Here is a 72,089-nt window from a genome sequence, read left to right as displayed (position 1 = left end):
ATTGGCTACAAAGAGATACTTTTGCTCTATTCTCTAACTGAATTATTATAAAATAACAAGCTTATAACATTTTTCATGACATAGTTAAAATATAAAGAAACTTCTGTTTGATGTCGCTTGTTGTAAGTTTTATGTATTTCCTCATAAGAATTGAATAGCCTACCATGAATACCTCATAAGAGTTTGCTAGTTTCATATGTTCAGAGCTAAATAATACATAGCCACATGGTAAATGATAAAAAGGCTCCTCAGGCCTGCTGAAACAGCATTTGCCAATATCCCTTGGAATATCAACTGCCATGCAGGTGCCACCCAGGGATATACATTCTGAATCAAGTTTCCCCAGAGCACTTTGTTTCTTCAACTGATACAACGTATTGCAAAATTCCAATTTTCGATTATGGTTCTACTCCAAAGATACTTAGTTAATTGAATAATGGAAATAAGTTAGACCTAGGAACTTAACATAATTATTTCTAATGGTAGGAAGATCTCATGATGTTAGGAAATGACATACTTAATCATTTCCTGGTCACCAATTAGTATGGCCATTAACACACATTGCTTTACATGGAGTAACATGGCATATTGCCTTTCTAAGAGGCAGTAACATATCCCTTTTGCTGACACCATGTTATTTTGATATTCTACTAATTGTATCTGGAATGTAACTCAAGACTGCTAGTACATTGTTTGTATAAACTTATTTAAAAAAAAAAAAACAGCTAAAGTGTGTTTTATTGAGAGATATAGATATTTTATAAGGTTTGGATATAGAAAAACAAGAGTTTTATGGATATCCACACACTGATTCTAAAGTTTACATGGAGAAGCAAAAACAGAACAAAACAAACCAACAACAACAACAAAAAAAACAGAATAGCTGAAATAATATTGAAGGAAAATAAAGTTGGAGAACTGACACTGCTCAACTTTAATACTCTCTATAAAGCTAGAGTAATAAATACAGTGTGGTATTGGCAAAATAATACACATAGACCTATGGAATAGAAGAAAGTCCAGAAATAGACTCCCATGATATAGTCAGCTAATCTTTGACCCATAAAAAAAAAAAAAAAAAAAAAAAAAAAGGCAATGCAATGGAGCAAAAACGGTCTCCTCAACAAATGGTGCTGGAACAACTGGTCATCTATATACGAGAAAATAAATCTACACACAGACCTATAGCCTTTACAAAAATTAACTCAAAATGGACCACAGACTTTAATGTTTAAAAAATAAATGTAAAACTCCTAAAAGGTAACATATCAGAAAACCTAGACTGCCTTGAATATGGTGATACCTTTCTGGATATATAACACCTGTGAAAGAAATAATTGATAAGCTGGACTTTATTAAAATTAAATATTTTTGCTGTGACAGACACTTAAAAGAATGAGATGACAAGCCACACACTTGGAGAAAATATTTGCAAAAGGTTTATCCAAAATATACAAAAGACCCTTAACACTGAAATATAAAAAACAAAAAAAAACAAAAAAAAACAACCCAATTAAAAATGAACCAAAGACCTTAAAACACACCTTATCCAAGAGAATACACATATCACAAATATGCATATGAAAATATACTTCACATTATATGTTATCAGAAAAATATAATTTGAAACAACCATTTGATACCACTACATGCCTCTCAGAATTTCCAACATCTGGGACACGGACAATACTAAATGCTGGTGAGCATGTGGTACAATAAGGGCTCTCATTCATTGCTGGGGGGAATGCAAAGTGGTACAGCTACTCTGGAAGACAGTTGGGCACTTTTGTACAATACTAAGAATACTCTTAAACCATATGCTCCAGCAATTGTGCTCCTTTATATTTACCCAAAAGATTTGAAAATGTATGTCCACACAAAAACCTGCAGATGGATGTTTACAGCAGGTTTATTCTAATTACCCAAACTTGGAAGCAACCAAGATGTCCTCTGTAGGTGAATGAATAAACAAACCGAGGTACAGCCAGAGAATAGATTATTATTAAGCATTACAAAGAAAAAAACCACAAAACTATTAAGTCAAGAAAATACATGGAAGAACCTTAAATGCATATTACTGAGTGATAGAAATCAATCTGAATACATTACATACTGTGTGATTTCAACTCTACGACCTCCTGTAAAAGGTAAAACTACGGAGACAGCAACAAATTTAGTGGTTACCAGGGGTTCCATGGGAGTAGGAATGAATAGATAAAGCACAGAGAAATTTTAAGCAGTGAAAATATTCTTGTGTGATATTGGATACTCTATATCCATAATGATGGATACATGTTATTATACATTTGTCCAAACCCATAGAATGAATGACACCAAGAGTGAATGCTAAGGTAAACTATGGATTAGGGGTGATGACAATGTGTCAGTGTAGGTTTATCTATTGTAATGGATGCACCACTCTAGTGAGGGGTATTAATAAGGGGGAGGCTATGCATTTGTGGGAGTAGCAGAGAAATGGAAATCTCTCTACCTCCTTTAATTTTGTCAGGAACTTAAAACTGCTCTAAAAATATTGTCTTAGAAAAATTAAAGGAATTGCTTAAAAGTAAAGTCAGATGAACATTTCATTAAAAAAAAAAAGAGTCAATATACAGGAAAGATATTTAAAAATGAGCTATTGTGCACAGCCTGCTTGCGGGTTAGACTAGTATTGGGTACAAGGCAAAACCAGTTACGGCCAATAAAATGTCCATTAGCGGTGTGGCTTACAATTTCTCTATAGAGCTGCTTTAAACGTGTCTTGAATTAGGCAAGTAATCTGGGCTTCCTAATACAGAGAATCCTAGCTAAAAAAAAAAAAAAAAGAAAAAAAAATCTATTGGGTTACTTAGCGAATCAAGGAAAGGAAGTTGTAGGAAAGTTTTATCTGCTACTTAAACATGCATTAATTGGCAAATCATACCAAAGGTCTTGGTGCAGCTCCAGATTAACCATGTGGAAGGGACCATCAAAGGATAATTAATAGCAGCCATCATTCCTAGCCAAAGAGCATGTCATGTTTACTTCATAGATGAAAGTAAAGCTCTATTTAGGAAACACACTCTGAAATTGTCTTCCCTAAATTCGTTTGTCCAAGGGTAAACTGCCTCCTTGATGACTTCCAACCAATCAGTTTACTCAGAAGAAAAATAAAACAAAGTGAAACAAAACAAGACCCTTTCCCACAGATCGTCTGTGAATAAGCCTTTTAAACCTGTCTGCTTTTTTTCTGAGGAGACAAGCTACACGATCAACCTTCATATATGACTAAACTTCAGCTGCACTCTGTTTTAAATCAGAGTAATTCTCTGAGCTATTATTTGAAAATATTGATCTGAGTTATTTTCGGAACAATTCTTTGAATATATATAATATTAAATTATACTGGATACCATAATTTAGGATTATTCTCTTCCAAACAATAGTCTTTTGGGACTGACTCAGGAAATTTACTGTTGAATTGGAGAAGATGATGATGAATCTTCAAACTAGTGCTAGCAATGCTAGTTCATAGACACCATGACCAGATAATAACCTTTATTCCCTCTCCCAAAACATAAAACTACCACCCTAAGAAAAACAGAGAACTTAATTTCTTCTATACATTTGTCTAAGGAAATACTTGTTTTGTAATGTCCTCATTGTTCTTTTTAATATGATTTCTTTGTTCAAAGAAGAAGATGGGACAATGCAATTTATCCTGTTTACCCATTCACTTTCAAACTTTACATGTGTTCTTGCTCTTAAAACACTTCATTTGAGGAATTGACAGTTCAGAGTAAATAAGCCCATCATTTTGCAAAGCTGTTCATTTTATGTGTAAAAATGTGTTTATTTATCTAAAAAGTTACTGTACAGCAATATTAATATTATATATATATATAATATTATGTTACATATGGTGGGCGACAAGGAGAGAAAGAGATGTAATCTAAGGAATAAATCATTCGGAGTTGGGAATTCTCAGAAACATGGCTGGGAAATAATAAGTAATAACTGTGTGTGGAGATGAGCAGTTCTCCCCATCATGACTCATATATACAATGACGTCTACCTTTTCATGAAGTTGGACTGTCTGTGCCCACCAGGTGATAGCATGTGTGAAGATGTACAGAAATCAGAACACAACACGTCTAATAATGCAGTAAGGCAGTTATAAAATGTAAACCAGGCTGGACTTTATTTTTAGGATAACAACTGAAGCTCATAATTATCCATAAATAGTTCCAGCTTAATGAAGTTAGCTTATATAAATTAAAAATATGTTTATAGAGAGTGTGGGTTCGTGGAAAGAGCCTAGAGCAAGTGAATTTTATTTTAAATCCTGGTGGAATTTTTAATTTGCTGTATGATCTTAAGAAAATAATATATTTGTTTGAGCCTTGGTTTCCTCATGTATAAAATAGAAGGAGTGAAAAGCTAACCATTTGATTTATGCTTATGATAAAGGAAGACAATATATCTAAAAGACCTTAGAGCAATCAGAATCGATATATTATCATTTTCATTATTATATCTTTAAAATAAGTTTCTCTAATGTATACTTTTTAAAGTATCTAATATGCATTATTAGTTTTCTGCATTATCTTATTCAAGTTAGGGATTCTATGTGAAAGTACTGACATGTAATTATTTAAACAACGATGACTTTAGTTTTTTATTTTTATTTCTACTACTTCCTGCACACATTGGCATAAAGTACATTTCTGATAGTATTCCATCACTTGCTTATTTTATTGTCACACATCTTCCATGGAGCCTAACTAATCCTTCCAATGTATTTATCCAAATTGCTAATGCTGCATATCTAACAAAGGTCATATTCTGTAGCAATTTGAATGGCAAATATTAAAAAAGAAAGGAATAAGCCGACTGTGTCAGCAAAAATAAATAACTTATGTATCTTCAGTCAGCATCACTTTTTCATATACATATATATACAATTTTGTCAAAGATAACACTACTTTTCGGTTTTTAAGGCACTTTTAAAAGAGTCAAAGATTAAATGTCATGCCTCATTATTGCTTGGTTTGATAAAAGTTTTATTCCAAAGACATCTTATAAATGATACATATTTATTCAAGTGTGTGTGTGTATAAGCATATTAATTTTATATCTTCAACTTATTCTTTATCAGTAGGTTCTTTGTTTTTGAAATATACAGTATTAAATGGAATTTACCAGGATTAAAGTTCGACTGGAAATGCATTTAATATGTTATGCAAAATGCCCTTTATATGTGACACATTTAAATTTGCTAAAATAGAAGACTCAATATCTTTTCTACCTGAAGGGGAAAGAGGTTAGGTGACACAGTGAATTAACTTTAAGGCTGCCTCTTTTCATCTTGAAGACCTGAAGGTCACATTAACTTCTATTGACTTACAAATGGGAAGTGCAGTGGTTCCAGAAATCATTTATGTACCACACAAATTGCCAATCATAGAGATCTATGCTCAAAAGAGTCCCAAAACAACAACAAGAGAAAAATGTCACAGATAAAAAATGATATACTAAGTCTTTACACAGAGTTTTTGCAGGAGGTATGATGAGTTCTAACCGCATTTCTTAATGCCCTCCATAATGTTATATAGTGATAAGGCTTGGTAATCCTTTTTCAATTTATTCTTTTCTTTTTAATTTATTGAGAAAACTATGAAACAAGAAAACCCAAGTAAGCTAGTCAAGGTCAAGGTCACAGACTAAATGAGAGCAAGACTCAGAGGGAGCCATTATGTCTGCTGAATCTCTTTGTCAAAGTTAGTGAAATCACTGCAATACACTGAAAACACCTGCTTTGTTGATTCTCTACCACCTCATGTCACTGTTCTGAGTAAAAAGATAGACTTAAAATATTTATTATTACTTTATTAAGGTTTATTTAAATTACCACTACATTTTAAAATCCAATTATATAGTAAAAAATAATAGAATATGTAACCATGACTATTAGCAAAATAAGCAAAGTGGAAAAGCTATCCTAAGTAGTTTCAACTATTATAGCTTTAGGATATATATTAAGTATTGTGAACATGGAGACACTCCAGTTCCCTTTGAACTGTGAAAAATTAATTTTCTTTTTTTTGAGGCTCAGTGTATCATAAGGTGTCTTCAAGCAATCTGGCTTAGAACATGATCTCCTTATAGAGTTGTCTCAAGTGTGTGGAGGATTGAGAAAATTACTGGATATCAAAATTTGGCATTACTCTCTTCCAAAAAATAGTATTTTGGGACAAACTCAGGAAGTTTACTGTGAACTGGAGAAGATGATGATGAATCTTCAAACTGGTTCTTACAATGCTAGTTCATAGACACCATAGCCAGACAATAACCTTCTTTGTTTCCTTTCCCAAACCATAAAACTACCACCTTAAGAAAAACAGAAAACTTCATTTCTTCCACATATTTTTCTAGGGGAATATTTGCTTTGTAATGTCCTTATTGTTCCCTTTAGTATGATTTTGTTGTTAATGTTATTGTTCAAAGAAAATGGGACAATGTAATTTATCCTGTTTACCCATTCACTTTCAAACTTTACATGCGTTCCTGCTCTTAAAACACTTCAAATGAGGAACTGATAGCTCAAAGCAAATAAGCCCATCATTTTGCGAAGCTGTTCATTTTTTATGCATACAAAATTGTTTACTTATCTAAAAAGTTATTGTACAGCAATATTAATTGCAAAAATAGACATTCACAAATATTCATTTATCCACTATAAGCATGTGACTTTATATTTATAAATGGAAAATACACGTATTGTTTTCATAGTACAAAATAACCTGAAAAAAGTGATCCCCTATATTCTGAGTGTGACTGGATCCCTGAGTGAGTGAGTGAACATTTATTTTTCCACTATAAAGGGGATATCTATAAGATAATATAGGGTGAGAAAAAGTAGATGGATAGTATAAATGGATAAATAGATAGATGATTGATTGATAGATGTGCATATACACGCACACATATCCTTGAACACAGTTTTGATACTTCTATATTTTCTACACTTTGACTTGTCCTATACATTAGAGTATTTCTCTCTGAACTACATCCTTGAGTGTCGATCTATTTAAAAGGTTTTACTTCATACCTACTTTCTCTCAGTTACTATTTTTCTGCCACTTTTATCAGGTATAAAGTTATTTTTTTTTAAGATCTATACTTAATTCTGCAAATGACATATTCCAAGCACTCCATTTATTTACTTTTCTATCACTGATTGTTTTCCCATGCTTCATACATTGCATAACTCCAAATCTTCATTTCAGAGCATCCTTTTGGTTCCAATCTGTTTCTGAATGTTTTTATTGGTTTGTTTTTATCTTCTTCCTTCCATATATATTCAAAACATAGTTAAAGTTATATATATAAAAATGCAAATGGTAAAGTTCTTAGTGTATTCTACCCTAAAATGTGGTTATATTGAAAACCACATCTTAAAAATTTAAATTCAGTTACTATAATTTCCCCAACCCAAATCTTAACAATGTATTTATATGTATAAAACTCAAAGTCATTGCAAACTATCATATAAAACAAGATGCATTTATTTCTAGTGTGGCTATAACAAATTCTCTTAAGACTAGAGCCAGATATATTGTACTCTGATTCTTCCACTTACAAAACTGAAAAGAGGCGAAACCTCTAAATTCCTAAAATCCATTTCATCCAAATTACATTCAGTGTTTATTTGAGCTGCATTGCTACCCACCAAAGTGATTTGTTTTCATTGAAACAAAAATAAACAACTTAGTCAATACAGAAAAACACATTATTCGTTTTTTTTCTTTAGTTCATAGTTGACTATGAACTTGCTCTTTGATTCTTTTTTCAATATTTTCATAATATTACTAGAAAATAAAAAGGTAAGCTTTTTGACATTAAGTATGATATTTTGGGGGAATTGTCTCTTCAATTATGCCATAGGTTATCACACTAATTCTATACTGAGTTTCAGACTTTAGATTTCAGATATATTAAGTGTTTTTTTTTTTACATTGCTTACAAATATTGGTTCTATTAGGTTTAATGAAACATATATAATTTCTAATTACTAGCAAGTTCTTTGACTTTTAAGCACACTTACACCATAAAATTACTTTGCTAAACTCTGTAATTTTGCATGTGATGATATAGAAAGATGGAAAATTGACTGCAAACTTTTCAAGCAATTTCAGATTATTTGCCATTTTTAAAGTTGGCAAATTCATTTGTTTACCAACTTCCTTCCATTTTTCTTAAATAACTTTTACTTCTTTGTTGAAACATATTTATATTTATATTCTATTTAATTATTTAGTCACTGGAATGGTCTGTAGGAATAAATTGTCCCTCTTTTAATTGCTTGCCAAATTAGATTATAGCTATCCCTTTTAAAAGTTCCTCGTTAAATCTTTTTAAAATTTTTGATTATTGTTTAAAACAATTATTATCAACCTTATAAGGACTCAATTTTCACACTTTTATTTCTTTGAAATACTCATAATTAGGTGTGTGTAATTCAGTCTTTCATTAAAATTATCTTAATTGCTTTTGTCCCAATAAAAATGACAAACAAATAACTTGAATCTATTTAATGCCTGAATTGTTCTCCATGAGCTAGATTACACTGTACCAGGCCAGATGAATAAAACATTTTATGCACCATTTCATTCAGGACTTTAAACATGTTCTTCAGATTGGAGGTTTCTGGGCAAAATACAAATAATTATGATTTAAACAATCTTTAGAGAGAATTCACTTTTCCACTATTATACACCTAATTATGTGTCATGCATAACTTTAGAGGAACAATTCATTGATAATGAAATATGCAGTGGCCTAACTAACAGGTTACTATGATTTTGTTTTTTCCTTCTAAATTGTAGACTGTTGCAGACAATGATAACTTGGGCTTAAGCACAAACATTATCACACATGTCATTTAATATAAACTGTGTCACAATTAGAGAGGTTAAAAGGACATGGAAGTCAGATGGAGCAGACTTGGGTTATCACTTTGTGAGGTGTATAAATGTTTAAATACTATGTTGTTTTGTACACCTGAATCTAATAATAAAAAAAAGTCATGGGAGAATGTCATAACAGAGCTACATGGCCATGCAGATTGGATTTCATAAGCATTGACTCAAATTTGCAGGTTCAGAAATGCTTTTCTATGACAAAAACAGTACTTTTTATTCTGTAACTTCATTTGTACTGAACTACTAACTTATACCAAATGATTCATTTTCTTTCCTTTTTTTTTTTTTTTTTTTTGTGTGTGTGTGTGTGTGTGTGTGTCTTTTTCACATCCTCCTATTAAAAATTACCGGATTTCTATATTATTCTTACTAAGTTTTGTTAGGTGACTGGCTAAATAATTTGAATAACTAACTTAGAGTCTCTAAATTACCTCTTTTAGAGAGCTTCTTTCTATTTTAAGAGGACTCTTCAATGTTTCATGTCAAAATAGTGACCATTTTTAAGAATTTCTTGTAAGCTGATAGAAAAAGAAATCTATTTAGCAGAGTGGAAGTACTGGATTAAAGTAGAAGAGGGTGAAAGGGGTCAAATATACAGTGATGTCAGGAGAACTGCCTCTGGGTGGTGAACACACAATGTGATATATCGATGATGTATTACAGAATTGTACACCTCAAGCTGATGTAATTTTACTAACCGTTGTCACTTCAATACATTTAATTACAAAGTAGCTAACAAATAACACAACGAGTACTTCCATGAGTATGTCCCTTCTATTCTCCCCAGCTCTAATTTTGTTTTTTAATTCTAATAACTACCTAAAAATCATTATTTATGCCAAGCCCACTAGAATGCAAATTTACTTACAATAGGGATTCTTATTTTCTGTTCACTGCTGTAGTCCCAACAACTACAATAGTACCTGACATTGGAGGAACTTAATACGGAGTTTTAGATGTTAAATAAATGCATCTCTGGCAGAAAAGGACACAGGGCTCAGAGATTCAGATGTCCCCAAAAGAGTCATAGTTTTGTATAGTTCATAACAATGTGTTTCTTTTAGTATTACATTTCACCATTGACATACGTCTTTTCCCTAAAACACATTCTGCATTTCTAAGTCAAATATTACGCTACATAGATTTGTACTTCCAGTATGATTTAATGAATAAACCAAAATACTCCTGTCTCCCTTTTGTCTAGGTTTAAAGAGACCTTTGTTTCTCTCCTGTGCAAAATGTTGGGGTTTCAAATCCTGGTGACAAACACAGGCAATTTTGAGCCAGGAAAACCTGTGTATGAGTCTGTGCTTTACCTCTTGCTTCCCATCTGATATTGGGTAGTCTGTTTACCTCCCCAAGAGCCTCAGTTACATATTCTGTAAAATTGGAAATAACAATCCTTGCTCAAGCTGCACCACAGAACCAAGAGAATGAGAAAAGTTTGAAATTGCTTTATAAACACTAGAGACCTATGTTTGTATCTCTTTATTTCTATGAAAACAACTAATAAAATATTTCTTCAAAATATTATTATGTGAGAGCTCCAATTCTGGCATTAATTGAACTATATTTATAATTGGAATAGTTGGAATATTAAATTAAAAACAGGGACTCTATAACCACTTTTACTAATTATTTCATTAAAATGTTATTGAATTATGCTAAGTGCTGCTGGGGAATATTAAAGATATAGACTTCTTGCAAAAAGTTTAAAATCTAATCTGAAAAAGATGTTAAACAAAATAAATTTTCACTAGGTAATGTAAGAAAAGTTTGAGAACAGTCTCTTATCTATTCAGCATTTTCCCAAACAAGTAAATCATAAAGAAAACCGCAATAATAAAGGGATTTTAAATACAAAGAATCAGAACTGGAATCATGTGTTGGTCCAAATTTCATGAATTTGAAGAATTTCAGATAGTCATTGTACATATCATAAATTATTAACAAAAATTAATGAAGTCAACTTGGAACAAATTTTCCTGAAAATGAGGCGAAGACTATTAAAACAAATACAGGAGTCATTGGCGCAAACAAAAAACACCTGTTTTAGAAGGATGATGGATGGTGATGACAGTAGGTCATAAAAAAGCTGAATAATTTTCATAGCTTTTATTTAGTACAATTTAAAGAGAACTGTACACAAACCTGGCCAAAAGTTTTGGTGAACTTAGGCATGTATTCTAGAATGCTCTCCTTTGTTTCCAGGACTGAAGAATCTGGACAAAGACTAGGCCAATTGTTAGACCAATGTACTAGTAAATGCAAGATATGGGCTGTTACCTGTTATGGGCTGAATTGTGTCCCTCCAAAATTCATCTGTAGAAGCCTAACCCCCAGTGTGATGGTACTTGGAGACAGGGCCTTAAAGGAGGTAAAGTTACATCAAGCCATAAGGGTAGAACTCTAATCTATTAGTATGGATATCCTTTTAAGAAGATGGAAAGATACTAGGTGTGTGTGTGTGTGTGTGTGTGTGTGTGTGTGTGTGTGTGTGTGTACAGAGGACAAGGTCATGTGAGCACACAGCTAGAAAGTGGCTGTGTGCAAGCCACAGAGAGAGATTTCTGGAGAAACCAAACCTGCTGACACTTTGATTTTGGACTTCTAGCCTCCAGAACTCTTGGAAAATAAATTTGTGTTGTTTAAGTTACCCAGCCTGTGGTGTTACAGAAATGCCCACAGATTAATACATTACCCAATGCATCTTTGAAGTAATAGCAGCAGTTGAGGAGCCGAGATTTTCTTCAAAAGCAGGTGAAAAGAGGCAGCAAGACTAATAATGACAACTAAGAAGATAGGCCAGCTTGTCCAGAGGCTTGGGGATATGGTCAGCAGGACTAGTTACAAAGTAATTTCAGGCCAGGCTTTTCCAAACCCCACAGCATTCAAAGTAAATGTGTGATGTAACAGAAGGTAGCCTGACAAAGAAGCCATATTTGGTGTGGAGATTTTATAGTGTTTTCACCTAACCCAAAACTAGAAGTGCTGATATTTGGAATTTTCCTCCTAGGATGTTCATGTCCTCAACTTTCTCCTTTTTTCACATTTCAGTTGAATCTTTGGGTAGTTAATTATCTCTAGAGAAAAGACTGCAAAATGATCTAAGGGGAAATTGAGGGGCACATTCTACCATAAGTGAATGAGAAAAATCCACTCTAGCCTGGATAGAATGATCATTGTTTAATAATTAATAATAGAAAAAAAAACTTGGTAAGTTTATGAAAAACAACTCTATAACATAAAGGAAGAAAACACATAAATCTCAAGAAACTGTTAAAAAAGACACTTATAAAATGTTTTCTATAAGAATGAGAAATAAATTTTAACTGTAATAATTGTGTAAGCTAAAAAAGGAAAACTGAATAGTAAATTAAAGAGGACATAATAAAATAATAGAATAAGAAAGAAAGGTGATTGGCTTACTATGTGAAAATATATTTTAAAAATATATTTTTTAAATTAGCAAATAATAGCTTTTATAAAATACATTTGAAACATTAAAAAGGTAAAATTGGGACAACAGATAATTATATCAACATTGTGAGTCACCTACCTGTAAGATAGTCTCAGAATGAAAATGATCAGGGATAGGATAATTATGGAAACAAATACTAGAAACACAATATATAAATAAATGCTATTCATCCACTTACTTGAGTCAAATATTTATTGACATTTATTGACTTATAGAATGTATAATCCAGGTATTATATTTGGCACTTTGGGTCATATTATAAGCATTAATGGATCCAATTTTGCCTGATATTACATCATGTAATGTAAAGACCAGAGTAAAGAAAATATTCATCAAAATATACACACACACACACATACACAGCTACACACACAGACACACTTTCTTTTGCACTGTCTCTCCCAGAAGGCAGGTAACAGTAACATACTAAGAAGATCTTCCCCTTTTATCCATTTCCACTACCGGGGAATCTAGTAAAACAAAAGAAAAATATTGGGAGGCAGAAAAGACAGAGGATTTTGTAATCCCACATTCCCATTATTTCATTTATACCTCCAGATACCAGAAACCTTTCCAGGGAGAACCACTTCCAGATAAAGACATCACTGAAATTCAGCCCTTTATGATATAACCATCATTTTTTTTCTTCCTTATTTGGCATACCATACATGTTCATGATGACATACAAATTACATGTGAACCCATGATTCACACCTCTAGACATAGGGGAAAATCTCCTGATTTATTTTTCCCATTAGTAACAGATGCTACTTTAACTATTGCATTTAGCTGCTGAGGTTCATTGATTCTAAGAATGTCAGATAATTGTTTTTATTAATTAATTGACTATATTTGGAGCAGTTTTAGGTTTCAGGTGATTAAGCAGATAGTACAGAGAGTTCCTACATATCTCTTCCCCTCCTCTCACTTCTGATATTATTAACATCTTTCATTAGTATGATACATTGTTACAATTGATGAACAAATACTGATACATTATTTTTAACTAAAGTCTATAGTTTACATTAGTGTTCACTTTTTGTATTGTATAGTTCCACGGTTTTGACCAATGCATATGTCCACCATTATAGTATTATATAGAATCGTTTCACTGCTCTAAAAATTCCCTGTGCTCCACCAATTCATCTCTCCCCCTCAACTCCTTGCAACCACTGATCTTTTTATTCCCTACAGTTTTACCTTTTCCAGAATGTCTTTAAATGGAATCTCACAGTATGTAGCCATTTTAGATGGGCTTCTTTCACTAAGCAATATACATGTAATGGTTTCTCCATGTCTTTTCATGGTTTGAGAGCTAATTTCTTTCATCACTAAATAGCATTCCACTGGTACAAATATACCATAGTTTGTTTGCCTATTCACCTTTCATGGGATATCTTAGTTTCCAGTTTCTGCTCATCTATTTGTATTAACAGGTGTTTAATGCCACTTCTCAATGAAATTGCTACTATGCCTGTGGTAGAACAGGTAACTCCCAATTTGGTTGTTTGCTTCTTAATACTTCATTTCTGTACTCGGGCAGTGGGTGAAATATACTTTTTTTTTTCCCTAGTGAAATGCAGTCTTGAGAGTGGCAGAATTTGTCTACAATCCATTATTGCAAACTCCTAATGATTTTCTCAGCTGTTACTTGTGGTAAGGTAGGTGTTGCACAAAGTAAAATACGATGTATGTATCTATTTTGGACAAAATCAAAATAGGGCAAGAGTCTAATTATTTGTGCACTATGCTGTATGATGCCTTCACTCTGCCTATTGTGCAGAATTACCATACTGTTTTCAACCAGTTTCAGTGTCTGCTGTACATATGGTGAAGGATTTACCTCATTCAATTTTAGAAAGTTCAATCAGTAAACTGGGCAGCTTCCTTTGGTTTGGCAGGAAGGGGATCATCGCATTTAGATTCACCTAAGGGGGCTATCATTTTTTCTGGAAGTTCTATCATCAGTCCACAAGACAGAGCTTCAGTCTGCTCATGGATACTGTGTTCTGTCCCAACCTGCCAATATTGATATCCTCCTTTCCATCCATTTTTGCCAATGAGTTCTGATGAGCTGCTCCATTAATAGGCATGTCTCTTTGATGTTATCTGTGGCACTCTATGTATTTTAATTTTCAGAATTATTTGTGTTTCTTGCTAACAGCCATGGAGAAGAAGAAAGATATAAGTAGCAATGATGAAACATTTACATCACCAAAATGTTATTTATCTCAAATAAGTGACTCAAAGACACATCATTCTGCATGTATGGCCATCCTCTTATTTGAGTTATTTTTATTTCTGATAGGAAAGTAAATTGGACTACATAAAATGCATATTAATTTGAACTAAAATATATAAGCTATTCACACAGAAATAATTTTTGGAATCAAAGCTATTACCATACATTAAAGTTAAAATACTACATACTCCCAATAATTAAACATTTTAAGTACTACACAAAATGGCTATTATTAAAAGTGAAATGTTTAAATGCTCTTCTAGGATTATTCAGTAGATTCTTTAGGATAGAAACTCTTTTACAATTGAGGTAACATTTTGATTCAGTGTAATGCATAAATGATCGGAAATGTCATTTGATTTTTGACAAATGCGTATGTCTGAGTAATGTACATGCCTGTTGAGTTGTAAATGTTTCCTCTTGCCCTTTCACCTTCAGTCCTGGTCTCTGCCAGAGACAACCGCTCTTCTGGTTTCTATCATCCTGGGTTAACTTTGCTTTGTTCCAAACATCATACGTGTGCTATTATGCAATAGGTACTATTTTGGGTCTAGGTTGCTTTACTCAGCATAAATGTTTGGGGATTCATTCATGTTGTTGTGTGTATCAGTATTCCTTTTTGTTTTCGAAGAGCATTCCTGCAATGCACACCAGGCATACCTCATTTTATTGCACTATGTTTTATTGTGATTTGCAGATATTGTATTTTCTTTACAAAGCAAAGGTAAAACCTTCCACCAGAAAAAAGATTATGACTCACGGAAGACTAGGGTGATTGTTACCATTTTTTATCAATAAAGTATTTTTAAATTATGGTATGTACTTTTTTTGACAAAATGCTATTGCACACTTAATAGACTACTGTTTAGTGTAAACATAACTTTTCTATGTTCTGGGAAACTAAAAAAAATATTGTATGATTTATTTTATTGCAATATTTGATGTATTGAGGTTGTCTAGAACCGAACCCTCAATATCTCCAAGGTATGCCTGTATGTGATTTTCTTACAATTGTTTATCTAGTCCCTTGTTGGATTTTTGTTTCACGTTGGACAGTAAATCTGGCCCAGTTACTCCATCTTGTTCCAAAGCAGTGGTCTATTTACCTTTACGAAAAGACTGATCAAGAATCACAGCGCGCACAGCCTCAATGTGATGGCACACTTGTGACTCTCAGATGCAGCTCAATGTATCCAGGACACATTGCTCAGAGGTGTGTTTGGTCATGAGAGATAAGAGGGACTGATGAAAAATCCATCTCTGCTCAGGACACCCATTATCAATGGGGCTCTTTCAGCTTTCATTTCTTTTCAACTATTACTCCTCAATTATACAGCAAAAATACCTTGAAATCCTCAAGTATAGTTTATTTGAATACTTATTTACAGCAGAATACATAGCAAGATAACAACAACCAAAAAACCCTGACTTATTTTAGAACTGGTACACTTCTATATGTTTATTGAGTTGATACTGAAAAGAGTTTAAACAATGATCAAAGTCTCAGGCATCCTTAGGGCTAAAGGTATGGCAGCCTTAAGGTTGTATCACTCATATCTCCCTTCAGAAAAGAGCCTGCTTTCCAGCTGCAAGGAGTTCAGTTACCTCTTTGTGTTATCATCATCAGAGCCCACTGCAGCTTTTGAGCAGGGGCTGCACTCTTCTGGGGTAGCCCCCAGTCAAGGGCTAGTGCAGTGGGAGTCCATGGGCCAACCTATTTCTGTGCAATGCTGGACACTTCTATTAGTTAATACTTGCTCTGGAACATCCTCGTGGGGTCACTGAGACTGTCATAGCTACATCGTGGTTTGAGACTCTCTTTGCCCATACTGCTCAACCTCCAAGCCCGCTTCTTTTTTTCCGAGATTCAATCTATTTTTTCCTATCTGTGGCAATACCATATTTCTCTGTTCAAGTTTATAAGTACTTCAAAAAATGTATACATATGAAGCCTATAAAATCTTTCCTTCTGATTTAGTTGGGTCCTGAAAGGAAGCAGATAAAGTTGACATTGATGCAGAGTTAAAAGTGCAAGAGATTCTTTGAGGAGGAAGGATGGTACCTGTGAAAAATAAAATTAAAACACTGAAATGAGCAGGAAAAGCCTTTGGGACATGATTTGTAAATTTAACACTAATAATTCTGCAAAAAAAGAAAACTAATGTAATTTACTCTAAAAGAATATTAACAAATGTTCTATTAAAAAAATCTACCATTTCATTATTTCTCCAAGACATTCTTACAAGTATGCTCTTTCAAAATCTTGAAACTTCATAATAAGTTTTGTGTTTTCACTAAAAATCTACTGTTCATTACATTTAAAAAGTTTCCTCTGGTTCCATGGATACTTGTGTGATAAACTGGTTTAAGAAGGAGAGTGGCAAAATAGTGCAATTGTTTCTATTAGCCTGGGACTTTAGAAGACTTAATGTAAAAGAAACTGTTGCAAGGGATATTGTTATAAGTAGGTTTCTCAGCGTAATTTTACTTTAAAAGTCCCAGTGAAAGAACCTTAGAGAGCTCTACAGCACCAAAACAAAATTTTCCTTCATGAAACATTTAAAATAATCCCCCAATCCCAGATGTTTCTTTGTATTTATTAAAATTCTGAATGGAAACTCTGAACTCATTAGCTTTCACCATTTATCCCTTATTTTCTGGGTGAGTACTGTAATCAAAATTAAATTTGCTCTGAAATGCCTTAGTAATGTAATAATACTTCACAAGGGTAAATTCTTCCTACCGTAACTCTTCAGAATCTGTAAATCTCCTAGTATTCGATTCAGGTCTCTGATGACTAATAATTACATGTGGTTTTGTGCAAAATCTGATAGAAAGCTGGGTATCCATTCTTCTTTATTCATTTGTTCCTTTATTAATTTATTCAATAAGCATGCAGAGAGTGTACATGATGTGTCAATTAACAGATACATAGAGATATAGTCCCTGACATTAAAGAGCAATTAAATACCTCTGCTGTTTTTTTTTTCTTTTCTTTTCTAGAGTTTACAATGCTATTGAAATGAATATACTGCTTTTGTAATTTATACACAATTGTTTGAGTTGGGTGCATACAAAAATCCTGTCCTGTTTAATTATCTTCACCCATCTTCATAGCCCTGAAAGAGATACAGACCTAGGAATGTTCTGTTATATATGTAAAATGTAGTCATATGCAAGATGTTTTTCTGTGTTCTTCCAGCTCAGGTCCCAATTTAGTCCCAATTTTCTCTGGTCCCAATTTAGTCAGGGGCTTACTTTTATGTCATCATAAATCATGTAGTCACCTAGAGTTGCACCCTCCTTTTTTGATGAGCTTGAGGATACCTGAGGTTTTAAATGTGATTTGCACAGGTTGGGTCAAATGATTGTGAAATTCTTGGGGACTAATTAATTCAGCCTAGCTGGCCGCTGGCTGGGGTTTTCATGGTCCACATTTGAAGTAGTAAAGAAAGGTAATGGGTCTAACTTTCACAAGCAGGGGAAAGAATAGTGCTCAATGCCAAAGAAGCTTGAAGTATGTAAATCTCATCAATAACTATGTTCCCTCCCTCTCCTTCCTCTCACAGCCTCTGGGTTTAGATTGGCCTTAAGGCCAGTGACTTTTGAACTCAAAAGTCAAAGTTTTTCTTTTTCTTTTTCTTTTTTTTTCCTCCGTTCAAGTCTAGTAGTGATCTAGGGTGGAGATAGGCGTGTTTTCTGATACAAATATAGTAATAGACCATGTATGTTTAAGGAAACACAATGAATACATACTTCTAAATACCATGTTATCATACTGTTCTAGCTGTTTATTGGAAATTTTTAGCTAACTATGAAAGATAAAAAAGCTTAAGATCTGATTTATAAGTTAAACATCTTAACAACAAAAAGAATTATGCAATTAATCTCATGATACTCTGAAAGATCCATAACTCAAGTTTATTTTGAGGTCTCTGCTTTTATGCAAACTACTATATTCGGATCTGTTACACTTGTGTAAAATTAAAAATTATGCACATTTTTGTTTCAATGTGTCATTAAAGATATATACATGGATACATACACATTTTATAAAATATTTAAATATAGAACAACACAGAAAAAAGTGTATAATTTAAATATTACATTTTCATGAGTTGAACACATCCATAAAACCAGCAACCAGATCAAGAAATAGAACCTGACATGCATCACAGAAAGCCCCGTCTGCTCCCTTTCCAACCATAATCACTCTCTTTGCAATGGTAACTCTATTTTAAACTTGACTATGCATTACTTTTGCCTGTTTTAGATTATATATAAAAATGGAATTCTTTCTTTTGTGACTACCTTCTTTGCTCAATACCATGTTATTTTAATTGATATTATTAAATGCAGTGTCAATATATTTATTCTCAGTGATGTGTAATATACACAATTTTTTTTTCCATTCCACAGTGGATGGATATTTTCCTAGCTATGATACCTAATATTATAAACATTGTTGTACTTGTCTTTTGGCAGTCATTTCTGATGGGTGTATACTTCATGTATACCAAGGAATTCCTTGGTGAGACATTCTTCTTTGGTATTGCATAACTCTTTGGAATCAGCCACAACGTGAAAAAGAAACCAAGTATCATTATAATATTTTTACACATATAATGCATGTGTTGTTAAGTTAAGCTATATATTTATGTAACTTATTATGTATATTTTATTAGTTTATCTCACTTAACTGTATTCTTTCACTTATTATCCAGCTACTAATTCATTTATTAAATTTTAATTCTTACAGTATTTATAGAACACAGAATCTGTTTAGGTATTTTATTCTTTATCTTCATTATTGTGTTGCCTATTTTATGTCTTTTAATCTCCATATAAGCTTTATCATATGATCAACTGATCAATATTCACAAAATAATTTAGTGTGATTTTGATTGAAATAGCATTAAACTTTGGCAAACTATGTCTTTCTAGGAATCAGTCCATTTCATCTAGGTTATTAAATTTGTGAGCATAACATTTTTTATGGTATTCCTTTATTATATTTTTAATGTCTGTGACAGCTGTAGTGATTCCCCTCTTCAATTTCTAATATTAGTAATTTGTGTCCTCTTTTTTTCTTAGGTAGTGTAGATAAAGACAATCAATTTTATTTATCTTTTCAAAGAGCCAGCTTTTGGTTCTGTTGATTTTTCAGGATTTCCTATTTTCAATTTCATTGATTTTTCTCTAATTATTATTATTTATTTTTCTTGTGTTTACTTTGGGTTTAATTAGCTATTCTGTTACTAGGTTCCTAAGGTAAAATTTATATTATTGATTTGAGATCGTCCTTCTTTTCTACTAAATGTATTAAGTCCTATAAATTTCCATCAAAGTAATGCTTTTGCTGTATCCCTCAAATTTTGATACATTATGTTTTCATTTTTATTTTGTTAAAATATTTTTTAATTTTTCTTGAGATTTCTTCTTTGACCCATGTGTTAATTAGAAGTGAGTTGTTCAATCTCCATGTGTTTTGGCATTTTTAGTTTTCTTTCTGTTATTGATTTCTAATTTAATTCCACCCTTCTTTATTCTTGATCACTTTCCTTACTTTGAATTCTGTTCTGTCTAAAATTAATTTAGCTACTTCAGCCTTTTTTGGATTAGGGTTAACACAGTATATTTTTCTACCATCCATTTTGCTTTTAATCTATATTTGCCTTCATATTTAAAGTGAGTTTATTATAGATGACATATATTTGAGATTTGCAACTCTTTTTTTTTCTTTAATCCACCCTAACAGTTTCTGTCCTTTAACTGTTGCATTTAGACCAGTGACATTCAAACTGATAATTGATACAGCTGGATTATTATCTATCATATTTGTAACTCTTTTGTATTTGTCGCATTTATTCTTTGTTCTTATTTTGTCTTTTACTCTTTTTTGACCTTTTATGGTTTTAACTGAGTGTTTTATATAACTCAACGTTATCTTGTTTTTTAGCTTATCGGTTATATCTTATATTGTAACTTTTTTAGTGGTTTCCCTAGAATTTGCCTTATACATTTACAGCCAATCCAATTCCACTTTCAAGTAATACCATATTGCTTCATGGGTAATTTGATTATCTTATAATAACAAAATAATCCTAATGCCTTCTTCCTGTTCCTTGTATCATTGCTGTCACTCATTTCACTTGCATATAATTATACAGGCTCATATGTAAATATGAATATGTATAATTATATATATACAGACATACATATGCACATGTATAATTATATATATATATACACACACTGTACATAGATGTAAACAAATAATTTAATATATTGTCGATATCATTATTTTGACAAACTGTTTTCTGTCAGACAAATTATGTATAAGAAAAATAAATGTTTTATTTTACTTTCACTTATTCCATTTTCAAAGCTCTTCCAAAGAACTAATGTAGCTCTACTGGCAAGTTTGGTGTGTCTGATAAAGGCGTCTTATCTTTATTTCTGTATATGTAAGATGTTTGTTTTCCTCTGGCTTTTTAAAGGATTTTTAAAAAATCTTTAATATCTGCAGTTTAAAGTCATTATGCCTAAGTGTAGATTTTTGGTTTTTGTTTTACATTTATTCTGCTTGGTGTTCTCTGACTCCTGGATCTGTAACTGAGTGTTAGGATTCTAACATTAATTTGGGAAAATTCTCAGTCGTTGTTTTTTCAAATATTTCTTCTGTTCCTTTTTTCCTTCTTCTGATACTCTCATTACATGTATGTTACACCTTTTGTAGTTCTCAGTCTTTGGACATTCTTTTCTGTTTATTTCTGTCTGTATCCTCTTTCCTTTTTGGTTTTTGAGGATTCTGTTAATATATCCCCTAGCTTAGACATTCTTTCCTCAGCCATATCCAATCTACTAATAAGTCTATGAAAAGCATTATTTCTGTTACAGTGTTTTATTATTTATGTATGTATGTATGTATGTATTTATTTATTTTGTTGTTGCTTTCTTATCTCTAGCATTTCTTTTTAGTTGTTTATTAGAATGTCTGTCTGTTTACAGTATTCATCTGTCCTTGCATGCTTTCTAATGCATCCATTAGGTCACTTAGCATAGTTATCATAGTTGTTTCCAATTCCTGGTCTCATAATTCCAACATTCCTGCTATTTCTGGTCCTGATGATTGCTCTGTCTCTTCAAATTGTATATTTTGCCTTTTCATATGCCTTGTAATTTATTCTTAATAGCAAGATATGCTATACTTTGTAAAGCATATAGCATACATAGGCCTTTAGTAATGTTGTGGTGAGGGGTGGGGGGAGGAGAAGCACTCCATACTCCTGTGATTGGGAATCAGTCTTTTAGTGAGCTTATGCCTCTGGAATGTGAACTTCACAGGAGTTTTTCTTGTTTGTTTCTCCCCCCTCAGGTGGGACAGGATGGCTGGAGTGAGCTAGAATTTATTGTTTTACTACCCTCCGGTCAGTTTTAGGGTCTGATAATACCCAGCAGTTTATTCTCTGGTTAACTAATTTCCCCTGAGGGCAGTCCTTGTTAAGGAAGAACAGAGTGCTGCAGTGCATTTCAGAAAGGTTCTCTTCTCTTCCACTGTGGCAGAGCCTGAGGGGGTTTTTCTCTGTTATATACTGTGGAAACCTGGTGGAGCTCCTGGAGGTAAATCTCAGGATATTGTGAGGGACCTTCCATCACAAGTTTTGGCTGGAGATTTTAACTCTCAGACACGTCCACACCAAGCTTCTAGCAAATGGTCAATTACAGTTCACGTTTTCCTACCTTGGCACTGGTTTCCATGGTGATTTCATCTTGTGGGTCACTGCTCTGGTAAGCCAACAATTTCTGTATTCACCTGCCTGTCTGTGTCTCTAATATTGAAGGCAGTGGTTTGCTCTATGTTCTGCCCTCTTTTGTGAATCTGAAAAGAGTTTACTCTTCAATCTGTTCAGTTTTTCTTGTTGTTAGGACAGAGAAGGGAATTCTTAGCTCCTTATATAGGGAGCTGGAAACTAGAAGTCTACAAATGAACTTTAAATAATAGACCTATAATGTTATGGAAAATCTATTTGTATGCATACTTGGTGAACAGGGGTATTACCTGGGTCCTTTGGATAAGCAAGCAAGGCATCTTACCTGTATTATCTACATATTTCACTCAAAAGTGTTGCTTTTATCAAATATTTACAGAGTAGTCCATAAATTATCAACTTTGCAGCCATTAATACTTTTAATGTTTTAAGATAAATTTCAACTTGTTATACAGAAAAATTAAAATTTTATTTGTCTGGAAAAAACTGTCTTTATGGAGTTAGATAAATATAGAACTAAGGGAAAACAGACACATAGGTTAACCTGAGATAAATTTTGAAAATTAGTAATTAAACAATGCATGTCAGTGCTTTTTGAATTATTTCCCAGAAAAAGTATGAAATCCATTGACTGAATGAAATTATTTTCAAAAAGAAAAAATAAGAAATTCAACTACAAAGAATTCTCAGTAAAACACAGTAGATTGATCACACCCTTTATTTTTCTTTCCAAAAGTCACATCAAAAATAAAGACAGAAACTGAGAGTGAATTAGAAAGCAAAAGTAAAAAAGGAGATATCATTACTTTTGAAAGTAGACAAAGGATGAACAACTTAGTGAAGCTTAGGAAACAATAATTCCAGTAGAACTGAACACTGAATAGAATCAAGCCAGTTTTAATGCAAAAAATAAATAATAATAAAATAAATAAACAAACAAAAAAAGACTTTGGATATGCCAGTTACCCTAGAATACCAAGGTCTGACTCAGAAATGTAAATGGGAGCATTATTTGAGTGTCTTTCCATAGGGTGACCGGAGCCCAGACTTTTCAGAGTATTCATAGTCAAGGAACTGTCTTGCCTTCACATCTACTCTCAGCAGTAATCTAGAGATTCATTCTCCAGAGGAATGAATCCAGAGAGGTTCTGAATTGTAGACTCCATTTACAGCTGAGATTATGAGTGCAGTATACACCTAAAACCAAGAGGTTTGGTGAAGGGTGTAAATAATGTCTAATTATGTCCTCTTTCCCCCTCTACTCTCAAAATGCTTCAATCCAGGCATATTATTTTTCAAATCCCCATGGCTCTTTACAAAGCAAGAGAAAGGAAGATTTTATGTTTCCCCTGAAGAAGCTGAAACTCTTGTAGAGGAAGACATTGTATCACCTGCTACATCGTTGGTGGAACCCTTGATAAAAGTGCAGTGAAGCCCATCAGATGACAAACCCACAGAGACTCCAATCAGATTTTGCATAAATAATCTTAAATATGACTGGAGAATCAATTTATTGAAGATAACAAGCGGAGAAGGGCTCAAATTTGTAAATTAAACTTAATCTGGTAGATTTTTAACACTATTGCAGGCAAAATTGATATATTGAAAAATGGCACAATAAATGCAAAATGTAATGTATGATAGGTCATAGAAATTATAGAGATTAAATACTGGAAATATTTTTAGACATCATATTAATCTCGTCCCTTTTTTAGACCCAGGAAACTGGAGTCACATGTCCAAATCTGAAAAGCCAAAATCTTGGCATAGCTATAATTCATTGCATAATGTACATGTATTTCATAATAGATAATGGTAATTATATTTTACAGAAATCAAGCAGATCTTTCTATCACTCCCCTCTCCCACTTTAAATGAGAATGGCTAATTGTTTTTGTAAGAAGTGAAAAAATAGTCTCATTGTATTCTTGGTATAGAATAAGCATAGCATAAAAGCAGGAATATGTTTAAGAAGAGCATGAATAAGGAAAAGAACAGAGGAACATTCTTACTAGTCTAAACTAGTACAGAAAGTCTCCTTGCATTTAGGTTGGAGAGAGATAAGATGAAATTATTACACCCTTTTACTGGGGGTGCCATAAAAATGTATACACATTTTAAGAGATGTTAGCTATGTGTTACTTTTTGAAGTTTAATTGAATTACGGTAGCAATGTGTAGTATGACATTTGCTCAAAAGATGGCGTTAATCAAATGAATGCTAGAGTCACCATGTGACAAGGACAGTCAAAGAGAATGGCAGAGGCATGGTTGTCATTCGAGGAGCCAAGACCATTTTGAAGTGGTATTTGAAATTTGAGAACATTTTCTTGACTTAAGAGCCCTTGTCTTCTCCCTATGGGGTACCTTAAAGGATGTGGCTTGCCCCAGAAAACTGGTTACACTGATGGTATTTCAGGAATCAATTGAAATGGCATGCACAGTGATACAAGTGGACACTTTGGTCAATGTTGCTAAAGCAGTAGTTCGCCGTAATCAGAAGTGTCTGGACACTGATGGAAACCACTTTGAGCACCTCTTGTCATTGCAGAAGGCAAATGTAACTTGTATTCATCTTTTGTTTTCAGTATACATTATTACCATTTTAATAGTTTTCTCCTTAATTAAAATATGTATACATTTTTTGGCGCTCTCTGTATTTTTGAGAAAAAATATTGATAGCTGCTGTCACACTGTAGAGAATTTTAATTTCTGACTGTGAATGTTCTACCACGTCTTGCTATCACAGTCTCCAGTGTTTTGGGGGAAGATTTGATGCAGAACAACAATATAGGCAAGGCACTAGGAACACGTGAAATGATGGCTGGCAGTCACAGGGGGGTATGGGCTGCTCAGTGGTACAGTAATTCAGTGATCAGCTCTGTGTATTAACAAAGGAAATTCAGTTTAGTTGCTCCTTTAGATAGAAAGAATACTTGAAAGGACCCATGAAAATTATCCATTAATTTGAAATTTCCCTATAACTCTACAGTGGTGACCCAGGAGTTCAGTTAAGATAGCCTAGGTTATGCTGCAGGAATAAACTCCAAAATCTTATTAGCAAACACAGCAAATAGATTTGCTCACACAAGTTCTGCAGTAGGTCTGAGTAACTCCAGGGAAGCTATCCTTTTGGTCATGGCTCAGTGATTCAAGGTGTTTAGTCCTACAACACCTCCATCTCAACACATGATTCTGCTATTCCAGCAAGACAGCAGTAAAGAGCGTTCTGGAGAGTCTCTCACTGACAATTAAATGTTTCCATTTAGCAGTAGTACATGCCACTCTCTGTCAGATGATGTTTTCAGATATAGTCATATGATCACCTAACTATCAGGGGCCCAAAAGTGGAATCCCCCTGTGAGTAATAAGAGAGGGCTAACTGGATGCAAGGAAGTGCTTGAGGTCTCTGCTGTACCCAATCAAGTGTCTATTTCAGTGCCCACATGCAAAATAAATGTTTTAGCAGAAATAATTAATGGAACTTGTAGATTCATTGAAGGAATAGAAAAAATATACAATGTTTTCTTTTTAATTATGATATTGTGGAGTTTTTACATTATATTGGGTTTTATTGGGGATAAAATATCTTGTGTGGCTCTGTGAGAAATACAGAAAATAGATAAATTATAGATAGTAAATAATGGATAGAAATTAATGAAAGCTTTTTAAAATTAAGTTTCTGATACTCTGTAATGGACTGCTGAGTGATGTCATAGAATCTGAAACCTAGAATTTTTAAATAATTACTGCATAAGAAAGCATTGCAAACATTCTTGGCCTTGGGGCTGAGTATCATATACAGACTGCTTAGTCTTTCAAGATACCGATTCAGTAGATCTCCCTTCACGTTGAAAATCTTCTTATTTTTTTATTTTTTCTAAGTGAGAACTCCATGTGATTAAATCAAGTTGGGTGGTAATTCTGTAATAGTTATATATATTTTTCTTTCTAATTCGGTTTGTCCCTTCTCATTCTAACTGTGTAACTCTATGGATATTCTTTTTTTCTACAGAGAGACAATTTTCAGCTGTATTATATAATTAACTTCAGTGTCAATTATTTCTTGTAAATTAATCGCTAGATGCAGCTCTTAAAAGGACAATTTAGTGGTAGTAGTAGTAGGTTTTAAAACAATAATTGGCATCACAAGTTGGTGAATTTGTTGTTTTCCATTCCATTTCACATCTGCATCATAAACAACTATAAACCCTCCTGAGTTATCTACCATTAGTTAATCACATAAGAGATTATTGCTATAAATTAGAATTATTGCTCTGTCTTCTTGAGAGGAGTTAAATTAAAAGAAATTAGACCTCCAAGTCCCTGCTTCAATATTTCCTCTCATCTACAAGAACATTTCTTGGAGAAATGCCATATCTGCCTTTAGCTTTTTAACTCACTGATGATTGTATCCTTTTACTGAGAAATTCTGTGTTTATTCATAGAATATGCATGTTACAGTATTGCAGTGATGATCTATTTTCTTTACCTGGGGTCAAAATGCTATCTACCATAAATCTAGCATTCTTAGAAGGATGCCATCTAGAACATCATCTATCAATATTCAAATTATTAGTCAGATAATCTTTCTACCATAATCAATAATAAAAAATATCATATTGGTACTCTACTTCAAATTTACTCATGTTTAAAATTAAAACAGCATTATCTGTGTGAAATAAACAACTAATTCATTCAGATGATTTTTGCATTTTCAAATTTATTATATAATATTTATATAATTTAGAAAATTTTATATTAAGGTATGCTGATACTGCCACTTGAAGATTGAAAGTTTGGGGGGTAGCATTCTTAAGTTATTTTGAGAATGTATACTATAATTTTTTATACTCATTTGCTAAGTGATTGCGTATGTTATTTTGAAAATTTATCTTCATATCATTACCTGAAGTAACTTTGTATTAGGTATCAAAATAAGTTATATAATTTGATATTCTTCATTGTGAGTAAAAATGCAATATATTAAACTGTTAAAAACATATTGTAGGTGCATATTTTGATCAAAGTTATTCAATTAAAAGTGCTTAATTCTACTATATGTTGGTGTATATATATATATTTTCCCATAGGTTAGAAAATAGTATAAAAGTATGTATACAAAAATATTAACACAGTTATCACTGGATTATGGAATTTACATAAGTATTTTATTGCATATTTCAGATTGAAATATTTTACTATAACCATGTATTATTTATACAGTAATTATAAAGAACAAAAATAATATATACATGGATATTTCAAGAGTATAACATTCAGTTAAAGTAGCCGATATTTGTAGACAATATTTTCATATGGCATAGGTTAGTACAAACATTTCCTACAGTTCAGACTTGGTACTCTATTTTCTTTTCCACAAACATTTACATAAATTCAATTTTTTATAGTTAAAGTGTTTTATCTAATTTTATTACAATAAAACAATATCCACACATTACAGTGGAAAACCTATTTATAATGCGCCTGCTGTAGAAATAAAGAAAGCTGAGTACTGAGGAACAAACTGGTGGGTGAGAGTTTTGAAAAAAGATCAGGCAAACATTCCAAGTACACATAAATATTTAATTGCAAGTATATGGAAATAAAAATGACTCTAGTTTTCTTTCTTTAATTAAGAAAAATATTGAAGACTATACGTTTTCTTCTGGGAATAACTTAAGTACAGCTTTGTTGTGACCCATTTTTTTGGTATGAAATATTCATTTTGTTGCTTGCTTATTTGTTGATCGGACATTCTTTTAGTATTTTGTCTGTATTATTTTAGCTAATCCTTACAAAATTATTTTCTGCAGTTTGCCAATGGAAACTAAAGTATGGACATTTTAAAAAATTTGTCCCCAATAAGTGGCATACTCGAACCCAGAATCCTAGTTTCTAGGATCTTTGATAATACGTGCTTTCAGTTTTGATTGCCTTTTTGATCAAGGCTTAATCAGAGATATATTTGAACATTTTTTCTTTCTCATTTAAGCTCAGATTTCAAAATATATACAAATATATATTGATAATCCCTCTCTTGACTTTGTTCCCTGTAATCATGTGAATTTTGTCTTTTCTCTAAATTATATATTTATATCCTTTGTCCTTCCTTTCCTCCCTATTGAAGTGTTAGTATTTTTATTATGTAAACGGAGGAGCAACTACAAAAGGACTTCCCAACTGGTGGGTTGTAGCAGACTGGAGCAACTTGAGAGGGGCAAAATTATCATTTTCTCAGTTGTCTGGTGTCCAGAACCCCTGAGTTCTTGATGGAGCCTCAAACAGTCCATGTAGTCAAGGATAAGTGACATGGAACAGTTATAGAAATAAGCTTATTTTGTTTTTTTGATGTACCAATTACCAAAAGAAATATTTTTTCAATTAAATTTATTGTGGTGATATTGGTTACTAAAATTATATAGGTTTGAAGTGTACATTTCTATAATGCATTATATATTGCATTCTGTGTTCACCACCAAGAATCAGTTCTCCTTCCATCACTAATATTTGATCTCCTTTTCCCTCTTCTACCACCCATCTCCCACTTACCCTCTGGTAACCACTAAACTGTTCTGTGTCTATCAATATTTGTTTCTTTGTCTTGTTCCTTTGATGCTTTCAGTTTTATATCTCACACATGAATGAAGTCAACATGGTTTTTGGTTCTTGAATTTTTCTGTCTCGCTGATTTCACTTATCATAATAATCTCAAGATCCATCCATGTTATCACAAATGGTACAATTTCATCTTTTCTTATGGCCAAGTAGTATTCCATGGCGTATATGTACCTTTTTTTTTTTTTTAATTCAATCATCTATCAAAGGATACTTAGTTTGTATGTCTTGGTCACAGTGAATAATGGTACATACAGAACATAAATCTCTACGAATAAATGTTTTCAGTTTTGGGGGATAGATACCCAGAAGAAGGAATGCTGGAACCTATGGTAATTCTATTCTTAGTATTTTAAGGAAACTCCATACTGTTTTCCATAGCAACTGCACTAATTTACATTCCCACAGTGCATGAGGTTTCCTTCTTCTCCACAGCATCTCCAACACTTGTTCCTGTTTGTCTTACTGATAATAGCCATTCTGACTGGTATGAGGTGATATCTCATTGTGATTTTGATTTCCATAATAGCTAGTAAAGTTGAACATTTTTTTCATATATCTGTGGGCCCTTTATATGTCTTCTTGGGAGAAGTATCTGTTCAGGTCTTCTGCCCATTTTTTAATTGGATTGTTTGTTTTTTTGTTGCTGACTTATACGAGTTCTTTATATTTTGGATATTGCCCCTTATCAGGCATTGTTTGCAAATATCCTCTCCCATTTGATTGGTTTCCTCTTTGTTTTGTGGCTGGTTTCTTTTGCTGTGCAGAAGCTTTTTAGTTTGATACAGTCTCATTCATTTATTTTTGCTTTTATTTCCCTTGACTTTGAGGTCAAATTCATAGGACTGTTTTTGAACCAGAGGCCCATAAGTTTAGTACCTGTGCTTTCTTTTATGCAATTTATTGTTTCAGGTTTATATTTAGGCCTTAGTTCCATTTTTCAGTTAATTTTTATATATGGTGACTGATAGTAGCCTAGTTTCATTCTTTTGTGCATGGCTTTACAATTTTTCCAGCACCATTTCTTGAACAATCTTTCTTTTTTCCGTTGTATGTTTCTGGCTCCCTTGTCAAAAATTATCTGCCCACATATGTGTGGGCTTACTTCTGGGTTTTAAATTCTGTTCCATTGGTCTCTATATCTATTGTTCTGCCACTACCACACTGTTTTGATTATTGTCACTTTGTAGTAGAAATTGAAGTAAGGGACATGATACCTCCAGCTTGTTTTTTTTCTTCGGATTGCTTTGGTTATTCAAGGTCTTTTGGATTCCTTATAAATCTGATGATTTTTTTGTTCTATTTCTTATAAACATGCCATTGGGATTTTGATGGGGATTATATTAAATCTGTATATTGCTTTAGGTAATGTGGCCATTTTAACTATGTTGATTCTTCCAATCCATGAACATGGAGCATTAATATTTTTCCATTTTTTTGTGTCTTCTTCAATTTCTTTTAATAATGTCATATAGTTTTCAGTGTATAGGTCGTTCACATCCTTTGTTAAGTTTATTCCTGGTATTTTATTCTTTTTGTTGCAATTGGAAAAGGAATTGTTTTTTTCTCTTTTTCGGTTCTGCAACTTTGTTGTTAGTATTCAGGAATGCAATGGATTTTTGTACATTGATTTTGTACCCAGCAACTTGACCATTTTTGTTTATTGTGTCTAATAGTCTTTTGGTGGAGTCTTTCTGAGTTTTCTGTATAAAGAATGATGTCATCTGCAAAAAGTGACAATTTGACTGCTTCATTCTCAATCTGGATGCCTTTTATTTATTTCTCTTGACTGATTGCTCTGGTTAGGACTTCTAATACTATGTTGAATAACAGTGGTGACAGGGGGCATCCCTCTCTTGTTCCTGATCACTAAGTTGATATTACCTGAGGGCTGTCATACAAGGTCTAACAATTAAGTTTGCACACTTGTTGCAATGATGTTGCTAACATTTTGATATCAGAGGGATTACTCATTATGATGTTGTATCAAGTAGACAGTTAACCAAGTTTATTATTTGGAAGTGCTGAAAAGGCTGCGTGAAAAAGTTAGATGACCTGAACTTTTCACCAACATTTCATGGCTCTTGCATCACGACAATGCACCAGTTCACACAACACTGTCTGTGAGGGAGTTTTTAGCCAATAAATAAATAACTGTATTGGAACATCCTCCCTACTCAGCTGATCTGACCCCCAATTACTTCTTTCTTTACCCGAAAATAAATGAAATGCTGAAGGGAGGACATTTTGATGGCATTCAGAAAATCAAGGGTAATACAACAACAGCTCTGATGGCCATTCCAGAAAAAGAATTCCAAATTGCTTTGAAGGGTGCTGGCATTGGTGCAAAGCTTCCCAAGGGGAGTACTTCAAAGGTAACCATAATGATATTCAGCTATAAGGGATGTAGCACTTTTTCTAGGATGAGTTCACAAACTTAATTGTTCAACATCATATACAATAGCACTTTTCCTTTACATGCTTCTTATCTCCATTCTCCTTTGGAAATTCAGATCTTTATTCTCTCCCATTTTATGTTGTCACATATTATCCCTATTTGTGCTGTGAATCGATTTCTGATTTGCAGTAGCAAGTTGTCTTTTTTCCCTTAATGTTTTTATGTTCTTTACCCTTTATGTTATATCTAAGTAATAGTGTCCTATTCCTTGTTAGGGTTGCCATTTCATGCCTCTGTCTGATAGTAATCTTTCTCATGGTTTTGCATTCTTTTGACTTTTTGTTTAAGGTCAAATAGCCTCCTTTAGTATTTTCGAAACACAGGCCATGTGGTGGAAAATTCCCTCAGGTTCTATATGTCTGGAAAGTTCTTTATTCTTCCTTCATATCTAAAGGATAGCTTTGGCTGGTAATTTCTCTCTTTCAATAGTTTGAATATTTGATTCCACTCCCTCCTGAGTTTCTGCTGAAAAATCTGATGACGATCTAATGGGCTTTCCTTTGTAGGTTACCATCTTTCTTTTTCTCTGTTGCCTTGAGAATTCTTTTCTTGTCATTAATTTTTGACAGCTTTAATACAATGTGCCTTGGAGAAGGATTGTTAGGGTTGAGGTAATTAGGTGTTCTCTTTGCTTCTTGGATTTGAGAACCCAGTTCTTTCCATAGGTTTGGGAAATTCTCATCAACTATTTGTTTGAATAGACTCTCTGTGCCCTTCTCCCTCTCTTCTTCTGGTATGCCCATTATTCTTATATTGCTCTTTCTGATGGGGTCAGATAGTTACTGTAGAGTTCTTTCGTTTCTTTTAATCTGAGTTTTCTTGCATATTGTTGAGTTTTTTCAGACCTGCAATCTTGAATTCTCTCTCATTTAAGTCACATATTTCCATGTCTTTAAGTACGTTTTCTGGAGAGTTTTCATTTTCTTTCTAAGCTCCCTGCTATCTTGTTTTTTTATGGCAATTAATGTATTATTATTTCTCGTCCTCGACATCTATGGGAGCGGATTCTCCAGCAGATTGATAAATAAATTTTTGAAACTCAAAATGCTTTTGCAAGATATGACCTATACAGACTAAAAAAATCGACCAACTTCTTGGAAAAAGAAAATTAAAACTATGCATAAAAACTATCCTAAGAAAATCAAAACCGAAAAATAAACCAGGAAAAATAATTATATGTGCAACACTTAGTAAAGAAAAGGCTTCTAATTCACCATAAATTACATCATGAATTTAATATAATCATAATAAAAACACTAACAGAACAATGTTTTGGGGGTGGAAAAGATTCTAAAGTTTCTATGGAAAAAGACAAAAAAGCATGACTATCATGAAAATCATGACAGAAAAGGATAAACAGTAGAGCTCCTCCTATCAATTATAAAGCCTCAGTAATTTTAAGAACAATCTAATGGCATAAGAATAACTAGTAGGCCCAAGGAGCGGTGTTGAAAGTCTATATAAAAGCCAAAATATAATCTCACCTTTTCTATTTAACAAACACACTCAAAGCATTGTGTTGGGATATTTAATCAGAGAATTGAAGTAAACTTATAGACCATGTCACTTATGAAGTAAACTTATGTACCATGTTATACATGGATAAATTTCAAAAGAATTAAAATCTTAAAATAAAATATATATATATATATAAAACACTAGAAAGAAATCTCGGTGGAATTTTTAAATAATATTCAAGTGGTAAAGACTTTCCTAACTTTCAGACAAACCCCAGAAGCTATAAAATGTTGATAGAACCAACCACATACAATTTTAGATTTCTGCATAAAAAAAAAAAAAGACAAATTAAATGATTTTAAAAACTAGGAAAAATTATTTAACTTTTAAGCCCTCACTGCCAGGCAGAAAACAGAAAAACAAAAACATGGAGCCTGGCCAATTCACCCCCCACCCTTCCAAAAAGGCCTTTCTTTTGCTTTCCAGTAGGTGTTGCTGTAGAGTTTTATTTTCTCTTGAGTTGTTCTGGCTTCTAGAGTGAAAGGATGTTTCCTGGGAGGTGGGCTACTCCTCTGTGATCAAGTTGTCTGGGTCTCCAAGCACTGCCCCCATGGGAGAATGTGTTGGGTGATGCATTTCTGAACCTCTGAAACCCAACGCTGCTCCTGCAGGCCAATCCAGAACTTATGTGTCTCAGCAGCCCTGATTGCCCCTGTAGGGATCAAAATGGAAAGGTGGGTGTGGGGTGGGCTGGGAGAGGTGGCAGGTGGTTTGTGGTTCTGAACAATGGAGACTCCCAGCCTACAGCTGTCGCACCCCTTCAGCTCGTTCCCTGTCACAGGAATTAGTTGTACTGTGTGTGTCTGCCACTCCGGGGCTGTCTCTCCAGTTCTCAGGGCTACAAATATTCTGATCTTTAATCCGACACTGCTACGGTTTCTTTTGTAGCCTGCCTCTAACACTGGGAGAGTGGGGGCGGGGGCAAGTTCTGGGAGGGTGGGGGGTGAATTGGCCAGGCTCCACGTTTTTATTTTTCTGTTTTCTGCCTGGCAGTGAGGGCTTAAACCACAGTTCTCACCTGAGGTCTCTGCCCTGAATGCTGGGTACAATGGTATTATATGCTGATCCCTCAGACAGGATTGTGGGCCACAGGGAGTGAACCTGTATCCTGGATTCTTCCCTTCCCTGAGATGGCAGTGAGCCCCGACTGTGTCCTATGGCCCACAGTCCTGCACTTCCCCTTCCCTCCTTCCTTTCTTGCCCAATTTGCCCACCATCAGATGTTTTGATGCGTGGATTTCCCAGACATGGTTGTGTGTTGCATAGGGTTTCCTTTTCTGAATTATAGACATTCAATTTATTGTAAATTCCAGGGGAGATTCCAAGGAACACCTCTCACGCGACCAAGTTTCAGATATCTGAGAAATAAGCTTTTTGATGTAGGGTTGTAAATATTTTTTCCTAGTTTTAAAAATCATTTAATTTGTCTTTTTGATGCAAAAATCTAAAATTGTATGTGGTTGGTTCTATCAATATTTTTTATAGCTTCTGGGGTTTGTCTGAAAGTTAGGAAAGTCTTTACCACTTGGAGATTATTTAAAAATTCCACCGTGATTTCTTTCTAGATATATATATATATATATATATATATAATTTTTTTTAAGATTTTGATTCTTTTAAAATTTATCCATGTATAACATGGTACATAAGTTTACTTCATGAGTGACATGGTCTATAAGTTTACTTCAATTCTCTGATTAAATATCCCAACACAATGCTTTGAATGTGTTTGTTAAATAGAAAAGGTGAGACTATATTTTGGCTTTTATATAGACTTTCAACACCGCTCCTTGGGCCTACTAGTTATTTTTATGCCATTAGATTGTTCTGAAAATTACTGAGGCTTTATAATTGATAGGAGGAGCTCTACTGTTTATCCTTTTCTGTCATGATTTTCATGATAGTCATGCTTTTTTGTCTTTTTCCATAGAAACTTTAGAATCTTTTCCACCCCCAAAACATTGTTCTGTTAGTGTTTTTTTTATGATTATATTAAATTCATGATGTAATTTATGGCCAGTTAGAAGCCTTTACTTTACTAACAGTTGCACATGTAATTATTTTTCCTGGTTTATTTTTCGGTTTTGATTTTCTTAGGATAGTTTTTATGCATAGTTTTAATTTTCTTTTTCCAAGAAGTTGGTCGTTTTTTTAGTCTGTATAGGTCATATCTTGCAAAAGCATTTTGAGTTTCAAAATGTGTTTATTTCTTACTAATATTATTCCTAGATTATATACCATTTTTATGGTTATTAGAATCTCATTGTTCTTACATTGTGTGTGTCTTTAATTTGATTACATGAAAATATTGATGTCAATTAAGTTTTACAGCATTATTTTTTTTTCCCAATTATTTGTACTAATCTCTTAGTTGATTCATTTGGAGCTACAAGGTTTAAAATTATATCACTTGCAAATACAGATTACTTTCTTTGTCCCTTTTTTTTTTAATGTTTCTAATTTATTCCTTGTGTCTAATTATTTTGGCAATTACTTCTAAATTGCTTATTTTATATACATACATATGACCTGCGATACAGTTTATCATTAAGGATCTATCTGCGGCATTGCCTTTTAAAAATAAATATAAATTTTGAAGGTTTTAAATTGTATTCTAAGCATTGATAGGAATTTTCATATAATATTTTTTCTTAAATTCATTTGTAGGTTGGGATATTAATAGATTTGTTAATTTCAAATCATTCTTACTTTCCTGGAATAAACATAACTTGGTCAGGTTTTATTTATGCACTTCCAACTTCTTTAGTTAATTGTTACTATTTTATTCCTGATAGAAAGTGAATTAACATTTTCAATGTATGCGCTTATATTTTTGGTAAATTGTTTCTAAGAAGTTGTGGCCTGGTCCTATTATTTTTATTCTCACTTGTTTGTTTGTTTATTTATTTATTTAGGGAAGATTAAGTGACTATACTAACTACTTTTCTTGTTATTTCTGTGGGAATCAAAATGTCTTTATTTGTATTGTTGAAGACAGTTCTGATAAATCACATTTTCCTAGAGAGCTGCCCATTATTCAATTAGTTGAGTGTCCCCTTATGACAAAATAAAATGAACAGTTCATTTTTAATGTAGTTGTTTTGTTTTAAAGAACCAAAATGTAAATTTATTACTTCTATGTGTTTTCTTTTGTTTGATTTTAACCTTTGTTTTCTTTTTGCTATTTTAATTCTTTCCTTCTTCTTCCCTTAAGTTTGTTTTACTTTTTTCTCTAACTTTGTTAATTGGTTCTTTGTCCCATCACCAATTTTATTTAAATAAATACTCTTTTTACTGTTAAGTATATTCATACATCTATTTTTTAATGTTTTTCTTTAAATGATATTCTGTTGTTATGGATGAGGAAATCTATATACTATCCTCCCTCATTTTTCCTTTTTTTATTTAATTTATGATTAATCATATAATATCTACAATATTTGATCTTATAATATTTATCTTCTGTTCTCTTACTCTAATACCCACAAGTTTTTATTGTTGCTATTGTTTTCCTGAACTTCACAGTTATCATTAATTCTCAGCAACAGTCATTTTGGTCAACTGTTTCCACACATCTCTTGATTATCCAGAGTTTATCCTATCGTAATGTACGCAAGAGATAATGAGAGCAATATTCACCAGCTCTTGCAAATTCAAACCTGTTGTTCTATTGACTTTATGCTTGAATAGTAGTTTGGATATAATATCTGTAGTATATGTGATTTTTCACTGAAATTATTATAAATAATGCTCTATTTTCTTTAAGTATTGAATATTGCTGTGGAGAAATCTGAGGCTAGATAAAACTCCGACACCTGTTTTGTAAGATTGTAATCTGTTTGTCTTTCTTTTTCTAAAATTTGGCCTATTCTGTTATTTTGCTTTCTGGTTGAAGATTCCATTTATACTTATGTTGGTCTTTTTTTCTTCTGTCTTCAATATCCACAAGTTTCTCTTTGATCCATTTAATATTCCTTTTTAATCCATATCCTTAGGATATACATAGTTTGGAACAACTTACTTTGTTTCTCATAACATCTGTTTTCACTTATTTTCCTTTCAATTTCAACTCTTTTTGTGTAAAATATTTCATTTTCTTCTACTTTTATTATCAGAAAAGATATAATATTTTATCTGCTTTTGTGTGTCATCTATTCTGAGGTGTTCTTTTCCTGCTTTTTTATGTTATCATTTAACTAAATTCTATTACAGTTTGTGATTTTTTTACTTATTTTGTTGCACCATTGTCAAACATTTTTTATATCTTATTTTTTATTATTTTTCATCTGATTATAGTATCCATTCATAGGTTCTCTGTTGTTTCATTTTTAATAATAAGGGCCAAATAATTGTGATTTAGTGGACTGTGCTATTTGTTGTGTGTATGCTGGTAGTGAAGTATCATGACTATGTTTTAGGCTGGGATATTTCTTGGGGTACAGTTATGTGTCTGAGTTCTTATTGGGCTTCTTCCCATCCAATGAAAAAATACACTTGATTCTTATTTCACAATGCAATGATTATCTTTGTTGCTACAGAAGCACATTGAACCCAAAAATATAGCTTGTCAGTGAAATTCTTTATTTACGCTCACCCCCTCTACCTCTTTGAACTCACCTGAACTCATGGCGGCACTGCCGTCAGCCAAGGAACTCCCATTCTCACAACCAACAAGAATATAAAGTTTTTTCATACCTTGGAAAACTGTGAGCTTTGTTACACAAAACAATTATTTCTGCTTGGTACTGAGTTCTCTTTTCATCATCTTTTTATTCCACTTTTCCTTCACTCTACTGCTGTTACAACTTTGCAGTTTTTAGAAGCCCTTTTGTCATTTTTTTTTGTTTTTCCATCAGTTTGTAAATGTTATTCATCTTCTAGTTGTAGGGAGCGGGCAGTGAACTGACAAGGCCCTTGCAGCTGCAAGGTCATTCCCATGGGAAGCCTCGCCTCAACATCTTCCCAGAAAGTACAAGATAACACTAATGCAGCCATAGACATACAATCTCACCAATACACAAAACAAAATGTTCTAATAATACCTGCTTGTTCCGCCAATACTTGCTAGTATAGACAATTATTCTAAGACTGTATAGAAACTGTATGTGAAATAAAGATTGCACCACTGCTCCGCCATCTGTGAGGGTGGACCGTCTGATCCCAGCTTTCCTGTCTCTGTGTCTTTTCTTTATCTCCTCACCCTTCCCCCTCAGGCTGAACCCTCCTCACCATACAGGCCGCAGCACTAGTTTCCCACATTATTGATGAAATGTATACCTGATTCTTCCCTTTCACAATTAAATTGTTTGGAAATTGTGAGCATCTCTCTCTCTCTCTCTCTCTCTCTCTCTCTCTCTCTCTCTCGACTGAATTGCAACAGTTTATTCATCTAGAATTTTTCTTAATTGCTATGTACAGGTTTGATTCTTATATCTACATAAATTGTTACTTTTTATGATATATCACTCTTAATTGTGTTTAGTAATACTTAACTTAAAATTGATCTTTACTATTTTTATTATTACTTCGACTTGTTACTCTTTTTGCATTTGTCTAGTATCTCTTCATCCAACTGCTATTTACAAATTTGCTTTATCCCTTTAGTATTTTCTTCTAATAGTATAGAGCTAGTTCAAATTTTGCTGACAGTCTCTATTAGAAGAGAATACAGTCTATATACATTTACTGTAACAATTGATATTTTTTACTTTCTTTTAATTTTACTCTTTACTGTATTGATTCCTTGTTTTCTTTCTTTCCATATCACCTATGTTCCTCACCAAGAGGACCATTTTATTCATTGTTTGCCTCTATTTTCATTCTAATAGGTTGTGACTTTTACTTTTTTGTGCCTTTTCTATCACTTTAACTTTTAAAAAAAATTGATTATAATAATTTACTACTTTTAGTTTCAGAACATTATTAGATTTTCCCTTGAATTACAGCATTTTTATATCAAGAATCCGTATTTGGCTACTTTTGTTCTGGCATATACCAAGTCACTTTTTCATATTCATTTAGATTTCAAACAAACACGTTACCACGTTACTAGCATTTTATACATTTCTAGTCATTTTGTAATTATCCATTTAGATTTATGTATTTTTCCAAAGTCATTTGCTCACATTTGTTTCTTCTCTTTTCAGATTTCCCCATATTTAATGTGCTGTTCTATTACATTTATTTTTTAGTTGAAGTCTTTTCTTAAATATTACTCTTAGAGTGCAGGCTGAAATCTTCTCCCTTTATTTACATATATGTTTTTTACATATATGTTATTTACATATATCTGTTTTTGTTGTGACAGGTGGAGATATCTTGATTAGTTGTAGAATTATTGGGAATTAATGCCTTCTTCCAAACATTTCTTGTGCTGTTCCTGTCTAAGGTTGTTGATTCCTATTAGGTGATTTTAAATCCTTTAAAAGGGATTTTCTTTTTTCTCTCCAGCATCTCATCAGAGCTCCTATTTATATTTTGAAGATTATAACCAGGGCTATATTATTTTCTAATCTTTTCTGTCATAAACATGGTGAAACTTTCAATCAGAAAGTTTCAGTATTTCATAATTATATATTTTGTCTATTCCTTTAATTCCACTTCTAGTAATTTTATGCCTATCAGTGGTACTTCAAATTCTGATATTTTCCCTTGATCAGTCTGATATTACTTACCTCCTCGAGTCATAAAATAACCCCATGGTAATATTTAATAGTTGTACGTTAGTGGGAAAACCAAAGCAAAATGTGTTTACACCATTTAACTCATATCAGGAAACTCCTAATGATTTAAATGAAAGAGAAAAAAATAGGTTAAATAGCATATTAAATAAAGATGAAAAAATTAGTAAATTTAAAGCTATATCTAAAAATTATCCCATATGTAGAAGAGATAAAATATAAAAGACAGATTCAGAATCATGGTGAATATGCATTAAGTCAGAATTTCAGAATTAGATAATAAAGAGAATGAGTAAGAGGAAATATTTCTGGAATAAATGAAAATTATTCTACAGTGAATGAAACATATTGATAAAATAAAACTTCTGTTTAACACCACTCTAAAATATATGAAGAAAAAGATACATATAACATTTAACCAAGAGAGGTTTTATATCAGATACCTAAAGCAATTCTACATATAAATGTGAAAACAAATATGGGAAGAAGGAACAAAAGATATAGTCTTTTTTTTTTTTTCTTTTTCCAGAAGAGAAAATACAAATGGGCATAAAGATACCTACAAAGCTTAGTCTCTTTGGCAACCAAAAATATGCAAATTAATCCATAAGGAGACCTCATTTTACATGTGTTTCAAATTTATTCAACATTTATTTCACTGAGTATTCATTAAATACAAGGCATTGTTCTGAGAACACCAGGGGATATAAAGTTAGAGAATGCAAAGCAGGTTAACTGCCTTTGCCAAGTTTATAAAATGGTAGAGGAGAAGTAATTTCTACAGAGATAGGGTAAGAAAACAGTTGCCCAGTTTAAGGGAAGCATTTTTATCAATCAAGTATTAAGATAGTAAAATACATAGAAAAGAGGTATTATTTAAATAATTTATAAGGAAGTAGTAAGATGTACTAATCTTTCCAAACTGTAAAAATGCAAGTCTAACTAAAATATTTTTTATGTTTTGGTCTGTTGAGACAGAATTGATTACTCTCTCTCTCTCTCTTTTTTTTAAATTTATTTTTTAAATTTATTGGGGTGACAATTGTTAGTAAAATTACATAGATTTCAGGTGTACAATTCTGTATTACATCATCTATAAATCCCATTGTGTGTTCACCACCCAGAGTCAGTTCTCCTTCCATCACCATATATTTGATCCCCCTTACCCGCCTCTCCCACCCCCAACCCCTCTTACCCTCTGGTAACCACTAAACTATTGTCTGTGTCTATGAGCTTCTGTTTCTCATTTGTTTGTCTTGTTCTTTTGTTGTTTTTGGTTTATATACCACATATCAGTGAAATCACATGGTTCTCTGCTTTTTCTGTCTGATTTATTTCGCTCAGCATTACACTCTCAAGATCCATCCATGTTGTCACAAATGTTCCTATATCATCTTTTCTTACCGCCGAATAGTATTCCATTGTGTATATATATCACAACTTCTTTATCCATTCATCCATCGAAGGACATTTTGGTTGTTTCCATGTCTTGGCCACCGTAAAAAAAGCTGCAATGAACATTGGAGCACACATGTCTTTATGTATAGATGTTTTCAGATTTTTTGGGTAGATACCCAGGAGAGGGATTGCTGGGTCATATGGCAATTCTATTCGTAAATTTTTGAGGAACCTCCACACTGCCTTGCATAGTGACTGCACCAGTCTGCATTCCAACCAACAGTGTATGAGGGTTCCTTTTTCTCCACAGCTTCTCCAACATTTGTTACTATTTGTCTTGTTGATGATAGCCATTCTGACTGGGGTGAGGTGATATCTCATTGTGGTTTTTATTTGCATTTCTCTGATGATTACTTATGTTGAGCATTTTTTCATAGGTCTATTTGCCATTTGTATGTCCTCTTTGGAGAAATGTCTCTCCAGGTCTTCTGCTCATTTTTCAATTGGGTTGTTTGTTTTCTTGTTGTTGAGTTGCATGAGTTCCTTGCATATTTTGGATATTAGCGCCTTATCAGAAGCACTGTTTGCAAAAATTTTCTCCCTTTCAGTTGGTTGCTTCTTTATTTTGTCGATGGTTTCTTTTGCTGTGCAGAAGCTTTTAAGTTTAGTATAGTCCCTTTCATTTATTTTAGCTTTTACTTCCGTTGCATTTGGAATCAAATCATAAACTCTCTTTGAACCCAAGGTCCATAAGTTTAGTACCTATGTTTTCTTCTATGCAGTTTATTGTGTCAGGTCTTAAGCTTAAGTCTTTGATCCATTTTGAATTAATTTTGGTACATGGTGACAGATAGCAGTCCAGTTTCATTCTTTTGCACGTGGCTTTCCAGTTCTCCCAAAACCATTTATTTAAGAGACTGTCTTTTCTCCATTGTATATTTTTGGCTTCTTTGTCAAAAATGATCTGTCCATATTTATGTGGTTTTATTTCTGAGTTCTCAATTCTATTTCATTGGTCTATTTGTCTGTTTATCTGCCAATACCATGCTGTTTTGATTATTGTGGCCCTGTAGTACAAGCTAAAGTCAGGGAGTGTGACACCTCCAGCATTGTTCTTGTTTTCTTAAGATTGTTTTGTCTATGCAGGGTCTTTTGTAGTTCCAAACAAATTTGATGATTTTTTTTTTGTTCCATTTCTTTAAAAAATGCCTTTGGGATTTTGATGGGGATTGCATTAAATCTGTATATTGCTTTGGGTAATATGGCCATTTTAACCGTGTTGATTCTTCCCATCCATGAGCACGGAATGTCTTTCCATTTCTTTGTGTCTTCTTCAATTTCTTTTAAAAATGTCTTGTAGTTTTCACCATATAGTTCTTTCACATCCTTGGTTAAGTTTATTCCCAGGTATTTTATTCTTTTTGTTTCATTTGCAAAAATAATTTTTGTTGTTTGTTAATTTTTTGTTTTTTTGGTTGTTTGTTTGTTTTTATTTCTTTTCCTGAGATTCCATTGTTAGTATACAGGAATGCAATGGACTTTTGTACGTTGATTTTGAAGCCAGCAACTTGACTGTATTCGTTCATCGTTTCTAATAGCTTTTTGGTGGATTCTTTAGGGTTTTCTATATATAGCATCATGTCTTCTGCAATGAGTGACAATTCTACTTCTTCATTCCCAATTTGGATGTCTTTTATTTCTTTCTCTTGCCTGATTGTTCTGGTGAGGACTTCGAACACTAGGTTGAAAAGCAGAGGTGATATGGGCCAGCCCTGTCATGTTCCTGAAAATAGAGCAGAAGGCTTCAGTTTTTCACCGTTAATTGTGAGATTAGCTGAGGGTTTGTCATATATGGCCTTTATTATGTTAAGGTATTTCCCTTTTATACCTTTTTTATTAAGTGTTTAAATCATAAATGGATGCTGTATCTTGTCAAATGCTTTTTCTGCATCAATTGATATCATCATATGATTTTTGTCCTTTATTTTGTTTATGTGGTGTATCACATTGATGGATTTGCATATGTCGAACCATCCTTGGGCCCCTGGGATGAACCCCACTTGGTCGTGATAAATAATCATTTTAATGCATTGTTGCATTCCATTTACTAGAATTTTGTTTAGGATTTTTGCATCTGTATTCATCACAGATATTGGTCTGTAGTTTTCTTTATTTGTGTGTTTTCCTTACCAGGTTTTGGTATCAGGGTAATGTTGGCCTCATAAAATGAGTTAGGGAGTATTATCTCTTCTTCAATTTTTTGGAAGAGTTTGAGCAGGACTGGTATTAGATCCTCTTTGAAGGTTTGGTAGAATTCAGTAGTGAAGCCATCTGGTCCCGGACTTTTGCTTTTGGGAAGGTTTTGGATGACTGATTCAATTTCATTATTGGTGATCGGTCTGTTTAGATTTTCCAGTTCTTCATGTTTCAGCCTAGGAAGGCTATATGTTTCTAAGAACTTGTCCATTTCTTCTAGGTTATTGAATTTGGTGGCATATAGTCCTTCATAGTATTCTTGGATGATCCTTTGTATTTCTGTGGCATCCATGATAACTTCCCCGTTTTCATTTCTGAGTTTGTTTATTAGTGTCTTCTCTCTTTTTATCTTAGTGAGCCTAGCCAAGGTTTTGTCAATTTTGTTAACCTTTTCAAAGAACCAGGTCTTTGTCACCTTAATTTTCTCCATTGTCTTTTTGTTCTCTATTTCATTTAGTTTAGCTCTGATTTTTATTATTTCCTTTCTTCTGCTGACGTTGGGTGTCATTTGTTCTTCTTTTTCTAGTTCTTTAAGGTGTAACATGAGGTTATTTATTTGGGATTTTTCTTATTTCCTGAGATAGCCCTGAAATGATATAAATTTCACTCTTAAAATTGCTTTCACTGCATCCCCAAAATTTTGGTAGATGTATTTCATTGTCATTTGTTTCTATGTATCTTTTCATATCTCCTTTAATTTCTTCTTTGACCTGGTCATTCTTTAAAAGTATGTTGTTTAATCTCCATGTTTTTCCTTCTTTCTTTTTGCAGTTGATATCCAATTTCAAAGCCTTGTGGTCAGAGAATATGCTTGGTATGATTTCAATATTCTTAATTTGCTGAGGTTAATTTTATGTCCCAATATATCGTCTGTCCTTGAGAATGTTCCATGCACACTAGAAAAAAATGTATAGTCTAACGTTTTAGGATGAAGTGCTCTATAGATGTCAATTATGTCCATTTCATCTAATGTGTCATTTAGGGCTGCTATTTCATTATTTATTTTCTGTTTGGATGACCTATCCATAGCTGTTAATGATGTATTTAGGTCTCCTAGTATAATTGTGTTTTTGTCAACTTATCCCTTTAGTTCTGTTAGTACTTGCTTGGTGTATTTCGGTGCTCCTTGATTGGGGGCATAAATATTGATGACTGTTATGTCTTCTTGTTGTATAGTCCCCTTTACCATTATGAAATGTCCATCTTTGTCTCTTTTTCCCTGTTTCACCCTGAAGTCTGTTTCATCTGATATCATTATGGCTACACCTGATTTTCTCTGGATACCATTTGCTTGGAGTGTCAATTTCTACCCTTTTACTTTGAGTCTATGCTTGTCCTTGTAGCTGAGATGCATCTCTTGGAGACAGCATATGGTTGGTTTAGTTTCTTGATCCAATCTACTACTCTGTGCCTTTTTATTGGTGAGTTCCATCTGTTTATATTTAGGGTGATTATTGATATGTGAGGATTTCCTGTCATTCTATCTTTAGTTTTCTGGTAAGGTGTGTCTCCATTATTTCTTTGTCTTTTTCTTGTTGTCTATTATTTCTGTGTGGTGGTATTCTATGATGTTTCCCTCTGTTTCTTCTTTTATTACAGTACATATTTCAGTTCTGGATTTTTTTTTTTTTTTTTTTGAGTGGATACCCTTAAGTTTATGTAAAAGAAAGTTTGATATTTAGAGTATTCCATTTTCTTCAGCATGCCTACTTTCTCCATTCCCATATTATAGTTCAGGCCCCCTTTTTATGTTTTATGTTTACTCTCCCCCTTTTTATGTTTTCGTTGCCACAAGTTGTCCCTGTTGATGGTGGTTGAAATGCCTCTTTTAGTATTTCTTGTAGTGCAGGTCATGTGTTAGACTATTCCCTCAGCTTCTATATGTCTGGAAAGATCTTTATTCCTCCTTCATATCTAAAGGATACCTTTGCTGGGTGTATTATTCTTGGCTCATAATATCTCTCTTTCAATAGTTTAAATATTTGTTTCCACTCCCTCCTGGCTTGTAGAGTTTCTGCTGAAAAATCTGATGATAATCTAATGGGCTTTCCTTTGTAGATTACTATCTTCTTTTCCCTGACTGCCTTGAAGATTCTTTCTTTGTCGTTGATTTTTGACAGCTTGAATATAATGTGCCTTGGAGAAGGCCTGTTTTGCCTTGGAGAATGTCTGTTGGTGTTGAGGTAATTAGGTGTTCTATTTGCTTCTTGGATTCTTGGATCCAGTTCTTTCCACAAGTTTGGGAAGTTCTCATCGACTATTTGTTTAAATATTCTCTCTGTTCCCTTCTCTCTTTCTTCTCCTGCTGGTATGCCCATTATTCTTACATTGCTCTTTCTGATGGAGTCAGAAAGGTCTTGTAGCGTTCTTTCATTTCTTTTAAGTCTCAAATCTCTTTCTTCTTCCTTCCGTGTCATTTCCAGGTTTCTATCTTCGATGTCACTGATTCTTTCCTCTATCTTGTCAACTCTACTACCTATGCTGGCTATTTCATTCTTAGTTTCTTCTATTGAGTTCTTAATCTCCAGAGATTGTATTTGGTTCTTTTTTAAAATTTCAATCTCTTTGGTAAAATGTTCATGTTTTCTTTGATTGTGTTTCTGAGTTCATTAACTGCCTCTCTGTGTTTTCTTGTGTCTCGTTGAGTTTTTTCAGAACTGTAATCTTGAATTCTCTGTCATTTAAGTCACATATTTCCATATCACTCAGTTCATTTTCTGGAGAATTTTCACTTTCTTTCTGAGCTGTCTTGTTGCCTTGGTTATTCATGGCAATTAATGATTTATTATTTGTCTTCCTAGACATCTACAGGAGTGTCTTCTGCAACAGGTTGATAGGAAAAGGTCTTTCTTTTGTTTTCCAGTACATGTTTGTAGAATGTTTTATATTCTCTTTGACTGAAGCCTGTTTTTCTCTCACACTGTGGTGTTATATTTTCTCTGCACTATTCCAGCTTCTCACACAATGGAGGGATTCCCAGGAAGGTGGGCTTCTCCTCTGTTAACAGTTTGTTTGGGTCATAGGGCACTGTGTCCCTGTGGGGATGCGGAGATCTTTTTAAGTTCCAAAGCTCTTCCTACACCAGATTTAGAGCCCATGTGTTTCAGCAGTTCTGTTTACTCCTGCAGGGATCCATCCATATAGGTTGGAACAGGGGCGGGGTGAGTTGTGAGAAGGCCCAGAGCAATGGCGGTGACCACCACCACAGCCTGTCCTGCTTTCACTGCGCCCTCACCTTTGCTGGCACTAGTAGGGCTGCTAATCTGTGTTTGCGGACCACAGTTCTCAGAACTGCAAATATTCTGTTCTTTTGATCTGACACTACTACTGTTCTGCTTCTAGCACTGGGCAGGTGAGGGCAGGACGAACTCTCAGAAGGTAGGAAAGGGGCGGCTAGTCTCAGTGCCTAAGGCTTCTGTTCTTTGCAGCAGTAAGGGCTTAAACCACTGTTTTCAGCCTTCTTTCCTCAGTCTTTACTCCGAGGTCTCTGCCTTGTATATTTGGTTCAGCTGTGTTGTATGCTGTCCCCTCAGCCCTGTGGGACCTAAGCAGAGTCTTAGCAGTCCGAGTTCTTCCCTGTCCCGCAGCTGCGGTAGTTCTGGGATGCATCGAGCTTGGAACACTGAGCTGGGTCTACGCCCTGCGCCCACGCAGCTCCCTTTCTGCGCTTCTCCCTTCCCTCCTCCCCTGCTCGCGTAATTTGCCTACCTTTAGGTGAATTCAGTAGTGAGACTCTTCGTGTTGTCTGTATGCTGTGCAGGGAGTCCTTTGTGGAGTTACAGTTTTTAAATTTGTTGTAAATTCTAGGGGAGATTTCCAGAGGTTCACCTCATGTCACCATTTTGATGAAGTCCGATTATTCTCTTTATACATTGTATTATGTTTGGATACCCCTGATCATTCGTAGAATGTTAAAGAATTCACAAGACTCAGAAAAGAATAAAAGCAAGAAAAGGTTTATTGAAGTTAGGCAATGAGGATGCCCATGGCAGTGTGTATAGAAGACAGCTGCTCCAAAAGTGAGGTTAGCTTTTTCTTATATAGGAAAGGATAGGTAAATTTCCTTATAGCTGAGGATGTGACATCTAACTCAGGATATTTTACATATAGACAGTAGTCATTTGACTGACATGTGCTGGTTATATAACTAGTTTCTTTCTGCACATGCTTTTACGCATAATGCATACAGAAAAACCCATAAGTAGAGTTCAAGTTATGAGCAGGCTCCAGCAGTCTGTGCAAGTGCTAACATCTAGGTAATTCTGGTTGGGGTCTTATCTCCTCCTCCTAAGTGCCTGGGCCATCCTTTAGGAGTGGACCAAGGCAGTGCAAAGTACTGATCAAATTACCTGCCAATATCCTTCAGGCTCATTTTTTTTAAATTCCTTTTCTGCCTCATCATTTATAGTATTGGACTAGTGCTTATTATCTAAAATTAGTACTACATATGTCTGCTTCTCACAATACATGGTAAACATTTTAAGAACAGGAATTCTGGTTTTTCATCTTAGATAGCCAGAATCCATTACTGTATCTCTCCTATCACAAATTTTGCATGAATAAAATATAAAAAAATAATTCATTCAATGTGATAGATATTGATATCCAAGCAAATAAAACTCTAATTTCTTTGGCAAACAATGAAAAATCAATGAAGATGGAATGACATCATCAAATCCATATTTTAAGAAGACTAATTGATCTGCTCTGTACTTGATAGACTGGAGAAGGGAAGAAACTGAGTTACAAGGCAATTGATACAGTCCGTTATGAAAGAATAAACCTGTGAACAAGGGTAGCAGCAGGTAAGTAAAGATAAGGGAACCATTTAGCAGGAAAATTGAATATTAAATGAACAGCTTTTAGCCCATAAGGTAGATATTGATGGCTAGGAGAAAACACAGGAGGAAAGGACAAAACTTTTTGTTCAGTATAAACTCTACATTGTGCTAAGTAGAGCATTCCAACTGCTTGTAAGAAGATGAAATTGATCTAGTAAACCAGGTAAGGAGAAGCAAACACCAACACAATTGAATTGTGTGTCAATAGGTATCTAAGGTGGCTCAAGATAAAAAGAGTAAAGAAATGTTGATTATGCATGAAAATATGCAAATTATTCACGGTGGAAATTATTTCTGGGAGAAGGATTATATTAACAAAAGAGTAAATAGAATTGGAAAATGGGAGTAGCAGATGTTATCTTTTGTTTCCTACTTGTCAGAGGCACCTAGTCCTGAATTCTCAACATTGTGATTTAAATTCATTACCCACCATCCACTAGGCGTCGGGTGTTTGAACTTAATCTCAATATTGGATAGAAAAGCTTCAAATAATAATAATAATAATAATAATAATAATAATAATAAAAAGTGGCACTGTATTCTGGATGCATTGCTACCTACATTTTAAAAATTTGAGCACTGTATTGTAAAATTGTTAATATACAATTGATCAATATGAATTGGATTATTTGTAATATTCTTTGAACCATAAAGAACCAAAAGGTTCTTTGCTTTCATTGTCAATATGTCTATACATGCACAATCTATGATCTTCACTCTTTTCTATATTTATTTGTAATATAATATACAATATATAAAAACAACAGACATATAAATGATATATTAAAATTAGATTAAATTATTCCTGAACACTCAGAACTATATTGTTAGATAGTTCTGATCCAGAAACTAATTTTTAAATTTTCTAACTGTGATAATACTTTATATGTAAGTAGAAACTAACAAGAATAGTACATATAGCATCACAAAAATTGATTATTTTTTGGTTTTGATGGCTTGGGCATAAAATTATCTCTTCGGTCTTACTTTCTACATATCATCACCATTGAGATGAAAACTGATTTTTTTCATCAACCAGGCTACAGTTTCAGTTATTTTTTATCACATTTATGCTCATCGCTTTTTTTTTTTTAAAAAAAAAACAATGTTTGGTTTATTTTCTCCAGTCTACTTTATAGGCATATGAAAACGTACATAGGTAATACAGTTCCACAACATTAGAAACATTTTTTTTATGTCATTACTATTCTATGACATCATGTTTTTAAATTAAAGTTTATTGTTTATTGGGGTGACAATTGTTTTTAATTGATGCGTAATGTTTTATCATATAGACATTTCTGCATTATTTATGCTTTTTCCAACTTTTCTCCACCTCAATTATGGATACTGTGAACATTCTTTATTTTTTCTTTTATTTTTTTTTTTAGTTTCAGGTATACAAAACAATGTAATAGTTAGACCTTTCACCCCTCACAAAATGGTAACCCTCCTCCCCCAATCTATTGTCCCCATGACATCATATATATCTATTACAATTCCATTGACTCTAATACCTACACTGTACTCCATATCCCGTGAGTATATATATATATATATATATATATATATATATATATATATATATATATGTTAAATTATCATTAACATGCAATATTATTCAGCTTCAACTTCAGGTGTACAGTGCAGTGGTCAGGCAAAACATTCTTTTTTTTTTAATCACATTTTCCCTTCACCTGAATTATTATAGAACAACAACTACTCAAACTTTCCTTTTTTAAGTAACACCAAAAAGATATTATTGAATCAAATTCTTATCAATGAATTATTTTCTAAGTACTCCAAAAATAATTTCATTTTTCTGTATCTGGCATGGTCAGGCAATCAGGTTCTCTAGGGAATTGAATATTACTGTTAACAGCTTTGTCATATACGCAATCTATACATGAAATAACAGTTTGAAACAAATGAAAAATTATAAAAATGTTCTACCATTAAACACACAATTCATATATACGTTTTAATATTTCATAAATTACTTCAGAACTTTGCAATCCTTAAGGTTACCAATAATAACTTTATGAACTATTTCATAGTAGATTTGCATCCTTCCTGCCTCTTTCCTTTCAGTAAATTTTTATTATAATTTTTAATAGGAAACATAATCTGTGCCTTATTTTAGATGTTATTTGGCATAGAAAAAATAAATTTACTATGTCTCTCTCCCAAAAAATTTAAAGTTTAATCTTCCAGCTATTCAAATATTTTATTCTTATTTAGAAAGTACCTATGTTTTATGTACCCTAGTAGGAATAGTTTTTTTTTTTGAACCCACATATCTTTCTATATTACTATGTCACTATGCATAAAGTTAACTAACAATATAACATTTTAAGAAATGTTCTGCTTCAATTAGAATGAATTGGATAAGTATTCTCCTTTGACTGTTTCAGGCTGAAAATAAGCAGAAACCAAAAATGTACCGTGTTTCCCTGAAAATAAGACCTAACCGGAAAATAAGCCCTAGCATGATTTTTCAGGATGACATCCCCTGCACATAAACCATAATGTGTCTTTTGGAGCAAAAAGTAATATAAGACCTGGTCTTATTTTTGGGGAAACACGGTATTATCCAACCTATATAAGGGCCATTTATCTTTATGGTTGTAGACTTTTCATTCAGGTAAAGACTATGCAAACACACAGACACATACATAATGCATATCCTGTATATGTGTGTATATGTATACATCATAAGTACATTCTATAGTTATAGGTATATATCATGTGAGCAAACACGCACACGTATTTACTTTTACTTTTTATGGTATAAAATGTATGTTCTTTCTCCCTAAGTCAAAGGATCAAAATGTGTAAACATAGCAGAACAATTCAATTTTTCTTCTGGCTACTGAAGAATGAAGATGGTGAATCATGATTAGTTTGACATTCTTCTTTTCTTTTTTATAAAGACAACTTTAATAGAAAGATCAGAAGCTAACAAGATGATTTCCAAAAGTAGAAGCAGCATAAAAACTCATTTTTACAGTGGAAAGAGCATTTCCTGGGAGTCCTGAAATTGGCACAAACTCACTGTGTGACTTAAGGTATTTATAAAATCTAGACTTTATATTTTTTATTTGTGTAATCAAAGCATTGAAAAAGAGAAGCGGCATTCAATATATTTTTAAACTTCACAACACTGTAATAAATACATTTAAGAATAAAAGACTAGGTGACACAAAAGATGTGTGAAGTATTAGAAATGCTTACTTAAAAGAACTGGTAAACTAACCAGATAGTGAACAAACACTGGCCCACATTAGGAAATGGTCAAAAGTCCAAAGTTATTCATTTAAAATGGGGACATTTTTGCCTTTGAAGAACTGCAGCTCTTGAACACATGGATTAAGATTGGGCACTGCTTTTCACAGCATGGAGGGTCTAGTGAAGCAGAAATTAAAATCCATGAAATGCCATAATGAACTCTCATCACTTTGTAATGGAATACTAAAAACCTGCATCCTAGGAATAAGGGGAAATTAAAAACAAAACAAATTTTAAAAAATGCTGAAATTGACATGAGTCCAATTTTGACTCAGAGTGACACACAATTTTAATCCCTGACAAGGAGATTGCCTTGTTATTGTCTTTGACCATCTGTGAAAAACAAATGGGAATCTTCTTTAGAGGAAAACATCTTACCAGACCTCAAATTGTTTCTACACTACCTTAAAATACAATATCTGTCAGACAATCAATGGGTGCAGATATTGGAATTATTAGATAATTAACTTCAAAATAACTGTGCTTTCTGTATTCAATGAAGACAAAACCAAAAAAAACAAACCAAAACAAACAAACAAAAAACACATAAATGTTTCCAGAGAGAATTGGAAACTAAAAATGTAATAGGTCCTTTGAAAAAATACTAAACAGAAATTCTAGAAATTAATATATTAACTAAAATTAAGACATTTGCATGATTAACAGTAAATAAATGAAATAAACTAAAGTTAAATGAGCAAAGAACTAGAAATCCATTTTATATTTTAATATCAAGATATAGTTCTTAATAACTCATGGTGAAAGAAAAAAGCACAATTGAAATTTGAAATTATTTTAAACTGTTAATGGGTATATAGCATCTAAATACTTATGATATGAAAGTAAACAGAGCATAGAAGGATACTTATATTCTTAAATACATACATTTAAAATATAATATCAGTGAAATAAATATATGTATTTGAAAAAAGTAATGAAGTATAAGGCAATCATCTAATTTAAAAAATTAGCAAAGCTACCTATGGCTCTTAAAAAAGATGGAATCTGATGAAAATTGAGAGGACAATGATAATCATTGTTTGGTATTAAGAGGGACTTTTCCAGCATATGTAAACAGTATGTTAAAATAATACTTAGATACAACCAATAGCAATGTAACATAGTGAAATGCTGGGTCTCTCTGACTCCATCTTGTTCCAGACTGCCTTGTTCTCAGGGCCCTCAGGCTAATAGCTCCTGCTGTTTTTGCAGATAGACAGACATGCTAATCATTAGAGGAATTCTGCTTGCAGCTTGAGTTTTACAAAGCAGCCCCTCCCATTTTCTCTTCTCCTGACATAAAAGAAGCCTGAACTCTGTTCTTTCTTAAGATTGATTTGAGGATTAGGGCTCCCATCTTCTTGGTTGGCATCTTTTCAATCAATAAACCTTTCCTTACTCCAAACTCTTGACATTTTGGGTTTTGGCCTTTTGAAGCTTCAGGCACATGGACTTTGAACTGGTAACAACAGCAATATCTTTGAAAAAAAGGACAAATTCTTAGTGAAACTTACAACTACAAATCATCAAAGCTAACACAATGGTCTGTAGAGACTCTAAATATTTTTCTCCTTTTACTATAAATATTATTAAACATATAAAAACTAAAAAATAATTTACAGTGAACACTCATATAACCAACACCTAGATTCTGTTATTAATATTTAACTATACTTGTTTTATCTCACAACTATCAAAATATTCCTTTATCTAGCCACCAATCCATCCAATTTTTGATGCATTTGAAAATAAATTCTAGACATCAGTACAATTCTCCCTAATTAGAATGGGCTCTATCAACTAGAGTCCTATTTTTATAAATATTTCTGTTGAGATAAAACTTGTATATAATGAATTACACAAATCTTAAGTGAATGTTCAGGGAGTTTTGACAAATATATACACCTATATAACACTAACCCCACCAAGGTATGGAACATTACCTAATGGCCCCTTGCTGTCAATAATTGTTTCCTTCCAAGATAAACACTCTTGTTTTTTTCTACTATAATTTAATTTTACCTGTTCTAGAAATTCATACAAATGGAACCATAGAGCATATACTGATTAATATAAGGCTCCTTTCACTTCATACAATGATCTTGAGATTCATGCATGTTTTATGTATAAGTAGTTTGTTTCTTTTTATTGCTGAGTAGTATTCTGTTGTAAGGATTTAAGGCAGTTTCTTTACTTTTGTATTGATGTATATCTGGACATTCAGTTTATGATTATTATGAATAAAGTTGATACAGGCAGCCCTAGGAAGTTATTTCTAAAACATATTCAGAAATGGAAAGGACAAACTATAGTTAAGACTCTGATCAAGAGTCTACTAAAGTATAGCATAAAGAATATGGTCTATATTATTATGATAATTATGCAAGATGTCAGATGGGTACTAAATTTATCAGGGTGTTTACCTTGTAAGTTATATAAATGTCCATGTCTCATATTAATTTTTACTCCAAAAGACCCATTAGAGTTGATTGTCCGGCTAGGTCTTATTTTCGGGGGAAACACCGTAGTGAATATTGACGGAAATAGAAATCATTTTATCTTGAAAGTCAAGCTTCCTAGAATATGTTGCTCTTTTGAATGTCGGAATGGAAATCAAAAGGTTAAAACTTACAAATAGTGCCCAGAAAGTATCAGGGAGATGATAGTGGAAGTATTTACATATGGCCATATAAGGGACATGAAACTGATGTTTGGTTTGTTCTCCCTACTTCTGACACCAACTTCAGATAATAGGAACATGTGAGAATGTTTCATATGAGAATATTATATCTGGAAACTATATCAGAACAGGCAAAGTTAAGGGGAGCCCCTACTCAAGAATCAGTCATGATCTCCTAATCTATTCCTAGGTGGAAAGAGACAGAGACAATTGTTTTGTTTTGCTATGGAAGGAATTAAATGAAAGGCTTCATATAGAAAGCAAAATAGAGAAGAGTTGGAAAAGAAACTTGAGAGGGGACTTTAAGGAATATTAGATCAATCTACAAAAATGGGAATGCAATGCACCCAATGACCATTCCTGGACCATAAGAAGGTGATGTTGACACTATGAGATTGGCCACTTCCCACTTGTTTGCTGACTGGCAAAATCTGCATCGATATCTAGAATTACTTTTTTTAAAGGGGGAACAAGAAACATATGATGAGAAAATGGCTGCTCATTAGCTGAAAATAGATATGGAACTTTTTCTTTTTTTTAAATTAAAGTTTATTTGGGTGACAAGTGTGAGTAAAGTTATGTAGGTTTCAGGTATCCAATTCTGTAATGCATCATCTGTATATCACATTGTGTGTTCACCACCCAGAGTCAGTTGTCCTCTCATCATATATTTGATCCCTTTTACCCTCATCTCCCACCCCCCTCCCCACTTACCTTCTGGTAACCGCTGAACTATTGTCTGTGTCTGAGTTTTTATTTCTTCATTTGTTTGTTTTGTTCCTTTGTTGTTTTCAGTTTTATATACCACATTATCATTGAAATCATATGGTTCTCGACTTTTTCTGTCTGACTTATTTCGCTTAACATGATAATCTCAAGATCCATCCATGTCATAGCAAATGGCACTATTTCATCTTTTCTTATGGCAGAATAGTATTCCATTGTTTATATATATACCATAGCTTCTCTTGGTTCATGAAGTGTCTAGTCTTCCACCTAAAAGGCTGTCTGGCAAGATGTCCTAGACACTTTCACAAGTCAGATTTCAGAGGAATCATTAGATGTCTTTTATGATAAGTGAAAATGAGTGAGACTGCAGAGCCCAAGGTTCTCATAGCTGAGGTCAGATGGGGACATTAGCAGAGAAAGCCACTAAGAACCATAAGACCCAGTGTGGCTCTTGAATCTGTGTCTCTCAATTGTGTGGGCATTGTGTATGCCCACAATCTCTCCCTATGTCTCTCCTTGTTTCTCTAGGTGATGGGCCAGGAAGAGGCAGGACAAAGGAGAGGAAGGAATGACCCTTCAGAAGTGGTGAAAATTCAGAAAGGGAGTTTCTAATCATGACTGCAATGTTTGTTTTTGAATTTGATTACATAGCTATACAAAAGGTACTGAGATTCAGACTAGAAGAAAGAAAGAAAAAACAAAAAAAAAACACTTACATTAAAATTAACTATCTCTCTGTCTTTGCTCAAAGGAATGAGTAACCCACAAGTAAATTCATTTGTGTAATAAAAATATTAATATCTATGCATATATGACTTGAAGTTATCTAATGTACACCAGTTATACAAATAAAATATTGTAAAATGAGAAAATTTCTCATGCTTCTGCTTTGGGCCCCTTATGACTCACCTCAGTTGCTCTGGCTTTAGCAATCTAGGAATTTCTCAGTCTAAATTATTTTTGGTAGTGAGCACTTCTATTTCTTCCAATTAGGTAAATTAGTCTAAATGATTAGGTGTAAGAAATGAATCAGGATCAATATACGAATGCAGGTGTGCTGTGGGGCGATATAGAATGCTTCCAGTATAATCTAAAGTTTGGAGAAATATTTAAATATTTGAATGGATAACGAGAGAAAATGTAGAAAGTCTGAGAGAAAATAGTTTCAAATGTGAAGAAGTAGAGGAAAAGAGATGTTTCCTGGTTACTGAAGAACTCCAAAGCACACAGAATCCACACCCCATAACTTTTATACTTTAAGCATCACCATGCATTGAATGCAGATATTCTTTAAAGCAAAGAAATGATAATAACTGTTTTAGCCATGAGGAATAGTAAAACAATGACAGTCACCATGAGACTGCAATCAGTTACCTTGGAAAAGTTTTTCAAAACTCGGTCTTCTTGTATGCTTAGTAGGCTATTGGAGGGCAAGAAATTTTAACTCTCTTGAGTCACAAGCATGGTATCATGATTTGCCCCTGCTAAGATTAGAAAATCTTTACACGTGTCTATTGGCAATGGTGTTTCACAAATGTCAGCATCATGCTTTGTTTTTTAACTTTATCAATAATATCAATATTACTTTACTTGATTTCAGACACTCTGAGGAATACAAATACAAACTACATTCTCAGGGACCTCAGGCCCTGAAAAAAAAGACATCAACTCTAAATAAGGAAAAAAGCAGAAAGGTCAAAAGAAGCTTTAGGAGAGCTTATAACTGAAATAAGAATAAACAAATAAATGCGTACATTTGGGATTTATATTGTTTCATCAACATCATATTATTATCATTTTAACACATAAGACTTTCTATGCCTACTGTTTTCATTATACTGACACATGCGTTTATGATTGACGGTCAGAATATCAGGAATATCCTTATAGATCCTGTAGATATGATCTCCTTGTTACTTTATGTAATTACACCCACCTCCTCTTCCCTGAGTACTGAAAATTGTGCAGTTTTGCAGATATAAATGGAATATATTTTCCAAATATTTAGCGAGATGTTAATAGGTATTGCATGATAAAAAGGAATATCCATTTTGCCTATTGTTACATAGTGTCCTGATCTAATTGATAAACTTGAGAAATGCTAATTTAAAAAGTTAAATGAGTTTATGTATTTTATAATGTCTCAGACAACTCACGAATGAGAGTTGCAGCAAAAGTACTGGTAGAAGATACCCATCTTAGGGTGTAATGGTGATGATCAAGGAAACAAGATGCTTGAACAGGTGGGAACTGGAGCTTTATAGGACTTTAAAGTCGTAAATGTTGTGGCAAAGGAGCAGATCAGGAAAGGCTGGAGCAATAGGCAGAGCTCTGAATACGTGTGGGTTTGTGGGCTGTATATGTCATGGTTTTGTTGCTATTCGAAGGGAAATGGAAAGGTTTTGAAAGATTTCAAGGGAGTGAGTCAATAGCATGGGTGATAAAAGATGACTCTGGCAGCATGGTAGAATGGGTTGAGGTGTGGAAGAAAGAAAGGAGGGTGTAAGGCAAGAGAACTTACCAATAGGTGAGGTGAGGTAAGATAAATTTTGACTAGAGTGATGACTATGGATTTTAGAGACATGACTATGACCAAGGATGTTTTAATGACTGATCTATGTTTTCAGTAGAAAAATTAGCTAGTGCTTACTATGGAACTGGAGCTGTTCTAGGCAGAGGAGATATGTCAGTGAACTAGATAAGTAAAGACTCTACTCATTTAGAGTTTACATTCTATTAGCTCCAGAAAGAAAAAAAAATACACAAGTAAACAGACAAATTGAATAAGTAATATAGTTTAATATAGTGATAATGGCTGCAGAAAATAAATCAAATACAAGATTATTTAGAAAAGAATAAAATAGAATGCATAGAATTGAAAATAAAGCTGTTGAGAATAAGACCTAAATGGACAAATTAAATAGCAAATTAGATTGCTGAAGGAAAGAAAAAGAAAAAAACAACAACAAAAACAAAACCAAACCTGAATGTGGCTATTATCTAGAATGAAACACTAAGAGAAAAAGAAATTTTAAAAAATACAGAGAAGAGGCATTGAGATAAAAGAAGGATATTTATGGTGATGAAGCTCAGAAAACTGATTATCTTTGGCGTGGGTATTGATCCTAAGTGGCACAATGATGCTGTCAGAAATACTGGCAAGATTCTATATCATGGGTATGTAAAAAATAAATTTGTACCAAGCAACATTTTTTATAAATTTCTCAATTTACTGTATGTAAACTACACCTCAGGAAAAGCAAAAACAAAACAAAAAATAAAAAAGATAATAGAAAGAAAAATTTTAAAATACGTCTAACTAGAATTTTACATATAGAGATGGAAAAAATGGATGAGAAGCAAAGATAAAATAACTGAAAACTTCCCAATGGTAGTTAGCATTTTGCTTATGTTAATGTTTTAAGGATGTCTTCAATAACTTTTTAGCTCCAGATAGAATGTTTATGTTACACAGTGTGAAAGACAAGTGTAACACATGGGCCTCATGTTACACTGAATATTAAACAGTGAAAAATATTCTAGTCATTCATTTAAAGCAAAGACCTCAAAAAGAGGGAATAGAAGACTGTTAGGGAAAGAATGGTGTAGCTCTAACACTACTTTTAAAGTAATTGGTACTCTTTAGAATAATCAGAATCATGATGCTTCTTTATATCTTTATAGGACCATGTGATCAGTGTAAGAACATCTTTGGTTTGTAGGTTCCAGGATGCTAATTGAATAAATTATTATTAAAACAAGAACATTCTTAACACGGCTTCCAGATTTAGACTTTCAACACTTCACCATTGTGTCTTTTTCTTTGTCCTTCATTTTCATGCCTCCATAATTTTCCTGTGATATCAAGTTGTATATTCAATAGTGAATATTGCAAATATCATAGCATTTTATAAGTACAGCATGTGATATTATACTGTACCTCCAGTATAATGCATAACATTTTGCATTATTTACATCACAAAGAAGCCTATCATTTTTCCTTAACAACTTGATTTCTGTTTACTCATGAGCAAAAATATTACTGAAGATTCTGTCACTTGTTAGTTTTTCCAGAAGATACTGAGGTAGAATTTCAGATGCAAGATGTGTATTAAGAAACAGCACCTATGAAGAGAAGAATGGGGGACAGGAAGAAGTTAAGCCACGATACAAGCCCTGCATAGTTTGACCAACTCAGCAGGGAACTCTGAAATGAGTATTGCCCATCAAAATGTCCTACATCATGCAGAAATGGCTGAGATGTTATACCCTGCATCTCCAGAAACCAGAACTAAGAGTTGTTGGGGAGGGAAAGCACAAAGCTTCCTAATAGGTTTAGGGGTTGCTTATAAATGGGACTATTCCTATCGTACTTCTTACCAAATTTATGCATTCTTCTTTTTTGGGGATACAATGCCTCTTTTTGTTCTCTGATTTTATGAATATATTGCATGCTGGACATGGCAAAACATCCTTATTCAGTATTGTCTCTGAGCTGGCACTTTAGTTATGTCTTCCATAGGTTGTGGCAATGAGCTAACACAGGAAGTTTTTGTATTATTGAGTGTGTGATACAAATATACCTTGTATTCATGAGCTCAAACCCTGCCAATAAATGGGTCCTCTGGTCTGACATGATATTATATGAGATTCCATACTGAAGGAACAAACACTTCCACAGGATGTTCTATTGTAATCCTGATGGGGCTTTGCAGTCAGAGAAGGGCATCCCATGGATGGAATATGTTACAGTCTCTATGAGAATAAACTGCTGTCACTCAATGATAGAAGAGTCCAAATGTAGTCTATCTAAACCATGTAGTTGGTAAGTCTCTTCAAGGAATTGTGCCATATCAGTGACCCAGCACTGTTCACTGTTGCTGGCAGGTTGTACGTTTGGAAACAGCAGTAGATGATTTAGTTTTGATAAGTGTGGCTTCATGGTGTTGGCCATAAGTAGCCTCCAACTCTAACACTGGTCATTTTATTCATGTATCCATTATGGAAAGACTGGATTGCCCAATGAAAGAGGAGCTTATATCAATGGGCTGAATCATTTTTTCCTTTTCCATGGTAATTGCTTTCTGGTGGGCATTAGAAGGCTAATATGAAACTCTTCACTATTTATGCATACTCATATGTGTCCATACTCATGCGTCCACCCCAGCCTTCCTTGTCTCCCAATCATTGAAAAAATTTCCTTTACTAAAGCTTCCTATGGCCATTCCTAAGTGATGTTGCAGTGGAGCCTCTTTCCATTTCAGTTAGCAACCAACTAATGCAATAACCACCCAAATCTATAAACTAAGTTGTTTCATTGTCCTCTTCCTTAAGCTGGTCATATGGGATTCTTCCATAAGACACAGGCAGGTATTGAGGGAAGTGGACTGCTGCAGAAGTGATGGATGCCATATTGCTTGCAACTTCTGCTTCTGATTATGCTTTTTTATGCTTTTACCACTTTATCTTAGAATGGGTTATTGATGGGCCTTCGTGACCACATGATTTGGTCGGTCTGACAAGACTCAGCTCCTGATAGCAACTCCAGCCACATGGTCATTTAGTATCGCATGGTCAAGTCTTCCATACCAAGGTCCACAGGCATGACAAAAATTATTTTTTTAAAAGGCATACAAATCTCTGCCGGAGATTTCATGGCTTTGTTTCAGAAACTCAGAGCCTGTGTTATATGCTCATAATATGTCATGCCAAAAACTCCACATGAAATCTTTCCCCCATTGATACTACCAACTTCATAAGATTTGCCAGGTTATATGGCCCCAGTAACAAGGATGCTTGCATGAGAACTTGGAACTACTCAAGAGGTCTTTTGTGCTTTAATATCCACGCAAAGCTGGAAGCCTTTTGCATTGCCTGCTATATGGTCAGAGCATATTCCTAGGTATAAACTTTTCTGTCTCCAGAACCTGAAGAGATTCACCAGGATATTTTCTTCCTTCTTTGTGGTACGCAGTGCCAGGTGCAATGAGTTGTTTTTTACTTTGGTTATTATGCTTGACATGCCCCACACCACTAATCCCTTAAAAATTGTATGGATATGATAGACCCTTGCATATTCACAGAATTAATCTCCTAGTCTCTGGAGTACATGTGTCTTATAAAGACCTCCAGTCTGTGCAATTCTCGTTCAGCCTACACAATCAATACAGTGTCTTTAATGTAAAATCAATTTGATGTTCTCTAAGCTATTCAGACATTTTCAGGTTCCTTTGTACTTTATTATGACAGAGGGCAGGACATTAACATAGTCTTGGGGGGGAAATTAAAACGCATATTGTCTGCTTCATGCGAATATTACAGTAGCTAATCCTCTTTTTTTTTTTTTTTTTTCTGATAAAGATGGAAAAGAGTTCTTTTGCCAAATTCATGGCTAATACTTTGAGGTTTCCTAATCTGCTCTAGCAAAAATACCACATCCAGCATATTGGCTGCAGTCAAGGTAAAACTTGGTTGAGTTGGAAATAGGTTGGGTGGAAGTAGTCTATAATCACTCTTCAGGGTCCATCTGGTTTTTGCTGGGATCATACCAGTGAATCAAATGACGATATGACAGAGACCACCACTTCTTTTTGTTTCTTAATTTCTGCTAAAACCTTGCCTAGGATGTGATATTGGTTCTGATTTGCTATCTTGGCTAGATGTGATTAATCACAAAGACTTCCACTTGACTTTACCTATTATGATGACCCGTGCCCTACAGACTAAGAACCCAATGTGGGGATTATGCCAACTTCCAAGTATGTTAGTCCCAATCATATATTTGGGGACAGGAGAATGATAGCCAGTTGTCCTTGCAAAATGAAGGTATACACTGTAAGGAGACTTTGGTAAAGACTCCAATTTTGTCCCATCCCCATGTTTCTCTACTTTACAGGCGCCATGGCAATGCTTAAGGGCTCTGGATGAATCAATGTCTTCTCAGATCTAGTGTCCATCTGTCTTCACAATGTCTGGTATTTCCCTTTGCTCAATGTACTATTATCTGTGTAAATGGCCATATAACGCTTTGGGGGAATTAGTAGAAAAACCATTACCTTGCATACTTGCCATATTTTGGTGGGATCTTTCCTCCTGAGTCCCCAGCACCATCTTCAGTTAATGGATTCTGGGGTGGTCAGATGCCTCAGTTGTGGAACCAGACAAAGATTCAACTTTTTTTATTGAGGATGCAGCCCTCAGCTGTCAGTCATTCATCCCTATTTTTTCTTGCTTAGTATTACCCTTGTTAGCTACCCATCTGTTTTGCCCCAATGACACTATTTTATTAAAGATGCACATAACTCTTGGGTCAGAATTTATTGGTTGCCACTTTGACCTTGCAGGTTGTTGCACTAATTGTGACTCCCTCACTCCAACTTCTGTAACATAAATGCCTCCATATGACCTCTGTTTGTTTCTGGGTTCTATCATACCAATGTGGTCTTTAAGCTAAGTTCTGTAACAATCTCTATAAAAACTTGGGTGAACAACTCTCTTTGTTTTCCTGGATCAGAGGGTTTTCCTGGGACATAGAGTTTTAGTGCTAAAATTAGGAGAATTGGCCATCCTACATAACATCAGCCCTGGACTACAAAGGAGAGCCATCACTAAACTTCTTAACTGAGCTTGATGATTCTCTACCGGAATATTTCTCAAGGTCTGGGTAAATGATGAGTCCTCTGTTTTTTCCTGGGGATAATAATCACCCAGTGTTTCTCTGACCACACATAGTATATCATTTGCAGCATACCTCATTCCCTAGAGTTTTTCGTCCTATCCTTAGTGTTTACCATGATAATTCTGACATTTCAATTAACTCAGTGAAATTTAGCATCACTTTTTTTTTTTTTCCACGCATGTAAAAAGCACCCTATTAATGCATTAACATCATTTCCTGGGGGTTTTGTCATGATGTTAAATATTGTCTCTTGGAAGGGTGCCTCCAAGTCAAAAATTATTTCCTGTCCAGTTTTATGGTTGTCATTATCTGCTCTTTTCCCTCCCACAAGAGGAGATAAGCTTCCTTTTGCACAAACAGGACTCTGGCTTTCACACCAGGATTTAAGGTTCACTCACCCTCAGTTCTTTATTCTCTTTCAATAAAGTACCAGCAGTGCCCAGCAATAGCCAACAAATTCCTCATCCTTATAGCCACTATATCTTCAATACATTTCTAATGTCTAACATATCACATGGGGTAGTGAACTCTATTTCACAGGAATAGCTTCACAACTTCTATCCCATGGGAATAGCTTGAAAATTCATCTCTGGTGAAGTTTTAACAATTGGCCTGCCACTTTGCCAGTGGCTGTCTGTATTCCATCTATCACCAATCATAGGGTCCTTACTGCCAGCCAGGTAGTGAATCATCCAACTCCAATACCTTATCACTTGCTCTTTTGAACCATTCCTGGTGCCAAATATTGCAAGTTGAGTTAGTTGGAAGTAGATAATCAGATGGAGTTTACGGTGTTAGATGGTTATTAGGGATCAACACCTATGGAGGTGAGAAGGAAGAGACATTACTGGGCAGAGGAAGAAGTTAAACCACAATTCAAGCACAACAAATTCTTGATCCATCCGATGAGGAGCCCATCAGATGGTCTTGCATCAAACCAAAATGTCTGGATATTTAGTAGCACTCAGTCCCTGGATGTAGGCTAACCTGGCAATTAGATCTCTGCAGCTAAAGTAGTCACTGAAGTGTCTCATAGCTGGAGGGTATGTGCTGACTGCATCCCTCCACTATGAAGCACGTCCTTCCTTGAAAAAAGGTCTGGACGTGTATCTCCTTGTCTAACACAGCTTTGTTCCTTGATGTCATGCTGTCAGAGGCAAACAAAGCACACATTTTAAAAGATCATTATAACAAAATAACAGCACATATATCTGATATTAAGTCCTACCAAGTTTAAAGGTATTCTTCCAAGATAAAAAGCAAAGAAATGGACTTTTTTCCAGTTATCTATCATAAAAAGCATGTTAATCTTTTAGTCTAGATGCTGTTGAAATGTGCTTTAAAACTTCCACATCTTTTCATCCTATAGCAATAACAGGTGAATTCTTTTTAAACAGGAAAAAAAAATTGATAAGACCACATTCCAAAATAAGTTGAACATCCTTGTGGGTCAGAAAGGAAACAGAACTCAACAAGGTAGGAGTAGTGCCTGAGTCTGGCTGGATAGCAAGAACCCAGACAGGAAAGAGTGGCAAGGGATTAATTTTCTGTGGCATAACTGGGAAATAAAGTGTCCCTTTTGAGATCATGGTGACCAAAGTCAGCTTCACTCTGTAAAACCAGGCTAGAGCATGGAACTTTTGTCCATGTAAGATGGATGAAAATAGTTGAGGGCAGGCATTGCTTGGGGCTGCAATTTCTATGAAGCTGTCTACTTAGGCGGCCAAAAGAAAGCAGGCAGAGTCTCAAAGCCAGTAGTTGAGCCAAGTTACCTGCTAACTTAGTTATCATCTGTAATATTTTCAATATGGCTGTGGGTTTGGGGCTCAGAGCATCTCTGTTTCCACACTGGGGATTCCCACAGCTAACATGTAGTTCACAAGGAAGCCACTGGACAGACAGATGAGTGCAGAGTTTCTTCACAATCCCAGCCACTCTTAAAGAGTCATTCTCTAATTAGCTTGGAACCTTCTCCTATCTCCCTTTGTCCCTCTTTTAGTTGTTTAAATTAGAAAAATATTCATCTCAGAACCTTTAATAACCGAATCAAAGCAATTTGCCGTTTTTCATAGATTTTGTTTCTTTTTAAAATTTTTTATGTTAAGATGTCACTTCTGCCACCATTAAAAATATACATATATGTATACATATATATACATACACATATATACATCAGGCTATTCCTTCTACTTGGTATATAGTTCATCAAATTAATATCACCTAACAAGTATGTTAAAAATACATGGCATTCTTACCTGCCAATGAGATGCATAGCTAATTCAATATGGGAGAAGCAGGCATTAAACTAGGGAACATTCCAGCATCATCTGAGCGAGCAGAGACAATACATTATGTTTTTGAAGGCAAGAAGGCTGATTAAGCTGAGACCAAGACTAGTCTTTGACATGAATGGAACTCTCTAAAAGTTATCTTCTTAAAGAGCCAGCATGGAAGTCCTGGACTCATCTTCCCCTGATTTTCCTAAAAAGTCCTGCATACACTGAAAAAAAAAAAATAATAATACATTTCTATGAAAGAAAACTATATAATTTCCTAATACAGACCACCATTTTCTAACTAGACTTTACTTATTAATGTTCTGGTATTTTCAAAAATCTGAGTTAAAAATGACACTTCCTTAGATTTGCTCTCCTATTAAGCAAATAATGCCTAAAGTTTAAAAATTATTTTTAAAAAGGCAAACACATGTTTCTATGATTTTGGGACAAAATAGTGAAGAAATTTCATGTTGACTCTGGCTACCAAAATGGACTCCTGTTAAATGCACAAATCATTTGCTTTATCTTTACAACATGCACATTCACAACACAAAAGCTAAGGCTATAATATACTTACATTATTTTGTGTGCATAATCAGAATTTTAAAATTTTCCTAAAAGAATTGTAATTTGAAGGTAAACTTGCACATGTGGACACACACACACACATACACACACACACACACAATGAATGTTAAGCATTTTTGGTGGATTCAAAACTCCAATCCTATTCTTTTCAGGGGCTGAGAGAGCTCCCACAAAACACTTCAACAGGCACCATGTTTAGATTTGATCTTAGATTAAATAGATTTTACTGTCACTTATCTGACAGAATTGCAGTGTGATCCTTTGACAGGTTGGTATAGAAAACTTGGGTCTCAGTGAACGCTGTAATACACTTTTCATTTTTTTTTTTTTCCCTAGCAGGTATGGCACTGAACACATTTTTAGAGTCTGTAAAGTTTACTTCTAGTGCTCTTTCCCTATCAATCTTTCTCTCTTTTTGTCAGACTAATTCCCTTTTGCCTAACCTACCTCAAGTCTTCTATCAGTCTCCACAATTCATGAGAATTATATCATATTCTATTGCTTTATAGAAGAGTTCATAAACTGTTAGCTCTAAGCCTTATACAGCCCTGAGATGTTTTCACCTGGTGCTTGTACTTTAGAAACATAAAAAAAAAAAAAAAAATCACAGATACGAATTGTTAAATCTAGATTTATAGCTTTTTGTAGAAGCATTTAGAAACTTTGGGACTGTTAATTCTCCCTTTCCACACGGCAATAATTGCTGAGGGCTGAATAGAAGCTGCCCCTTAAGAGAGGTTAGGTTCACAGTGGCTCCTCCAGACTGCTTTGTATTATGCTTGGATTTAGGCTGTTTCTCTCATTTACATTAGCAGTGTGGCCTCTGTGGGCTTTTGAGTTTGTGATCCCTATTATATAACTTTCTCGCTCAACTGTCAACTAAGTCCAATTAACATGTTTACTGATAAGACAATATCTCCCACTGGTACATATCACTAAGAAATACTTGAAAGCCTTCAACACTTAAACTTTCAAAATATTTTTTTTAAAAAGTGGTTAAATGGAACATCTGTTTAGAGAAGGTGTTATCTCTGGACAGAGTCTTTCCTGAAAATTTTTCAAACACAGGATGCCAATCTTAGTTTCACCATTTGGCCATATGATCCCCTTACCCCACCTTCTTGATCCTTTATACTAAGAATTATAAAGAAATTGGATAGTAAGACATCTTTACCCCAGCTCACTACCTCACCTTCCATGATGATTCTTTCTATTTCTTATTCTCCTTAGTTTTAAAACTAAGATTTATTTTCTTCTGAAGGCTATGATTGTGGCTCCATTTTTATACAGACAAAGCTCTCTGTATTTCTAAGTATTTTATGCATACCTCTATTATAACCATTATCACATATTGATGTTTGGATTTTCATATGTAATGCAGTTGGGTTTAACTCTGTGAGTATGTAACAGTAAGAAGTATGTCATTTGTTTATTTCCTTAAATTTGGTCTTTCAGCCGGATCATGTGTTCTAAGGCCTCAACTTCCTGTCCAGGGAGAAATCCAACTCATCTTGTTCAAGAGGAACTTCTGCCTCTCTAAAGCTAGGAATGATTCCTCTTAGATCAAACACAGTCAAGTGCAAGCCCTCTCCTCAGTCAGCAGTGGTCACTGCTGATATTTTCATTGAGAGAGTCTCTGATGTTCTCTGCCAAGCTTGGGCAGGGTTGTCCTGAGACTGGAAGGCTGAAACCTAAAATCCAGTCTCCCTTAGCAATTCATTCAGCCTTGATTATCTGATAGCATATATAGGCCACTGCCTAGCAATTACTGAAACCTCCCTCACCTACCTCAAGAAAATCAAAACGTTTTTCTTCAAACTGACACATCATTCATTGCTAAATTTAGGCAGTTTTGCATTCCAGGATCTTCGAATTCCATCCACTCTAGGACTCTGGGTAGGAATAAATTTTAGTTGCCGCCCAATTTTCACTCTGTTCCTTAAACATTGTTTGTTAACAATCTCCTGGGAGGAGACAAAACAAAGCTTTTAACAATTTTATAGGGTGGAGGCGTTGCAGGACAAATTCGAAGATGGGCGCCCACAATTTGATTCCTGCCCCTTATTGTGAACACTTGTATAATTCCCTCCTCCTGAGTATCAGTGGGTCTGACCTAATTAGATGAGAGCTTTTAAAAGAGAGTCTACGGTCAGAGACGAAGCAAATCAGAGATATTTTCAGATGCATCAAATGCCTTTCTGCTGACCTTAAATGAGCAAATTTTCATGCTGTGGAGAAACCAAGATGGCAGGCAACTGTAGGCAGTCCATGGAATCTGAGAGTGACCCACATCTACAGTTAGCAAGAAAACAAGACTTCCACCTGTAGCATCAAGGAAATTAAACATCTAGTGAGCTTGGAAGGACCCTGAGCTTGGAAGGATCCTTCAGCCTTGTGAAATTCTGACTAGAAAACCCAGTTACCTTGTGTCCAAACATCTGACATACAAAAATTATGAGATAATAAATTAGTATTTTTTAAAACCACTGAGGTGGTAATTTGACTTGTATCATAGAAAATTAATGTGGAGATTTCTTATGAGAGCCAGGAGAAAGACAGATTAATATCTCAAGGAGTTACTATAGTATTCATGAGTCTTTCCTACTTAATTGCAATTTTATTGAGGGTGCAGATTTTTTCTTGGTTGTCTTTGTACTCAGTGTTAGCCTAGTATCTTGATGATAACAGGACATATAAATTTATGGATAAGGTAAGCTAGCAAATATTATTATCTTAAGAGTTTTAATTATTAAAGAAAGAAATAAATATTTGGGGATGATTTGAGAAAATAGCAAATTTGAATATAAGACTTGTACCACAGTGTATATTTTTAGCAAATATGTAAGTTTTAGCAAAGGAGATTGAAACTGAATGTATAAAAGGGCCAGTATGGTAAATTAACATGCACTTAGTATGACTTCATCATCACATAATGAGCTATGGACAGTCTGCAAATTGCCATTTTTGTTTTGAAAGAACATATGAGGGTGTGGGAAGACTTCTCTTTTTTAGAGCATTTATATATAATACAAAATAAAGTCACTTTAACCTTTAACAGTATGAAGGCGCATATCCAGATGTACACACATACATAAAACGAATTAACTGAAAACTAGTGTCCCTAAAAATCCTCCATTTGAAGTAAGTAAGGTATGTGTGAACACGGAGGGCACAGGAGGCATTACAATGTAATATTATACAGCAACCAAATCTAATACAATTTGAGACTTCATACAGAGAGCAATCATATCAGGGAGTAGGAAGGTAATAGTTCTTCTTTACTAAGTTCCGGTAAGAGCTTTGGGAATGCATTGCATGTTCAATCCAAGGGATCTGTGGGTTGAAAGAAAAAAGAAAAAAGAAAAAAATCATCAGCTAGAAATAGGTGAGAGAAGAGGACCGAAGGTTGGGGTGTTAGAAAAATTGAGGCATTTGGGGAAAATAAGAAAATACCTTATAGCATCTAATTGACCCAAATCATCTGGAGTAGGTGAAATTTTCTTCTGTTACATGGAGAGTGTAGTCACAGAGGACGCTGACGAAATTACTAGGGCACTTTATCCCAAAGTTGCCTTGAAAACAATTTCTTTAGGAATCTGAGTACACTCTGAAAAGCAATTCCTTAAAAGTTTTCTCCCCAATGATCTTTCTTATCACTTCCCACCCTGCATCATGTTATTTAAAATTTTGTACTGTCCCCGGCTATGTCCTTTCTTTTTGTTAGAAACTGTAAGCTACTTCATACAAAAATGTACCTAAGTTTTGTTATTACTATTAACAACAATGGAAAGGTTGATAACCTTTCAAATTTCAGGAAAGCTAAAGATGTGTAGATTCTTAATTAGCAGGTAATGAATTTCTTAATCTGAATTTGGCAAATAAAATATAAATAATATTGGTGATGACACATTGCATGTATTTATGGATTTACACTTGCTGTAGGGAAATCTAATATATATGATTTACACTTGCTGTAGGGAAATCTAATATACATATATACATATATATACACATATATATGTATATTTCTAGTATATTCTATTCTATACATTTCTACTAGAATCTAGTATACATACATATATAATACATTTAAAAATGACAGGATACAGCTCCTTAATACTTACAAATTTCACAATCCTAGAATCCCAACTAAGCCGTTGTTACATTTAAATGCTCTTTGGCCTCGTTGTCGTAGCCGCGGGTCTCTGACATCAGTATTTGTTCTGTGGGTCGATTTCTTTCTTTCTTTACTTTAATTTTAACTTTTATTGGAATAACGCACCCATTGAATGGGTCTTTATCAGGGTATTTTGTAAAATGCTTAAAAATACATTAAAAAAAAAAAAAAGTCAACTCTTTCCTTCACGCTGTTTGCATCTAACACTTGGTGCATTTGTTTTATTTTCACACCCTTAAGGAGTTCTGGGTTATGTGCCTTCTGAAAGAACTGAGGCTGCTCAACAAGGACTCACCCTGATGAGGACCTTTCAGGTTTCTGCACGGTAGTTTTTGCATTGCAGTCTACTGCTAGAGCAGCGAGTGCTGTGTGTCGACACCCCACATGGCTCCTTCCTTCTCCCCCATCCCCTGTGCAGCTTACTCTTTAAAAGAGGAAACCATTCAAAGATGTTGCCTCCTTTCCTTGGGCCTTTAGGCTAGCAGTTGCCACTGTGTCTGCAATGAGTGACATGAGAGAAGTGTATGCAATTCAATCACAGTCTTTTAAGAGTAGAAGAATTTGGCGCTACAAGATGGGTAAATAGTAACTCTCAAGTCCTCTCACTGAGCAACTGCATTTCTGCTCAATAAGCAGGTAAAGACTTTTTAAACAGTGTTTTCTTTGTAATAACTTGTTTTCTTTAAAGTCAGTTTATTTTTACTAAAAATGTTTCAATAGTATACCTTAAGACCATTATACTAGACATGTTTATATTATTTATACCAGTTATATAAAATGGTAAATATGGACAGTTGCTGTTCAGATGAGTGAAGGCAGTTAGTACTTAATAAATCACATCTTAGTAAATCTTTCTAATTCCACAGAGGTTGAAGGTATATGCATAGAAATGTTTTACATTTTCTCATAAATTTCACCACCTGTACAATGTCAAATCCTTCTTTGCTACTGGGAAATTATTTGCCTTAATGATATTTGATGTCATTTTTAAAGGAATCTTGGATCTGGAATTTAGAGCAGTTAATTCTATTTCAATCTGATATTCATCTTTTTAATAATCTTTCTTATTCCAGCACAGATAAAACTCGTGGTTCTAGATGAAGGTATGGGGTTGTTTATTTTCTTTCAATTTCTTATGTTTTACCAGGGCTTCCTCCTTGTCTACTGGTGAAAAGAGAGGGAGAAAAGAAAAAGAAGATTCCATATGCCACTATCCTTGGTGAGTGAGTTATCTTACAAATTAGTAATTAACAGTGTTTATTTTGTGAGTAATTACAAAGCTGTAAAGGCAGGTTTGCTAACTCCTCCAAATGGTCCCAATGGTGACATAGTTGATTGCTCAGCCTGTGACTCTGTGTTGTGTGTTGAGGTGCTAGCAGGTCTTGCTGGTGAGTATCTCCCTACACCTTGGCTGTTCCTTTAGAAATATGAGTATATCATCTGATTGTTTTCCACACGGTGACATCACGTCATATTCCCTAGATGAGCCTGATGCTCACCATTTGCATAGTCCCTAATCTCAACCATTGCCAGGCCTCTAATTCAGAGAATAACAAGTAAAAGTAGAAGCCACTTTTCTTACCTCTTTAAGACAAGAGAATCAGGACAGCTATTAATGTTTGTCTTTCCTCTGCCTCATCATAGAACACAATCTTCTGTCTACAGTGTTCCTTTCCTATGTTAGGAGAGAGATACCATGCTGCAGACAAACAAGCATCCAACTACAGTGAGACATTACTCCTGAATTTTGAAAGATAATCACAAATTTCAGAAGTTTTTCTTACAGTTCTCCTTCCTTCGGTTTGGAAGGGAGTCGCAGTTGAATACCAGTTTCCTCCAATTTCCTTATGGAAGAGAGAAAATAGGTTACCCTTCTTTCAAAGACATTATACTTTCCCCAGAGTAAACCTTCTACCTCTTAAAATTCAGGAATCTTTACTAAGGGCATGACCATATCAAGAGATCTACTAAACATTCCCAAACTGAGCAACCTCATCAACAGGAGGTTTAGATACACAGCAATATGTCCGAATCATTCATGACGTGGTATGCATTCACTAATATCTAGTCCAAAGCATTTCTAATCCTATGTAATTTTTTTTTACTTAAAAAAGTATATATATATATATATATATATATATATATATTTTAAATTTAAAAAAGTATATATATATATGTGTGTGTGTGTGTGTATATATATATATATATATATATATATATATATATATATGATTTTATGGATTCCTAGATGATACTAGTGCTGATGGATTTCTAAAATCAATTTCTAGTCAAAATATATTTATCATAAAAACATTGATTATGAGACTAATATTCAACTATGTAGCAAAATTAGCCACTAATATAAAAGTCAGTTTCTAACTTCTTAGTGATATCTCTGCTGCTATTTCAGCTCATTTAATAGACAAATCTCCAAAAAGCAGTTA

The sequence above is a fragment of the Rhinolophus sinicus genome, linkage group LG01 (genome assembly GCF_036562045.2).
Source record: "Rhinolophus sinicus isolate RSC01 linkage group LG01, ASM3656204v1, whole genome shotgun sequence".
NCBI lineage: Eukaryota > Metazoa > Chordata > Mammalia > Chiroptera > Rhinolophidae > Rhinolophus > Rhinolophus sinicus.
This window is presented reverse-complemented; position numbering follows the sequence as displayed.